The sequence below is a fragment of the Enoplosus armatus genome, chromosome 14 (genome assembly GCF_043641665.1).
Source record: "Enoplosus armatus isolate fEnoArm2 chromosome 14, fEnoArm2.hap1, whole genome shotgun sequence".
In the NCBI taxonomy this organism is placed as follows: domain Eukaryota; kingdom Metazoa; phylum Chordata; class Actinopteri; order Centrarchiformes; family Enoplosidae; genus Enoplosus; species Enoplosus armatus.
Genome location: NC_092193.1, coordinates 5565155 through 5624465, shown reverse-complemented (window position 1 = coordinate 5624465; position 59311 = coordinate 5565155). Strand labels below are relative to the sequence as shown.

The following is a 59311-nucleotide window of genomic DNA, read 5'->3' as shown; positions in this document are numbered from 1 at the left end:
TTTCAGGCACATTTCATGGTGTTCATACACCTGCTGTTCCATACTTGGGTCATGTGATGACAACTCTACCATCTGCATGACAACTGAACAAACTCCATCTACTGTTAAAACTGTTGTCGAAAGCTCCGGAAACAGCTAGTAAATGGACCTTGATTTAATTTCTATCATTAGAAATTGTTATATACTGCTGGGAAGTATTGAAAAAATCTGATATAATTATGGGCCATATCCTGCTGGTTTTCCATCAGACTTTCATACTGTCGATTGTATGATTGTGAAACAGATATTAAATTGCATTCTGTGTGGTATTAAAGACTTGAGTCTTCAATTTAACTTGGATAACCCTGCAGAAACCCGGCTTATACGCCCACAATTTACAGATTAATAAAAAAAAATGGACTAATTGATAATGAAAATAATTGTTAGTTGCAGTCCCAGCATTGAGGTAACTCTTAGTATTTCTGTGTAAAAAGAAGTTATTTTTCAGCCCTGTTCAGACGTTTTGACATCATACTTTATAATGAGCCATCATCCTAAATATTAAGTATATTTTATTGATCAGGGAAAGTGTCTAATAATTGAGGTGTTCATGACCTTGTTCTGAATACTTGTTTTCCCCTCATCATCTTATAATGTTACCTTGATCTGTGTGCTTTACCCTGACGTGATGTGGCAGTACTATTTTTAAGTAGAAGAAAATACACTCTCTCAGTTTTGAAGACAGTCAGGGATCTGTTTGTAGCTCTGGGGAGTAATGGCCTTGTAGCTCTGCCTGTCTGTCATTATTATTTCAGTACGACACAGCCCGATGTCACAACCAGGCAGGAAGAGAGATTGAAAAGTAAAAATGGCAGCTGTCGTCAGTGGAGGGTGAAGGTGAGTCACTGGCCTCCCGTCCTCCACAACAACTCCATGTTTCCTCTTCATTTCCGGGGGGGCGATTTTGTTACGGTTACATATAGAAACTGAATGCACGACTACTGATAAAAAGGATTTTATTGATTGGAATGATACATTTCATTCATGTGCAAAAAGAGAAGAAAAGAAAACAGATTAACACCAGTGCTGAAATTATTATTCAATTAGTTGATCAATTGAAAATTAATTGGCAACAATTAATAATTGATTGATCGTTTAAAAGAATAGTTCGATAATTTGAGAAATGCGCTTTCCTGCTGAGAGTTAGATGAGAAGATTGATATCACTCATGTTCATACAGTAAATGTGGCTGGAGTTAGCAGCCAGTTAATTAGCTTAGCAGAAAGACTGTAGACAGGGAAAAATAGCTCGCCCCGCCCTGTTTGAAAAGTAGCAAAATCCACCTACTAGCACCTTCAAAGCTCACCAATTAATACATCATATCTTGTTAGTTTTATCCGTACAAAAAATAGCCTAAATTTGAAATGACAATTCAACGTTTTATAGGGGGGTTATGTGCTTCCTGGAATCAAGAAACAGTCCAGCATATAAAAACAGCTAAGCTAAGCTAACCAACTGCTGGCTCCAGCTATATTTTTTTACTGCAGACATGAGTGATGTATCAAACCTTTCATCTAAATGTCAAGAAAGTGAATAATCATCTTTTCCCAAAATGTCAAACTATTCCTTTAAGTTCTTTATGAAGCAAACATTTCAAATATTCCCTCTTGTCAAAGGTGTGTGTGTGTGAGGATTTGCTGTTTTTCTTGGTTTTATATCACCGTAAAATTGAATATCTGTCGGTTTTGGACAAGAAAGATACAAAACAAGCAATCTGAAAATGTCACCTTGGGCTCTGGGAACTTACGTTGCATTTGTCAATATTTTCTGACAATTTGAAATGAAAATAGTTGGTAGTTGCAGCCCTAAAAAACAAACTGTGATTCAGTTAATTAGGCAAAAAAACAAAAATATTCAAGCTCATCACTTTGCTAATACAGACCATTGTGCACAACCATTCGCGGATAAGTCAACATCTCTAGAAAACAAACACGTCTTGGTCTTTGCCACAGTTCAGCAGCAGGACTCAGAGCCAGGCGACATACAGTAGCGTCTCTCCTGCAGCCGTTTGTGATGTGAGAAAAGAAATCGCGTTCTCGTCTCCACCGAGGAAACGCGATGTCAAACGCGTTCTCGTGGTGTGAGCACCTATGTATCTGCCCCACAGCATCTCTCTTCTCATTAACCACATTACAGAGATGAGGGCAAAATCAAGCACGAGGATGTATCATTAGGATAACCACACGTCTCGTCACTTTCTCCAGACTGACAATCTGATTGTTCATTCATGGAGGGGTGAAAATAGAGGATCTCAGAGAGAGGCAGGGGCAGTCTACAAGTAGCAGATACTCCAACAAATGAGAGGAGAGTGCACATAAAACACAAATCAAGAACGAGAAAGGAGAAGAGTGACAGATCACAAACTCATCAGTTTAACAAAAAAAAAAAACGGTGTCATTCTCCTGCGAGGCGATTCAGACCCACGGCAGCGGCAGCAGATGAATATAGTAGGATGGATGCCGCTGCTGCATCCCTGCTCTCGATCTTAATCTCCCGCTTGTCTTGTGTGACATAGCTGTGCATTTACATGGAAATCCAGCTTGTAGCTATATAAATCGCACTATTAACTGGTGACAGGAGCCGACAAAGCCTTATGATACATACCAACGGGGCAGAGGAGGCGCACACGCATGAGATGAACCCTCCAAGTTGATGTTACACACTTGTCATTCAGCCAGGAAGTGCTGCATTGCTAAGTTTGACTTGGGTGACACTTAAGTGAGCTTACAATGCACACATCTGAAGGGCAGAGTAAATGAAAGTCAGGGAAGTGATTTATTTCTGCTTTGAAGGAGTTTGAGCCTCTGTTGCACGACACAGGGGGTGAAGAATCTCGTCCGACCCGACTACTTCAATCTCTACAACCACAGAAGAACATACAGGGTTCGTACAAAGTCTTGAAAGTTTGGAAAACGCTTAATTTTAACTGTTACGTTTTCAAGGTTAAGAATGTGCTTGAATTTGAATATACTTGAAAAAATGCTTAATTTTCAACATAATGTGGTGTTTCATCTACACAATCACTCACGTAAACCAGCAATCTTTCAATATTTGAAATGAAACAATCCTGTTGTCATATTTGTTTGTTGTCTCCTGGTGTCGCAGATCTGACCGGAGCTAGATTGACTGACATGGGTGCCGAAATAAAAAGGGGGTGTTTTTCTGCTCCACGTCTGGTGTAAACTGGTTTAGGTACCTTGAAAGTGCTTGAAAAATGCTTGAATTTTACTTATAAAGCTGTACGAACCCTGAATATAACATCTGAGCGGCGATAATTCACACTTTCAAAGAGCCAAATTGAAGTCAAGCTACAGGATTATTAGTATTCACTTTGCACTGTCTCCAGCAGTACATAGTTAGATTACACGCATTGTAATGGTATTTTTCTTTCAGTAAACTTTAAGCAGTGAATCCTGCATACATTCTTCATCCAACAGAGGCTTTGTGGAGAGCCCAAACTCAAGTTTGTGTCCTCTGTGATCTCTCTGGTAAACATGCACACACACACACACACACACACACACACACACACACACACACACACACACACACACACACACACACACACACACACACACACACACACACACACACACACACACACACACACACACACACAGAAACACGTGTATGCACAGACACAAGGAGGCTCCACATTGAGACCCTGCATGCATGCATTGAGAGTGGAGTTTGTAATGATGTTGCCTCCTTGTATAACCTCGCTTTACAAGGTTTTTTGGAAATGGATGTACAATTTCGAACTGGTTCACTTCAGTAAACAAAACACACTGCTGGAGCTGCGGTGGTGGAGCTGGAGAAATGTTCATAACAAATGTCCAGCAGGATCAACAAGACCCAGTTTTCATCTGTGGTAACTATTTTCTTGCCTACTTCATGTTTTATCTTTTCTGTTACGGGTCCAGTAGCCCTCAGTACACATGTTGCCCATCCTCAGTCCTTCTGAGATGGATCTCTAAAGCATTCACCCCAACACCGGTCACGTCTTCTGGGGTACCAGGGGCGCCGCTGCGACTGTCCCCTCCAGCGTCCGGTTGGCTGGGAGAGGCGGGGGGCTCCAGTCCGGCTGGTAGAAGTGGATGTCAAAAGTCCGTGCCCAGTTGGCGAAGACCCGCTTCTCTGTGATAAAGCGGTGGTGGCTGCCCCGCCGCCCTCGCTCGTGAGAGATGTACATGGCGCACTCGTCCGGACCACGTGGCTCATAGTAGTGGTAGGGAACGGACTGGTGCTGAGGCTCCCTGCAGTGGTAGTGAGAGAGACAGTTGACATTTAAAAACGCTTTAATGAGTCACTTGAGTTTCATGTGACACCACAGAGTGTTTTTCATTTCGTGGTGAAGGAGGGGTGCTGATCTGCATTCATTTGTTTGTCTTTCTGTCTTACGCAGCCAAATTTAGCTCCTTTTAATCATTTTTAAATGCCACCTGCAGCCGAACACAATGGAAAAGCCAAATATAGAAACAAAGTCCGACATGAGATGAATCATGAAAAGTTCTAAAAATGGAGCCTCGGGGTAGTGTCACTTATATAGCGCTTTTCAACTTTCACGGTTCCCAAAGAGCTTTACAGTTAAGTCACATTCACCCATTCATTCACACATGGCGAACGAGCCGCCACGCCAGGTGCTGGTCTCCATGACGGGTGGAGCCAAGGATCGAAACCCCAACCTGCTCTACCTTGCTCTACCTCCCGTGCGACAGTGCTAAGATCAGTACATCCTCCAATCATGAAGGTCCTCTTCCACAATACCGGCGGCTCATGTAAACATTAGCCACTCAGTGAGTCGGCTACAACAACGCCGAGCTCTGCATCCTTGCTGTTACTCTGCTGCCTGCTTTCAGAAACTTAACTCCCTCCCCAGCCTCCCCAGCCTCCCCCTGCATTAGCATTTAGCTGTTTTTTTTTTAATGTTTGGTTTGCTTTTATTCTGTCCGACGTAAAAACACAATTTTCCATACATGCACCAAAAAAACAAACAACCAACCAAACAAAAGTACACACATGTAACCCATTGTAAAACATGGACATGCAGCAAACAAACTATAAACAACAAATAAAACAAACAAAATGCATAAAACCGAAGCATGACACAGGATAAAAACACTAGTTATGATATTAGTTATGATAACAATAAAGACTGCTGTGCCCCTGCTATTGTTCTGACTGAAGACAGCCAGTAAGCATATTAAAATTTCAAATTGTATTAAATAGAAAGGTTTTACAGCTGTTTTTAAAAACAGATTACACGTTATCTGGTAAGCTGTACCAAATTTTGTATTTTGGCTGTGTATCATACCTACGCTGGTCTCTAGTACACCTTTCTTTAATATGTCTTCATGTTCGGCTAATGTTGTGCATCTCCAGCTCTGCCGGGGGGGTTTGAGAGCTCGGGGACCGTCTGTCACGCTCGCTCAGATTTCCAGAGCATCACATGAGCAGAGCCGCACCAAACTAAAATATGTATTGTTGCAATAAATGTTTCAAACCTTGACGTGAGTGTCCCGACTGCACTGATGGTCAGATGAGGAAATGGTTCAAGTCCATTTAAAATCGCTTTACAGGATAGTAAAACATTAAAACAGGAGCGGCTTAATTCTCCTTCCACAAGAACTTTATGTCCTTGAATTTTGTTTATGTGAATTCAGTGAATCTTTTTTCAGACATTTCAGACATTTCTCAGACCAGCACACACACACACACACACACACACACACACACACACACACACACACACACACACACACACACACACACACACACACACACACACACACACACACACACACACACACACACACACACACACACACACACACACACACACACACACACACACACCGTATCCTGATCTGTCAGTAAATAATACATGTTTTTACTGATCCAGTCAAGATGTCCAGATAGTCATTTATCTTCATGTATTAATCTTAATAATGAATGGACCTACAGCCAGTTCTGCTCTGTCTCAGGACTTGGATTGTATATATTTTGGACTTTTTGGCCTTGGATTATTATTATAACATTGTGTGTTTGCTTCCCTCAAAATGCTTCAATAAGAAGTGAATAAATGAGAGTGTGAATCATCGCTCTCAGGACAAGTGGTGGTCTCTCATATGGATGGTTTTCTTCCAAATACAGATGCTCGTCCTGTTTGTTTATTCTATTCTTCAGAGACTTCAAATCATGTTTTCTTGAAGATTTGGGGAACACTGTCTGTTTTTCAAATAACCCTGACTGGCTCATATGGCACGATATTCCTTTTGCTGCTCTGTACAGATGTCACACGCACAACAGAGCTGATTTTAGTGAAACTTTTGCTAAAACTGAAATTGTTCAGTGGTGTAAAGGTCCATACCAAGTAATGCAATGTTATTAAAATCTGACAGGGATTATTTAATGAAAGCCATTCTCTAGTCTCTCTGCACATATTAGCAGTAAAATAAAGGTAAAAGTCGGGTTAAGATGCACCTCGACACCATTTAAAAAAACTGCAGTAATTGAGGCTCGATTGACACGCAGGGCGACTAAATGATAATTACAGGACCAAAAACTTAGTTGACTTGGTACTTAGTTATTAAGAACACTGTTTCCCTCATGAGTTAATATATTTTTCAAATATGTTGTTCATGAGGACAGGAGGGTACTTCAAAAAAACAGCAAGCAGCAGCTTAACAACATGGAAAACAATCCCAGGAACTAAATAAAAAAAATTTATCAGCACGTGTCTGATAACTTAACAGTTGATGCATCATTTATATTCATTGGTTATTTATTAATGCTTTGGCTTTATAAATATCTTCCCCTCATGTCCTTACAACACATTTCACGTGACGTTGGAGAAACACGGCTTTTGAATTCTCAGTTGTATCACATGCAGTAAAATCTACAGACGTCACTCGTTGTGAGAACTAAAAGGATTGTTGAGTATCAGCTTAATCCAACCGTTTGTTCAGAAATGAAACGGCATTCCCTCGTCATTATCGTCAAGATTGAATTTGTGCCAGAACCCAAAATAAAAAATAATTCTTTAATCAACCAGGACCAGGAACAAAAGGTACACGGAACATTTTACAGTTTGTTCTTTTTATTGAGAAGATTTGTTCCTTGTCCAATAAAATCCCCCAATTAAAGTGTTGGCAGAGACGGATGAGACGTGAGCTGTAATTCAAACCATTAAACTCTGCTAATGAGGCTGGATGAGTTAGTTGGGAGAAAGACAGAGTCAGAACTGGCTACTTATCCCACAGTTCTTTGCATTTCTATGGGGTTTCTCTGCCATATTCACTGTGTTTTCCATTAAAAGAGGCAAAACCTCAGCACTCAGCACGGCCAAACCACCTGGAAAATGTGGATTCCTAACGTGGAAAATGCAGAGTCAATAAGGACGGGTATAATTCTTGAACGCAGCTTAAAAATCCTTTCTTTTTTTGCCAAATACTTGGTCACCATGGCAACTAGCTGTCGGCCTGACCTGGATGCTATTATTCTGCATTTTGGTATTTTGTTGTGGTTACACTTTAGTGGTATTGTTTTAAAGTTAGCGTCCTTTTATCTTTAAGTGTGTCTGTATTCATTTACACTTAATTTGGTAATTATTTGAAGTTTAATTTCAATATCACCCACAAAGTCCCTACAACTAACACACTAGGACTAAGACACTTACTTACATACTCATTACTGCAAAACCTCAATTTGACATTTTTTTTTTCAATAACAGAAGGATTAAATTTGATGGGTAGAGAAAATCTACTTCTCCAGCTAAGAAGTAGAAAATGTGTTTCTCTTATAACATGACTAAATAATCAACTAATCAACAAATCTTTAGGTATTATTTATAAAGATTTAACACACATTATCTGCTTCATCTAGTTTTTGGTGATAGAAACTTACCAACTGTCCCCAGATTCTGATTCGAATGTTTCTAAATCCTGATTGGTGCATAGAAGTACATGACATCACCTTTTCCTAGCTGAGCCCTGCCCACTTCAAAACCATGTCACATTTTATTTCTGGGCTGTTGCACTGAAACACAAATGTTTTACTTGATGTCATCTGACAACACAAAGATATGCCAGCAACATAATGATGATGGCTTATTAACATTATTAACAAAAAAGCAATTAGAGTCAGTTGAAGGTGAAATAGATGTGTTGATGTGGATGTGTTAACTGGACCAAAACATTTTTTAAAATATATTTTGAAAGAGGATTCACTCAAGTAAAACCCCTCTGGGCTACACATGTGCCATTATCCTTCCAATTTTAGTGCACCTCTTTCACATAAGCCACGTTCCAGTTGATGGGCAGGATCTCCAGAAGTCTGTGTTTCCATACTGAATAATCCAGAATATGTCAAAGGGTGAACGAAGCCTATCTCATCTCAAATTTCTCCCAAAAAAAATACAGCCTTCTTTTGCCTTCTTTTGGCATCCTTTGTCCTTTGCAGCCCTCAGTTTCTGATAATAAATCTACTTTGTGTTTTGGTCAATTGTTTGTAGCGTCTGCAGAGGATGACTGAGTAAAGAATGGGCTGCGGTGATGCAAAACAAATAAAACCAAGCAAAAAAAGGTGGTCGAAGGCAGAGAAAACAAAGGCACACTGTTGCCAGCGTAGCAGGTAATTAAAGCAGGTGATCGGAATCTGCCCGATCACCCGACTTCCAGACTCCTGCATGAGGAGGCTAAAGAGGGAAGCCTCCCACTGATACATACCTTAAACAAAGTTGTTTTATTCTAAAACCTTATATATGTGCAACAAAGCCACATTTAACCACTTTTGCACTTGTCTGTAAAAAGGAGTAGAGTGAGACCTCCGCCTTTTCTCCCTCTCATGTCTCACATTCACACAAATATAAAAACCAGTGTGAAGCTTCAGTATTTGTTAAGCCGGCCTGTCTACGAACTCATTTTTTACTAATATTCAGGCAATTTAAGCATTCCAAAAACATCTCCAGCCACACTGACATGTTATTTATCAGCTGCTGGAATAAATTTACAGTTTTAATCTTTCTTATCAGGTGGCTGTGCTGCTATGAATCTGTACACACTTGAAGCAGCTGCATATACTGCTCGGCTTTTAAAACCCTTAGTGATGGTGCTTGTTGGTGAGCTGATGTTTTACATTCAGCTCCACTGTCTCACCTGCAGAAATCCGGGGCAACCATGCCGTAGACATTGATCCTATCGCACAGCTCCAGGGCGATGGTCATAGTGAACCAGCCGGTGCTCAGCCAGGAGTTTGATATCCTCCTGCAGTGGAGAGGAGGAGGGAGAAAGAAGACAGTTGGATGGATTTCATGCGTGGGAGAGCACGAGGATGAAAACTGTACCAAATTTGATTTTTTTTTTTTGAATGTGATTAACTGGGATAAGATAATCAGAAAATCTCACATCGGTGTATTATGGCAGAATAAAGATTTATTTAACTCCAGAGGTCGATTTTTCCTGACTGCGAGATCATTCAAGTTCCCTCACAGCTTCATTAAAATACAGATCCATCCTACATATCGACTGATACAAATGAACCCTGTCAAATAATCAAACCCTTAATCAGAAAGTAGCCCTGGTCTGCATGTAGTGCAGATAGTTGGAATCACTTAGCTTCAGCTGCAGAACGATCGGCCTGCTCTCAGACTGCAGTTTTTTGGTCATACCCGCAAAGAAATCAGCACTAATTAGCACAGTTTTCTGAGATATGCTGTCATGAAAGAAATATGAAATTAGATTTTCATTGCATTAGAAAATATCTCTAAATCTAAATGTCCATCAGTCTCTCAAAGTTTCTGTCAGATGAACAAACATTACAGTCTGACCATCATAAGTAATATATGCCTCTTGCATGTTACGTTAAATGCGTAATTTGAGCTTTAAACGGTTAGGATGTCTAATAGTAAAATCTTGTAATATAGAATTTAATTGTCTCAGTAATTGTATCTTTACTTGATAGTTGTAAGATATTTTCACATTCCAACATGTGTTTAGAAAGTGTTTTGAAGACCTGACATTTAAATATGAGTGAAAATATAAAAATCACCTCTTTTATGTGTTTTAGTGGCTCCAGCCAGAGCAATGTCGGTCTATCTGCACTTTGGTTCAGACTTAAATATCTCAACAACTATTGGACATTGGATTGCCATGAAATTTGACTACAGACATTCAAAGTCCACAGAGGACAAAGTGTAATTACTTTGGTGATCCACTAACTTTTCATCAGCGCCATCTTCGGGTCAAACTTGAATGTTTCTCAACACCAAATACCTGCAAAACTAATGCCATACTTTGTTTAGTCTACATGTTAGCATGCTAACAAGCTAAACTAAGATGGTGAACATTACCTGCTAAACATCACCGTGTTAGCATCGTCACTATGAGAATGTTAGCATGCTGATGTTATCATTTAGCTCAAAGCGCCGCTGAGCCTCAGTACCGGCTCACAGAGCTGCTAGCTCTTGTTTTGACGGTGCAGTAGTGACAGAAAATATCCTGATGTTGATCTCTGGCTCGATGGCCTGCAGCCACGGCTGTGATCACTGCCAAGCATCAAGTCATCCAGGGGGTTTAGCTGTCGTGGTCGAGAGCACTTTTGGAACAATCAGTATTCATCAAATCAATTTATGAATTAGTTTGAGTGAAAAAAAAAAAAAAAGCATCACAACTGTTCTTGCTGCCTCACACACAGTGTGAAAATATTCAAGTATGAGCTGAGGTAAAAAATTCAGCAGGGATAAATTTGAATCCTTCAGCTGAATCGGGCCCAGCTGTGCATCTCGTCATGCTCCCCCTGCTGCAGAGCTGAACGTCATCTTGACTGGGATTGTGACTGGTGACCAGTGGATGTGTTCACGCCTCAGTTATCAGGTGCATTTTAAGATGGCCCCTTTGGAAATATTAAATTAGGTGGTGAGGTTACAAGATGAACATAAGTAACCCCTGCACACCTTTATTATAATTGGTCCAACAGAGTCATTTTGTAGATGTGAGTTACAGTTCACCAACATTAAGCTGCTCACCATATGGGAAGATTTACGAGAAAAGATAAATTAACAGTGATGGAGGAAAGGTTTAGTAGTGCCACCTGTAGTATTCTACCATCAGTAAATCATTGCCACATTAATTTTTATTTCTTATTACTATAAGATTGGCCTACATATTGCATTCAAATTTAGCAGAAAATGTGATGGGACAAAGAGCACAAAAAGAATACAGAAATGTTTCTTTATGGTGCATAACAGTACTTCCAGTGCAGATAGAGCCAAAACTTAAGACGTCTGTGCTGTCAGATGATAGAATCAAATCACTTTTGACAGGGGCAGAGGGGCAGGAGATTATGGGTTTGCAAGTAATACTGTTGGCATTGTGTTATGAACATGCTGGAAAACAGATTCTGTATTTTTGTGATTTATACAGATGTTTAAATAGAAGTTTCAGAGCTGTACACTTTAGACTTCGAGTTTGACGTTTGAATTAAGCCAAAACAAGACTAAGCATCTACAACCGAGCTCAGTGAGGCTTTACTTAGGCACAGCGGTGCTTTCAGCTAAATGCTCATGCCATCATGCTAACATACTCACTCAGAGGAAAAGTCGGAGAAAGTCATGACGATACATCATCTGGAAACATATATGTCTGTACAACATTTGGTAATCTGTCTTGTAGATGCTGAGATATTTCAGTGGATAATTTAAAACTGGTGGCGCTGGATGGAACATAAGGGGTTCCCCAAAGATAAACAAGAGGATTGATACTATGAATATTTGAACCAAACGTCATGGCAAACCATCCTATTGTTGTTGAGCTATTTCAATCCGGACCAAAGTGGTGGACCAACTGACAGACAGACTAACACTGGCATCCACAGAGACACGCCGCTAGTGTGGACCTAGACCTTTAAACTTAAAACAAGACTTAAAATGCGTCAAAATAAGTCGTAACTTTCATTAAGTGAGGAGGCAGAGGTTCAAACTCTTGCTTAAGTGCAGTTTGACAGGATGAGCTCCTGATCTCTCATCGGCCTCGTCACCCCGCTGCTTTCAGAAAGCTTGTTATTGTTTCTTCCTCTTCTGTTCCCACACATCCCACCCAGCATCCACAGCAGCTGAGGTTTTAACTTGGCAAGACAGAGAACCAAAGCCTGCGCCTGATAAGAAAAGTCCTGACAAGAACAACCAGGCAGGCATCTCAGCACTATGCTTGCCTCCGGTTGATGAGGGTGACACATTTGGAGTGGAGGGTTTATCTGGTTGTTTAAAAAGGTGTTCAGACTTTCTTTCTCGTATTTTCTCACAGAGGGAACAGTGTAGGGGTGAGGGGGGATACACGTCAGGCAAAAATCCTTAAATAAAAAGCCTGTTTAGCATTTGTATTTTGAACATTTCCCCTGCTTGGGGATGCTGGAATAAAAAATGCATCGTCCTGGGAAGCTGTAGGGTAGCGAGGAAATGTTCCCAGAGTGTTGAAAGGACTTCAGGGGACGTTATAGACAGGGACCCCGAGTGTAACTAAGAAGATAAACTCTGCTGTCTTGGGTTGGCAAAGCTTTGTGTCCACACCTCTATGTATTTTTATGTAATGTTGGTCAATCAGTAGAACACTTTGGGGCGCAGCAATAGAACTGGACCCTACCTGGACCAGTTAGGCTAAATATAATTTAGACCTAGCCTGATTATGGTCGTGGGTTGTGTCTCGGTTACTGGAAACCGAGTGGACCCATGAAAACCTCCATTTTGGTTATCTCCTGACTTTTCCCTCATACCATCAGCAAGCCAAAGTTAGCCTGGTTTTGAATCAGGCTAAGTCAAAGTTTTCTCATGCTAAATGTTAGCATTCAAACTATGAATGTAACAAGCTAGCGCACATGGAATCTGCATGTATCAGTATAACCTAATGTTACATAATCTGCAGGTTAACATGCTAACATTAGCGTGATAAATGTTATTCTAAAGATTAACATGTTAACATACTAACTTGACACGTTATCAAGCTAACATGTTGACGTTAACATGTTAGCATTAATGTCAGTTATGCTCACAGAAAAATGAAAAGGGTTAGGTTTCCCAAACACACCAGCAGGAGAAAGAGGAAAGCCGTTCAACATATAAATGTGTTTTCACAATGCAGGAATTCAGAACCCAAATAAAAGTAAATACATTCAATGTGGCACTTAATGCTTTGAACAGCTTCCCTGTTTTTGTCTGTGTACAAATTTCAAAAACATACAAGCCTGTTAACCTACAACAAGCTAGCATGCTGAAGTTAGCACATTAGCAAGCTCAGTGTACCTGTAGGCTCACCGATTCACTACTCTCTATATACTGTAAGCTTATGAATCGTTGTTATTTTGCGTCACTTACAGTCACACAACCATCCATTGTGGGAATTTTTGAGCTAAAGAGCATAAATTTCACACTTGAATTCAGACACTGAAATAAAATGGCGGACGGTAAATATAATGCACTATGTAGTAAACGGGAGTGATTTCAGACGCAGCATTAGTTAAGCAAACAGCAACTCTCTTCCTCCCTATCTGACCTTTAATACAGTACAACAACATTGTGTTTGCTGGAGAAATGTGTCTACAAATGGTCAGTTCCTGCTGTTTCACTGTTTTTTTCCCCCCTGAATCAATCAGCCTGCACTGGCTGAGCGACAACGTGATGAATAGTGACAAAGCACTTTTGCCCGACTTTCATCTTTATTAGAGTCTGTCCATGCGACAAACAACAGTGTTGCCCCAAAGTGATGCTATCGCAGCTGAAGCACAGACTTCTCATTTTCATTTCATTAAGACAGGACCCAGGTTGTCTGGAACATGTTGCTGTGATATGCAAACACAGACACTGGGTTTTAATATGACAACAGCCTCGTACCTCACACACACACACACACACACACACACACACACACACACACACACACACACACACACACACACACACACACACACACACACACACACACACACACACACACACACACACACACACACACACACACACACACCTTTTGGAAATTAGAAAACTTTTAAAGTTCAAAGCAAAACATTTTGCCACCAAGCAATCTGTGGTGGATGCGCGGAGGCCTTAGTCAGGAGGCATGCGGCTAATCTCACTTAAGAAGTCTTCCTCATTTCCTTGTTTATGAACATGCTGATGAATAATGTGGTGTGAAATGTCAAGCTCTTAGCTTCAATGGTTGTCTGTAAAAAGGACTGGAAGCAGGCTGTGAGTGGGAAGACAGATTTATCCCTGTGAAGGAGAACAGCGCTGTACCTCATGTTTACACAGTTTGATATTGTAAATCTAGCTTAAGTACGCATGTAGTTTAATTGTGTGTTGATCCTTAAAATCTTAAAATTTTCTTTTAAAAAGTGAGATTATTTTCAAACAATGGTTGTATTTGATAAAAGGAGATGACGAGACGATGGCACTTGATTTATCTTGAAAAATAAAAAAAGATCTCACCTTGCAGGCAGATCAAATAGTGTAAAAAAGTAAAGTAAAAGTTAATTAAAAGTAAAAACCAGGAGCTGATAAGAGAACCAGCATTGTGCTGCTCTGTTGTGCTGATTTGTTGTTGCATTATATTCATTTCTAAAGAGCAAGTGTATAGTCACTGAGTTTATTATAATGGCCGTTATGCAACTGCTGAGAGGAAAAGGTCACATGAAGGTGTGATTAGGTGTAATTAGTTAAAGCAGAATCAACTGCTGAACATCATTATCAGTGTACTCTTCCAAGGACACGTAGATGAACCATATTAGTGGGAAAAAAAGATGTATATTATTTAGTTGTGAATCATTACTTGATTGGAGGGTCCAGTTCTCGAAGTAGAAACACCAGAAGGGATGCGCAGTGTAAGACTTATTTATACCCGACACCTTCAACCTGACTGACTGCAGTGATTAGAGGTTGTTTGGTATTGATTACTGATTTAAGGTGCTTCATTTTTTGCCAAGGCCATCTGTATCTCCAGCTGCCATACAGTGCAGCTCTCATTTCTGCATTCCTCAGGGATGAAAAAGGCAAGAATAAAGCTGGCATTTTTTTCAATGCATGTTCTTTGTACTGGACTGTACTTGTATATGTCTTTTCAGATGTTCCTTCTCTTCAAGCAGCAGACTCTCTTTCCTGCTTCAGTTTGGTTTTGTCGAATTTTCTATGCATTCCTCCGCCTTAACGTGGTTGTAGGCTACTTGTTGGTCATTTCAACCCATTAGTTGATACTGGAGATACTGAAATATATAAATTTATAAACATAAAAAAACAAATAGGTTTTGCTCTTACATTTATTACATCAAAAATCAAGCAGATGTAGGTTAAATCCTCGATATTTTGACTCGTCCAAGCAGCAAAAGCACGGGTGAGACAAATTGTGTAAATGATGTGTCAGTTCTGTCATCGCAATATTTACAATTACTTGAATAACGACAACGTGATAATTAATGTATAATCAAAACCACAATCTTTCCCTAACGTTAACCAAAGTGCTTGAAAGTAGCTGTGCTTTGAACACCTCCCTGCCAACAAAACATCTGTCAGCACAATGTGAGAAAACAATTTAGTGATATATAAACTAGCTCACGAGTTCTCTTACTTACTGCTTTTTCTGCTATGACAAATTATTTATCCTTTTATCCTATTAGTTTGAGGAATTGTGGAAGTATGTTCCAGCACAGGTTTGTCCACCTTGTACCTGAGCATCAGCCAGAAATCACACATGTGGGTGTGCATGGCCTTTAAAGGTTAGTGTTACACAGTGTCGTAAGTAGGAGTGAATTTCTTGGTAAATATGTCTTCACTTTTAGCAGGGAACTTTTTATTTCTTAATAGACTCTTTAGAGTATTTCTGAGTGTAATTCTAGGAACAGATAAATACTGGCTCTGGTCTCAGAGGGGGTCTGGTTCTGGTCACTAGATCATTGTCCTCCCAGGTCTATGTCTCTCCTGCTGAAGCTGTTGCATCGTCCTCTGTTGCACAGTGGGCCTCTTTTCCTCTGTTTGACCACAGAATAGTTTTCAAGGCCTGGAAAAGCATTTAGCTGGCATTTTTTCAGCTTTTTCAACAGCAGGTAGATCAAACCTGTGATCTCTTGGTACCTGAACGATCTCTCACCTGCCTCCCACACATTTTATTCCACCAAAACACCACCACTACTCTGCCGCAATGTATTGAGTAGAAACCTAACAGTGCAACACAGTGGGGCTGTTAGCGATTACAATAAAGCACTACAGGAACATAAAACACAGAATAGGAAAAAAAAGTTCTTTCAAAAGCCAATTTGCCTTTAATCACCGGTTGAGGCTCATTCCAGCGTGGCAATTTAACACAGAGGATGCAGAGGGACACCTGTTTTTCATTGCTCCTCTGCTGGTGTTATTAAAATGGGTGGATGTGACCACATCCCACACCATCTTAATTACCTTCACTGAAATGGCATAACCCATAATCACAATTACAGGCTTGCAGGGTTGCTGATCGCATAGTTGATTACCCAGAAAATCTGCTATTAATGCAGCTCACACAGGCTCCCGATCCTTAAAGACAATAGGATTCATTTTCTAAATTAGGTAAAGATATTATTTCATAAAGGCACGGCACATTTTGCATTCTGATATCTCCCGTTAAACTTTACTCAAACATTAGAAAGATATAAAAGCAAAACTCTTAGGCTTTCTCTTCTCATGGTCCACAGAGCAGAAATTACCTCAAATAAACCCCGCAGATATTAATGCCTAATGCTATAAAGGATAACAGTACATAACAGAAGCCGCTTGCTCACTGTAAACATTTACCATGATTGTAGGCACAGATCCTAAAGGATGGATGTTTGAGCTATTCCCCAAATCCTCTACTCTGCAATCCCCCCCCCCCCCTCCCCTCCCCGACATCTATCTTAAGCTGAAGTCAGATTCAGTCGCCTCTGACAAAGAGAGACACACACAAACAGAGTGCATAGCGTTTTCATTAAGCATTAATGGCCACGGGACTGAGGACTCAAGCTTGGACTCATTAAATTTGAGTCCTTCATCACTGTTCAGCTTGAGAGAAGGTGTTGCAGAAACTGTGTTTTCTAAACACATCACACAGAAGCAAAGGGCCTTTTTTTCTGGTAGTTACATTAACATTTCACATTGAGCATCGACCACTTTGAAATGTTTCCCTTGGCGATGCATTCATGTATCATCTGAGAGCCGTCCTAACGCATGAAACTAACACATTCACCCAGTTTGATGTCTTTCTCGCTTGATTTTCAAAAACAACACAGCCAACTCTCATATCTTTGATTGTTGGGGATTTTCACGAGCACTGACTGTACTGTGAAACAAGTTGCTCAGGATTGTACCATACAAGGGAGGGTCTCAAAATTATATCAAGCAATTTATAAGCTACAAATATGTGAAATCAGAAGTTTGAATTAGAAGTTGTTCTGTAATGAAATGAATGAAAGGTATCCTCCTATTCTTATTACAACCAAGTGCACCATGTGTAAATCAAAGAATATTTAAAGGCATTTAATTGTGCCTCCAAGCTGTTTTGTTGTTATGTTATTTTGAAATAAAGGAAAAATCTATCTTTTAGACATGTGGTGTAGTATTGTAAAATATGTCTTTTGTTGTTACAGTCGGAGCTTGAATTGGATTAAAAACGCATCACAGGGGCACGAATCATGCACAAGAATATATATATATATATATATATATATATATATATATATATATATATGAGGGAACAAAATACTAATAACTGTGGTAGAATTTACTAAGTGGAACATAACTGGATTGTTTGTCGTTGTTGAAGAAGCTATGAACCGTTAACCACGTTAGAAAACTATTGACTGTCTCCCTGAAGGTCAAATTATGCTGTATTGTCACATACCAACGTCATGGAAGTGGTTGTGCCTGAAAATCTTTCCTTGTTTTCTTTATGTGGGAGTGTTTTATGTCACAAGACTTCTTCTCTCTGGGCCCAAATAAAATAAATATGTTCATAAAATGGAGTGACCAGAGTGCTTTTCATACAGCATAATTCAAAATTCACGCACAAATTATCAAAAAATGTTTAGTTAAGACGACTTTAAGAAAGTCATTTTTTGGCTTCTGTCCTCCCGCCTTCCAACTGAACTAAACCACATATTGTTCCTCACACAGCTGCACGTTTGCCTCTTCTTGCAGCTTGTTTAAGCAGAACCAGATGCCTATTTTGCCCAGTCCTTACAATAACTACACCTATTAGAAAGTTGTGGTACTGAGTAATATGTAAATATGATGAGAACTGGCCCTCAATCTCTGGTTATGGTAATAGGCTTGAGTATGGAAATTTAGCACACTGATATGATCTTTTAACCAAAACAAAGCATGACCACAATATAATAACGTCACTGTAATTCAGGGCTCGTTATCGGTTTGTTTTCTCAGTAAATAAAATGTCAAAAATGGTGAAGAAGCGCAAGGTGAAGCTGTAAAATTGCATGTTTTGTCAGACTAAATTCAAAAGGTTCAAAAGATACTCAGCTTACAATCATCTAAAACGCAGCAAATTCTCGCATTTGAGAACCAACAGATGCATTCCCGTACATTCATTCACTGCATTCCCGTACATTCATTCACTGCATTCCCGTACATTCATTCACTGCATTCCCGTACATTCATTCACTGCATTCCCGTACATTCATTCACTGCATTCCCGTACATTCATTCACTGCATTCCCATACATTCATTCACTGCATTCCCGTACATTCATTCACTGCATTCCCGTACATTCATTCACTGCATTCCTGTACATTCACTGTGACAGTGACGCCCTCCTCTCTTTCCCTCACCTGTCTTTGCCCGTCTCCTTCTTGAAGAGCTCGTCGAACTGCAGCATCTTCTGCCAGGAGATGATGTAGACTTTGAGTTTGGGCAGCACCTGGTTCATCAGTCTCAGGTTGTTGTACACCAGACCCTTCCCGTCGCGCCTCATGTAGCTGCTGGGGCCCCAGAAGATGAACACCGTGTCTTGGCTGGCATTGAGCAGCTCGTGGCGACTCCGCAGGACCCTCTGCATGCTGGAGTGAGCGATGACGCGCAGGGAGGTGCGGCGGCCGGCGTCGCGGGCGTAACCCCTGGCGGTGGGGGCGTCGTTCATGCGGATGACGCACTCGGCCCGGTCGATCTCTTCACCCCGGCCGCCTCCGATGAGGTGACCTGAGCTGGTCACCAGGGCGCAGGTCTGGCAGTGCATCCTGAGAGGCTGATTGATGGAAGCCAGAAAGGAAAAAAACATGAAGTAAACAGGGAAAAAAAACAAACTTTCTCATACAAATATGTAGTGTGCATCAAAACATTTGGCCTCCTGATTCCCTGTGGAAGCACCAGCAGCTGAAAACCGCCAGCTGAATTTTTATGTTAGCTTTGCACCATATTTGTTATAAACTCTACTAACTCTTTATTTATTTTAAGAAGTCAAAAATGCTCTGAAAGTTCTGTTTAGCCCTGGTTTATACAGAAATATGCAAAGCAGACAGGAATGCACACCTAAGGGAACTTTGGTAAAAAGCTTCACTATGTGTTTGAGGAAGAAAATGCTTTGTTGACAAATGGGTAGTGACAGAGCCTCCTGGGGATATGTAGCTTGTCATATTGCTTTGCGATAGGTAGAAAGCCCGGGGTCTTACAAAGGATTCACCTTAAATCTTTCTCCCGCTCGCACACAACAGAGGAATGTGTGTTTACCTCCAAAAACAACACTTCTGATGCATAACATTCAATATTGAATTCTTATCAAATATGAACCTTGGCCACAAAAATGAATAATTTCCAATTTAAATGACATCTGTCGCTGTAATTACAAAAATTACATTAATTATTCTGCCGTTTTATTTCTTTACACAGACAATCGTCCCCTGTTGTTGTTAAGAGATGCAGCCACTGTTTGAGACAACACTGGAAGTCTTATGTTTGTACATGTACAGTTCAAGTGTGTGGCCTGTATTTGTATTTGTGTATGTTAAGCTGCTCTACATGTTGGTGTGTGGAGGTGTGTGTGTGTGTGAGGCATGGACTTAGTATGTGTGCTTGAGGGTAACTCTGCTTCCACACAGACCTCTGCACTGAAAATCAAAGATATGCAAACCAGGCCAGCAGAGTCCTGTAATGCGCCCTGAAATATCCCCCCTGCAGAAATATGGTGCTTATTTACATTCTTATAGCCGTGACAAATGTACATTTTCATGGCATTAACAAGAACAAATGATTATAGCTGGATGTGTGAGTGTGTGTGGCGGTGGTGGGGCGGATGTGTCATTATCATTCTCATCTTCTGACTATGACTTAGTGGCAGAATACCAGCAGAACAGACCCATCGAGTTAATGAGACCTTGAGGAGGAGGAGGAGGGGAGGAAAGATGGAGAAGGAGACTGAGAGAAGAAAAGAAAGCGGCTTAAAACAAGGAAAAAAAAGAAGAGATGGCGAAAGAGAAAGAGATATATGGAGGCAGTGAGAGCCACCCTGGTGCCGTAGTGTTTGATGAAATGTTGAGCTAATGAGGTCCTGGCGGTCTACACCATCAACAGCAGCATCCATCCATTCCTCCCACCCCTCCCCGCGCCCTACCACTCCCACCTGGCAGCGCCTTGACAGCCAATCTGGCTGTAGAGCTGCAGCACCAGTGGAGCAGGTCAGAAATCCCATTTTCACCCAGGGGCTTTTAAGTGGCTCCACAGACCCTATTCTCTCCTCCTCTGTCTCACGGAGAATTTAAGTGGGCCTTGCTGGCCAGAATTGGCCTCTTCAGGGAGCTCGGTCAGGCTATTACCGAGAAATAGGTTGGATGGTCTGGACAAGGCTCTCCATTTCAGCTGGAATTACGTGACCCATCCAATGTGGTGGTTTGGGTTGAGGCGATGAAGTCGAGGTAAACTGTAGTTTACCTCAGAACTGGCTGTGAGCGTCTCCCGACTCCTTTCATTCAATTTGAATTTATCCTCGACAAAACTCCAGCGAAAACTGTGCTCCACTCAATGATTCATGGAATAAATGGTTCCTAATTCAAAACACATCTATCATTTATGCATTTGAAATCACCGGCTTTGTTCTCTCTAACAGAACAAAACACCTTTGATCATAATTAGAAGATTTATTGCGTCTAAACTCCGGGTGTTAAGGTTCTTTAAAAGTGTCCCGTTACATCACCTGATCAAAGCTGCAATCAGTAATGTGAATATCCAAACTAAATAATGTATTCTGATTACCATCAGGCTTTTTGTCTCACTGGAGGCATACAAACAGACAAGAGAGAAGAAAAATAACTGTATCAGGAAATGTTTTTTTCTGAAGACACTAATTTCTCCGCAGTCGAGCTGCACTTTTCCGAGAAGCCATTCTTATTTTTGAGACAGTCACTCAATTTGCAGATGTCTTCTACAAATTGAGTGATGTCTGGTTAGAAATGGATTTAGAGGCATATGCCTGCTGCTGGAGTTGTGTCCATTCTGCCAAAGCAGCTCTAAATACTATCTGTGCTGAACAAAACATCTTGCTTTGTCCGACCAACAGTCCAAAAACCAAAGAAGTTCAATTTACTATCACAGCAAACAGAGAAAACCAGTAAAGCCTCCCATTTGAGAGGCTGGACCGAGTCAGCGTACTACTTGCTCATTAGCTCACAGAACGACAAAATCATTTTTCATTTCAGAGTGCGACTTCCAGCCTAAGAGGGATGAAGGGTAACCTTGTCCCACTTGTGGAACACACCAGGAGCCTGTCCTGGTTTCATTCAGCCTATGCATCCATCCACAGTGGCCTAGTAAAAGTACAAAAACCGCCAGTCGCATCTCTGCTCCGCCTGCCGCCGCGTCAACCGCAGACGGCAGCGGCCGCCCTCCTCTGTTTCCTCATTCTGTCGGCATCTGAGCCCTCCTCTGCTTCGAGCGAGCCTGTCCTTCACAGGGCTGCATGAGACATCACTGCCTGCCCGCCGCTCACCCTGCCCGACTTCCTGACCCGAGGAAAACATGGCTGTCAGAGCTGCAGGGATTAACCTTGAGAGATGGTGGAGGGGATGAAAGGGAAAGGCAGCTCGGTCCCAGACCACCTGGGGAGGCGGTATCCTTGAGAGCAGAGGGAGATGGGGTGGGTGGGGACCAAAGAGAGACGTTGTGCTGCCAGATAGTGTTCTGGTGTTGATTCAAGCACTGAATAAACATGATGCTCGCCATTGAAAATGTGTTCCCGCTGTTATTAAGGCTGTTTTGGACAGCCAGAAGCCTGGTATTATTGAGTGGCATTTGGAGACTGTGTGTAATTAAAGAACACGGAGGAATAAAAGCCATCATATAATTGCACATTATTACTTTGTGCTTGTAGATAGAAAAAATCGAGCAGATCGGCCGGCCTGATTGGCTTCGTAGCCAGCGCTCAGAGACCTTCGCTGCCCATGGGTAACACAGGCAATAATTGGTGGTTAGAACTCACATGGGTCTTAAGGGGGCATGAAATCAGCTTTAATTCCTAACCCGACTCATCCCCCCTCCCTTTCCAGACCCAGCTGCGTCCCTTGAGGAAAAGACATACTTACACTGCAGTGAACCATTACGCTTGACGCACGCTATACCCCCTCAGAGCGGAGAAATAGCATTCGAGTGTTGTTATTGATTTTGTGTGGCTGAATGCAGTAGCAAGGGGGATCGAGCGGGGGCTTAGTGAGGATGCCCTGTCTTTAAGGATGCGAAATGGAGGATATGGCCGGCAAATGTGAGCATTGAGAGGCAGCAATCATCCAGTCCAGCAGGATACTGTCTGGTTGTCTAGTATCGCCCCGAAATACCCGCATTTTCAACCTCCTCCGGGCTGACCTTTAGGCTTGTCAAAGACGCCTTTGTTTTCTATATCCTCCTCAGAAGAGGCTTCTACCCACAGTCAGAAATTGATGGTTGCTTGAAGCAAAAATGCTCTTCATAAGTTCTTGAAAAAAGAAAAAAGGGGGAAATTATGACCTCAATATACATACAAGTATCTTTTATTGTATGTCACCCTGCTCATGTGTTGCTCACTGGGTTGTGAATGCAGCTTTTGTCCCCCATGGCCCTTTTGTGACTGGTGGGTCACATTCTCCTGTGTCATATGGACGAGGACAAACAGAGCGAGTTTCGATCAGAAGACGCAGCCTGTAGCACTACAAAATGTTGGCGCCGCACGGCCAAGAGGAGAAACATTTATACTTAAACTACAGTGTAGGTTTGGATCAACTTTATACGAATGTATTATATATGACCTCCTGCTTCAACTATACTCCCACAGTAACTGGATGTAAGGGTGAGTAAGTGCGGAAAGGCCCTGTTTCATCACTGAATATCAGAATATTCTGCATTCAGTGTATTCAGTCATTTTCGGGGTCGCAGTGAGCAGAAGGTCTGCGGTGGAAATGGCTCTGTTAGGTGTTACTGAAACTGAAACAGAGCCTTTCTTAAAACTTAAAAAAGCAGCCCATGCTGACCAATCACAGTACAGATGAATGACAATGCTAACATGCTGATGTTTAGCAGGTATAATATTCACCATGTTCATTAGCTTAGTGTGTTAGAATGCTAATATTTGCTGACCATAAGGAAGCATGAACGTGTGAACCAAATTTCATGGCAATCCACATTACAGTTTTCACACAAAACAACAAATATTAACCTCATGGTGGCGCTAGAGGTAAAGTCAGGGGATCACCATTAAGTATCCTCTGGAAACCTGTACAAAGTTTAAAACGGCAGTCCATCAAGCGTGATATTTTACTGCATAGTTAAAAAAAAAAAACAAGATTTCAGCGTGACTGAGCCCTGTCACCACAAGCCTTAGTAAAGCCAGCTGTTTCTAATAGCAGAGTAAAGTTAAAACAAATCTCAGAGGCATGGATCGAGTAGATATTTGCAATGCTAATACATTATTTCATTATTCAGTCAAATTGCCTGTAAAAAGGCTATATAAAAAAAGCTACAAAATCAGATAAAAAGGGACACAAATGCCCTAAAAAATAAGTTAATTTCTTAAGCTGGTTCCTACTGTGAGAGTCAAAATGTGCAATTCAATGATATGAGATGATGAAAAGGAGAAGAGGAAGAGGGAAATGCAAGGATAAAGACTTTAAATGGATGGAGGATAGACTGAATGAATAGAGAATTAACGAAGAGAAAAACAAAACGCCATTTAGAGTCGATAGCAGCGACGAAGGAGAGGGTGGGAGTGGCGGTACCAGTGCAGTTACCAATTAGAGTAAAATCTCAACAGCTGGAGGCACCAGCTCTAAGCGGTGAAGACGCTCTATTTAGAGGAGAATCAAACCTGCTTCTATTGTGCTGATGAGCACGAGTGCACACAGGTTGAGTGCTGCAGGGCAGAGTCGATAGAGGAGGGCTTATTTGGAGCCGTTTGTCCAGCATGCACGTTTGACCAGTCATTAGAGAGAGCCGAGATGGGGAGCGAGCCTAATGAAGACGAGGGGAAGAGGAGGAAGAGGAGGAGGGAAGAGAAGGAGTGAGTGGATATTGTAACAAGGGCAATTAGGGATTCCAGCGGTCAGCAGTCGCACTCCAGGTTGGCAGCGCCGGCTGCTCCGACGCTCTGGTCTTAATTAGGGCAGAGTTTTTTCTGTGAGCACCTTGAAAAGAAGACATCTTTGATGGAGGGCAATTATCTACTTCAGAAAAAAAAACGAAAAACAGCATCTGCCCTGAAAAACAGACTAATGAAAATTCCTTGATGGAGGTTGAGAGTGTTTTTTTTGAGAGTGACATGGCTGATGATCTTGTTCTGACGGGGAGGGGGGACACTGGTTGAAACAAGACCTGAATCATCCAGAGCGTTTGAAGAAGAGGAGAGACTGGTGGCTGAGCTCTGATCTTCAAAGCAAGCAGAAGTGTGTGTGTGTGTGTGTGTGTGTGTGTGTGTGTGTGTGTGTGTGTGTGTGTGTGTGTGTGGGGGATTCAACACATTCAGTGCTACAGAGTGAGGATTTAATGTGCGTCTGTGTGCACATGTTTGTGATCAAAGTAAAAGTGTACGGCCATTGGAGAGGGATGCAACAGTTTAACAGGACACACACTCACGCTCACACTCACGCTCACGCTCACACACACACACACACACACACACACACACACACACACACACACACACAGCAGCAAAATACATCTGATACTTTTGAACCAAAAAACTGCATCCTACAAATCAAACTCACAACCAGAAAAATTCAGACACTGGCTCCTAAATTGATGTGACAGTTCAGTAGCCTGGCGAGTGTAAAACAGAACCTCATGCTGTTTTTGTTCATTTATAAAAGGGCAGATAATAGAAGACTGTTGTAGCCTGAGTGGGAGACACAAATATCGACTAGGATAATGTATGAAAATAATGTGGAAAACAAAAACGATGCAGCTCATAAAAACTTGATGGATAAATTGACGGTGTCAAATAAACTGAATAAAGTCTAAAGCAGCATATTAGCAGCCCTTGTTTTATTAGTAATGAGGCGTCTTAAATCAAATGAACAAAGCAGCAGTGTTTTTGAAATTCATCTTGCATCAAACTATGACACAAAGTTTCCTCTAATGAAGTGTCCTTTCTTTGAGTGAACCAAATCTTTTACACTATTCTTTTTAGGAGGATGATAGTTGGCCGTCCTATCAGTTGGAAATAAGTATTAATACCACATTGTTAACATCCCTCTGTGGCTCTTCTTCACTCCTGTCTGCTACATGTTTCTATTCTGAAGAAAGCTTAGGGAGTGTGGTACATATTGAGACTCTCCTCGCCAGCAAAAGACCATTTGTTGTTTGCTAAAACATCTAAAACCACCTGCGGTTACGTTTTCCTGATAAGCAACTTCTTGTGCTCATACAAATAATGACCGTCCTCAAGAGGAAAACAGCAAATTAAACTTGTTTTACGTTCAGCAGCAAAGGTGAAAGTAGCATGACGTGTTCATCCAGCCACAAAAAGTCTCAAGGTACAGTCGCATCACACCTGCGAGTATTTGCTACTTCTCTTATTCGTTTTTGTTGAAGCCGACACGACGCGACTAATTCAAGCCAGTGTTTCCAGTTTCGGTGTGATCTCCAGCAGACTTGCAAATCAAGAGTTCCCCTTTGTTCCTGTTTGACTTTGCAGATGTTCAGTAGAAACTCTGACGCACTGTGTTTGGAAATGGAGAAGTAACTATTGTAACAGTAAACGGTTTTGTACAATATCACTCCACCACACAACAAACTGCAGCATCGCTCGAATACACTGCTTACAGTCAGACAAGTTATTAAGACAAGGGCTCACAAAAGAGGACACTGCTTCATATAAAAATATAATATATCCTAAAAGAAAACAATTTATGGCCTCAAAACCGACCACAGTCAGTCGTAGCTCATGAGACTGTCTCAACAAAACTTTACTTCAATGCTACAGAACATTACAGGTATTGCTATTATTGCCTCCACCCACACTGAATCCACAGCTTCAGTTCTGTATCGCACTCGACTCCGTTGCACTGCCTCCCCAATCAAAAACGCCCTTGTAACCCAAACACCTCTGCAGCTCATGTGCGGGCCGACTCTGCCCTGAAGGCAGGACTCTGTCATTAAACCTTAACCGTCCTCACCACCTGCATGGAAAGGTGAGAAGAAAAGCATACTGCCCCTTGTTTCTTTCTTTCTCTCTTTCCTCCTCCTCCTCCTCCTCCTCCTCCTCTTCCTCACCTCCTCCGGTGTTGGGTGACCCGGGCAGGAGAACACTTGCCGTGAGTTTCTATTGGTATGAGCTGCTGGAAAGACCGGACCCAGGCAGCCCGACGTGTCAAGCCAGTAGGAGTGTGGAGAGAATCTGGTTGCACTGTGTTACAACACACACTCCTTTGGCTTAATTGGCTCCATATCAGCCTTCCAGCCGCCAGTGCAGACTGTACAATGATGCAGGCACTGCTTGTCCCCATAACCTCCACCCAGATAGAGGAGGAGAGAGCTGCTGCTGTGAGGACCACACAAGCACATCCCTGTAGGAATGATTACCTTGGCATGAATACAAAAGATGAGGTGCAATTTACCAGGTCAAGGAATCTCTCCCCTCTTTTTGCTCTAAAATTGCAGCAGGAGGTGGCGAGTGGAGGAGGAGGAAAAAGGCAGGAGGAAATGACAGAGGGACATTAGGAAGAGAGAGGGAGGCAGAAAGATGTGAGGACGTTGAAGGGGGGGGGGGGGGGGGGGGGGGGCGTGACAGACAGAGGCGGGCTGAGGAGGGGAGGAAAATGAAAGGCAATCTGATAGATGAAAAAGAGGAGCAAGAAAAAGGAGTGGCTGTCAGAGAAAGAAGCACTTTGGAGACCAAGAAATGTAGGGCAGGGCCTTCAGAGAGACACGCAGGGATTTCAGGGGCATCCTTTGATGAGGGAAAGTTAGAAACGCACACTCGCTCGCTTCACAGCCGCCGAAGTTATGACATCAGATAAGGTCATTATGCGACGGCTTCGCAAACATCATTAAAACATCTGCAGGATTTCCCTTCCCGACACCTGAAGTCAGCGCTGCGTTTGAGGGCTCACGGCAGCCTTCATCATCACACCGTTTATCGATGTGGTGGGCTGATATGTTCCCATAATCCTCTCAGATCAGCTGTTGGGACTGATACGCGTGGTTATCGCCCAGCGCAGCGAGGTAAACAATGGACTGAATCGATGACGAGAAGATGATCTTGTTAAGAGAAGTCAGGTGAGGGTAATGACTTGGAGGAGATGAGCACGAGGTGTACGCCACTACTTCATGTTCACATCACGTCCACCCCTGCACTGCAAAAAAGTCCCTTTTCTACACAAGATGCGGCGAGTTGAAAATGAAACTGAAAGATAAAAGGTGCAGCATAATCCTAGCGTGAAGCCGAATATATGCATGGGTAGGGACAGCGGGAGGAAATTTGAATATGGCACTCAGGCGAACTGTTAACCGTCAAACTCGAGATGACAAGTTTGTTGTGAACAAGGGCAAACAGGCAATTTTCACACCAACGCAAAAACTTCTTCTTCCAGTCTGGAGACTGGCTGTTAAATCTTGGAGTGCAAGTGTAATAAATCCCGTCAAGCTAAATCCCAAAGGAGCAATTACTGTTGTGTTCTCGCAATATAACAACAAGCTCAAGAAAAACAAAAAGAAGACATCAATAATACATTGCCAATACCACCGTCCCTATGTGGGGGGGAAAGCTCTGCTTCCCTCTGAAAACGTTTTCAATACTAAATATTCTAGCTGGAGTGTGTCCATTATGTGCTGAAAAAGAGGATAATGAGACACAGTAACCAAAAAGGGTGTGCGTGGGTATGTGTGTGTGTGTGTGAGTGCATAAAACACCAGCTGCCAGCGACAACATTCGTCAAGCAGGAAGAATCTCCTGGGAGGCGACAGATTTCATGTTGGCAAGCAGGACACGTGAATGTGTCTCGCCATCTCTCTGTGTTAGTGTGTGTGTGTGTGTTGGTGTACGTCTCTACAGTATGTCAGCGGTGGAAAGTAAATAATTACATTTATTCAAGTACAGTTTTACAGTACTTTACTTTAGTATTTCCGTTCTATGCAACTTTATACATCTACTACATTTCAGAGGGAATTATTATATACTTTTTGCTCCACTCGATAAATCTGACAGCTATAGTAACTATTAACTTCACAGAGTAAGATAGATATAGATTCAATCAGTGGTTTCTTGAATTTTTGGCTTGTGTCCCCCTTACGAATAGGCAGTGTCTAGTTAGGGCGCCTTTTGTCAGGTTTTAGATGTCAAGATATCTTTCCATCCACCTGTTTTTATGTGTATTTACAATTTGCACATTAAAAAAACCAGAGTGAAAATGCCAAAAGTAAAAAAAAAAGCAGCATAGTACAGAAGAGTGTTTATGCTTGGCTGAGGTGAAACAGACTTACTGTGTGGATGAGGAGACTGTAACCTAACTCGAATCACGTTTCTTTAATTACATCATCTCACTGCACCCTCTTCCACCCAACTGTTTATCTCGATGTGCCCAGTTTCTAGTATTCATGTAACAGATGTAATGGATGGAAACACGTATTCATTCGCTCAAACTCAAAGAAGTAAAAGGATATCGCAAATATTTCACACAAAAAAAGCAACGGTTGGAGAAGAGTCTAAAAATTCATACAAGAGAACTTTGTTTTTTCTTCTTTCTTACTTTTATTAATCCTCTCACGACCCCTCAGGTTTGTCTTGTGGCCCCCAGGTTTGGAAACATATTAAGAAGTTAAAATTAGCTCCACCTCAACCAGCTACAACTCTAAAATGCTACTTGCTCATTAATACATCAGTATTAACAATCTAATAACATCATATATAATAATAATAATAATAATAATATAACAGTCTCAAGAGCCATTTTACTGCAGAACAAGTGGTTTTACTTTTGGCACATTTTACTAATAATTCGCTTTCACTTAAGTAGAATTTTGAATGCAGAACTTTTACTTGCAATGGTGCATTTTTTCATTGTGCTATCCGCTACTCAGATGACTTGTATTAATAACAATGAGCCCCTCTGCATGAAAAAGTTCCCGGTGTGATCAAGTGGAACTTAGAGGAGAACTTGTTTATGCTGTTTTTCCGCTGCGTTCCCAGAGACAGACTTTTAATAAGAAAACACTAATGAAATGAATCACAATCCTAATGTTTATTGCCATGGTAATGCCTATTCATTTACTTAATGGACACGCACCAGAGATGCTATAACAGCCAAACTGCTGATTAGGAACATGCAAATGCGAGTTATATTCACACAGGTTGATCTGCACAATGAAAGAAATCATTCCTGCCAGCAGCTCTGGAACTGACTCACATCATAAACGGCTGTTTGGAGGGTTTTTTTCTGGGTTTTTCACCAAGGTGATGAGCCTCATTAGTCTAATCCTGAGTGTATTCTGCCTAGCAGGAATTCATAAAAACACAAACAATGCACGCGTGCACGCTAACAGCCTTCTGTCGGGGAGGTGCTCCCACACCGTTTTATCCCTTAATGAGCCCTGATCAGCGGTTTCCACGTTACCACACGTGGAAAGCTGCGCGTCACACAGCCGCAGCAGTGCAGGAAGTACGTTTCTAAATTTCTACTAATTACTTTATACACCATTAGGGAGTTTAATCTAGTGGTTCTCGACATGGGGTCTGGTCCCCGCCAGTGGGTCACAAAATAAATTTGAAGGGTGTGAGAGGATTAATAATAATAATAATAATAATAATAATACTAGGAAAGAAGAAAAAACAAAGTTCTGCTGCAAATCTGTATTTGTTATTTGGATTTTTCTCAAATCTTTGCTTCATAGTGAAATATTCTGCGATATTTTGACTCTTTGAGCGTCAGACAAGTATTTAAATGAGTCGACGTGAGAAGTTTAGAGGGAAATAACTCTTCGGTGGAACTTCTAACAACTCGTGGTTTAATCTTCAACAATGTTTTCAATGTAAATTCTTAATGTAAAAGTAACTAATAATTGATGTCAGATAAAAGTAATCCAGTAAAAAAGAACAATATTTCCCTCTGAAATGTAGTGAAGTAGAAATATAACGTAGCATCAAATGAAAATACTCAGGTGAAGTACAAGTACCTCAGAATAGTACTTAAGTACAGTACTTTTGTAAATGTACTTTGTTACTTTCCCACAGTTGTTGGAAGCATTAAAACTTAATGCTGTGCAGTCGATACTGTTCCTCTCGGTTATTAGCAGAGCATCTGATGCTGTCATCATCATCATCATCAAGGCTTTTGTTGCATTATTAATGAGATGATGATGGAGGGTGGAATTAACACTGATTACGAGCCGAGGAAATGGAGTCATCTTCAGCTCATAAATAGACAGACACTCTTTCTGCATCTGTTAATTTATTTTAATTTTATTTGCTGCAGCCAGCTGTCTTCATATCACTCTTCTTCACTGTAAAAGTGACAATTAAAGAGTGTATTTCTGTGTTTCAGTGTTAAAACTTATTGTTTTACTCCAAAACTTTCTTCCCAGCTCTGTGTTGATGTTTTGAAACTTTGTTTAGTTTCAAAGCATCAACACTCATCTTGGAGGAAATTTGGGTATTTGGGGAAAACTTCTGAACTTCTATTAACCAGAGCGGAGCGCTTTGATTCAAACAACTGAAGGGTAACAAATGTTGAAGCAACTTCACTTATAGTTCCATTTGTTTATCTTGACTGCAAATAACTGCAGTTTGAGACGAGGCAGAGGTTTCAAAAGATTACTTGACTCAAAACAAGTCGGGTTCCTTCATAAATATGAAGTTAATCCCTGCTGGCGCCATCAGAAAGATGCACGAGTGCTGTTCCAAATGTGTAATGAGGAAATCATTTCAGCTTTTATTAGATTGTGTTCGTATAGCTGACAAACTACAAAAAGTTAGAGAAACCTTTTTAAAGGTTTACCTGCCTGCTGGCTCATAATGAACACGGATCCCACTTGATTTTGACTTTATTATCTCAAAGAACAAACATCCATTGATTCTACAAAGAAGCTGTCAGGCTGTCTATTTGATATTTTTTCAGCACAGGTTCATTTTGCTGTACAGTACAACAGAGGACAGAACAAGGACAATACTTTTTTTAGGTGATACAAAATTGTGTGTTGCTCTGAAATAAATAATCTGACTCAAATTTAGATTACAACACCAAAACTGTGCAGAAGTGTTTTTTTTAGTTTCTGTATATGTAAAGAATTCAAATTCATCTCATAACTGTTTTTTTCAATGCAACCTGGATTTAATTTACAAGTAACCATAGAAGAGCTGTGAGGAGTAAACTCAACTGCATACGAAAATATCTGCTTCTTTGATAAAAAGTCAAAGGTAAAAGCCTGTGAACAATAGCTTTGGGGGAGAAGTCAACTATGACTCCTAAGGTGCAGAAACATCCAATCACTGAGCTTAAGATTCTGTGGCGTGTGCAGCTAACAGCGGGCGAAAGTCAAAGATTACTGTGTTGAGAAAACGGAGCTTAAATTAATTTACTTTTGCATTCTGGGTCAATTCTAAATGAATTTAGCTGCTATGTCGCTGTGTTTTGTTCACAATTTCAACAAGTGTTTTTGAATTTGCACTCTGATTCTCGCCTCTAACTGACTTCTTCTCCATGGCAACTGCAGCCATGGCCCACGGGTATTGTAGTTATTTAGACCCATCCACCATGCCAAAATAACTATTTACAACTTGTGGTCATAAAACAAACCCATATGGTCGCTACATCATCCAGGAGAGTTCCATGTTTCTTTGTGAACTATGTTGAAACTCATCATGAGGAAAAACACCAGCGGGTCTTCCCACTTCACATATCTATATTCTGGGTTTTTTTACTGCAGGAAATTGAGTCAGCGAGCTCTTTTGATGAGATTGTGTCGACCCGGTGGGGGTTACACCACATCAACCCCGCCTCAAATCAATTTAGTCGTACTGACAATCATGGAAACTTCCACTGTTGACCTACATGTCAGTGTGACCCACTTGCTACTGCTCAGGCTTGTCCTAACCCTAACCCAATTAAGTTCAAATCTGAGGCAATTTTGCGATGTATACAAAATGTCCTCAGTTCTCTAGGGTGACGGGGGGTGAGAGGGTCTGTATCTACGGGATAATATATACTTTATTACAGGCGTTGTTTGGAATTTGTCATTTTTCAGACTTTCTGAAACAAACAAATCATCAGTCACACCAGCTTTCCACAATGATTGACACGATGTAAACAAGCAGAACTTGTCTGTCCTCCACACTCTTTAAATGACTACTTCCTCTGCTGTCCATGTTCCCTGCAGAACCACAGAAACACCTCTGCTATCAGAGAAGTGACTGATTAATACAGACTGATGGACCCTCCTTTCACCTCCACTCCATGTGTTTGAACCACAGTGACACAGCTGGTATTCATTACACAGCAGGAGACGGCTCTACATGTATGCTACGTGTGAATGAAGTATTTTGTTCTGAAGCCTGTTTATAGATCTTTTGTACCAACGAACACTTGGGTTTTATTATTCCCTCCCCTCACCATAAATACCAGCTTCGTAGCATTTTCAAAGGTAGCTTCTCTACTAACACACAGGGGACAAAGTAAAGGAAAAACAAACATAAAATGTCGCCTTCATGTCATATTAGAGTTATCATTATTACGAGATCCAACTTGTAAACAATGTTCACGTCAACATCCAACTCGCAAAAGAACTCGACTGGAAAACTGGGACCGATATATCAGACTTTGCACTTAATAATAAAAAACAAAACAAATAATATGGAAGCCTCACATCAGCCAAAGTCCACTGTTCAGTGTAAATAAACCCACATGTAATGGATATGGTGTTATGTTGTTATTGCACAGATCTTGATAACGAAAATCCTCACAAGTCGCTAACATGGGAATCTTTTCACATGTCTGAACTCAGCATTAGGCCCCATTTTCACTGTTCATTTAAAGCCGTGGTTCCCATCCTGGGGGTCAGGACCCCCTGGGAGATAAATCTGAGGGGTCACTAGATGATTTAGAAGACAGGAAAGCAGAAAAAACATAGCTGCTACACCAAATTATATTACATTTTTCTTTTTACATGAGGTGAGTCAGACTATCCATAACACAAATACATGGGCAGAGGTTTTGCTTGTTTTTACAGGCTCATGCCACTCCGTCATCTATACTGATCATTTAGTGGTCAAACTGATCAGGGATCAAATAAACATGGCAACAGCATGGTGAGTCTTCTGTATAACTGTTTGTTGTTTGAAATTGCTGGAGGCCTTTTTTTTCCCTGTTGTTTAATAAGAAAGGAAGAAAGATGGCTGAATTCGTGTGTAACTTTATCTGCATCATCACAGGCTATTTCTACAGCTTCTTACTGACAGGGGAAGTAAAAATTATGTTTGCATCTTGAAGAGACAGATTTCTGAATTTACATCATTTCAACATCTGGGTACAATGTGCATCACGTGCCGTCGCGGTTTGAGCAAACAGATTACAATCCATCTCAAATGCTTCTCGGATGCATTTACACTTAGCTGTTATGAGATCTGATAGCTCTGCGATCTGCGAGGCATGCAAAGTAGCTGGGTGTAAATAAGGTATAAGTAATGTCGTAGCCTCCAGAACAGCTTAAATGCTTAAAAGATTCAATAAGTCTCTGAACTGGGCTGGAGGGGTGAACACGAGTCCTCCAAAACATGTTCCCTAATTTGGTGATTTGATGGTCAAAGTCATGTATGTGTAACATGTCACGCTAAAATCTCCAGTAGGTGTTCAATTGGGTTGAGATCATGTGACTATGAAGGCCATAGAATATGATTTACATGGTTTTCATACTCATTAAACCATCCAGTGAGCCCTAATTTCTTATATGGCAGCATCTGCATTTGTTTTCACTCTTGTTTGTATGCACCATTAGACTTTTTCCGCGCAGGGGACGACGCACCATCTGAAATTGCTCTGAGAGAGCGTGGACTATCTGCGGTATCTGTTTTACACTACAGAGATCTGGGGTCCCATGAAAGCCCCTGCTGTTGATATGAACCTGACTCAATGTGGAGTCGCTCCGGCAGAGAGGAAGGAAGCAGCTTTGTATGCACCCAGGAAAATGCTTACTCCTCAGCACCACTGGAGGTGTAACCAGTAGACTCGTCAGTGAGAGCAGGAGACCAAAGACCCTTCGATGAACAGTCATGATGCTGTCTCCTCAATGGGGGAGGGGGTGGTGATGGGATATACATCAAAGTCCACTCTGTAATTGGGACTGTTTCGACTGAGTGCAGGCATCGTGGCCCAGGAAGCAATTTAATGTCACATCAGCAAAACACTACATGGCTACAGGAGGCTACAACTTTTGCTTTGTCATTTCTTGTTTTACAAAATGACTTTGCAAACTTGAATAGAGCCCTGCTCTTTTGCTCTATTTTCAGCCAAGAAGCTCATTGTTTTGGCAAACCCCCGGTCTCCATAATTAATAACTTTGGTATCCAATATATTTCTAATCTGGGAGGGGCTCACAGCATATGGGAAGAGATTACGCCAAAATACAAGTAATAGTTTCATCATTCCTCTCTCCCACCATGGAGGACATGCTCATTAATCACGCCTTAAGAGCTGAGTTACGTAGCCGGCCTCATGGATCTGTGGAGCCAGAGGAAGGCAAAGCAAAGAAACTGGATTTTATTGCGATGCTTCCTGCCTGACGTCTCTTTGCATTCGCTCTCAACGATGTGGAAGGCGGCGGCGGCCCATCATCCATCTCCCAATGTTGTGCCAAAAGGTATCATCCATTTATCATAATTTAACCTTTTCAGATCCCTCACAGGTCTCTCAGGGGCTAAATAAGGAGAGCGCCCCACAGGCTGCAGCTTACCAAGCACCAAAGGTTAAAACACGGAGAAGCATGAAATCACCATTCAGCTCATGACACACGCCTCAAGAAATTTCCCTCCACTTCCTTTATGTTGAGAATATATGACTTCACCAGTGATTCCCTAACCACAGAATGCCAAAAGGCACCGAGTGTGAGATTACTCCATCGAGGGAATGCTTATCGAGAGGCAGCGCAACACCCCCGCCCCCACCACCCCCCACCCCCCACCCCACCTACTCTTCATCCATAATTGCTTTCCAGGCCTGCATTGCAAAGAGCCTGAAGCTGTGTTATGTTTGGCGGGAGCAGAATGCACTGGAGATAAGTTGAAATCCAAGACTATGCCCCAATTGGGACCACTGTGGCATAACGAAACCGCTATTCTCTTCTCTTCAGTCGAAACGGAGCATTTTTAGCATTCTAACAAGGTCTCTGCAAAAAAATAGTGGCTATCTGTCGCTAATGTTTCGTGCAGTTCGCATTGTAATTTATAACTCAAAATGGTACAAAACACAAAGACAGACCTCACATACGCATGCACAGGTTTATGCACATACGCACACAGACCTGCAGACTTCACAAACACTGTTAGTTTGCATAAAATGACTACAGAGTCCTTGGCCATAACGGCCTAATTGGGGAGTTTTCTGTCTTGCTCTCCAGCTGGCTGATTGCAGAGCGAAATCCTAATGAACGGTGAAAAATGGCTTTGTTGCTCAGAGGAAACCATAGAAGATGTGGCTGCCTGAGATGAAATATTAAACATCTCACTTCTCCAGCTGTCACTAAAGCTGTGGTTGGGAGAGGGATGCCTTGTCACGTCTCCTCGGCACAGATGGCGTCGTTCTCCTTGGCTCATGCCTTCAAGCAAAGTGTACCTAGTCAGTGAGTGTTTCCAGCCCAGATATGTCCCGAACCGACTCTGTCCGGAGTTTGTGCAGAAGAATCTGCTTTGTAAATGTTGTTTTCTCGCGGTGTGGCATTGACGGTCCATTGGTTGGCCGATCCGTCGGTTGGCCACTTTGATCATCATTTTTTCATCTAGCGCCACTAGCAGGTCAAAGTTTTCATTTATTCAGTGAAATATCTCAACATATACTGAATGAATCAGCGCAAAATTTGGTTCAGACATTCATGGCTCCCAGAGGATGAATCCTAATGACTTTGGTGATCCCCTGAATTTCCTCTAGCGCCACCATGAGGTTGACATTTGTGCCTCTGGGTGAAACGTATCATGCCGTGACATTTTTTCATCTAGCACCATCATCAGGTCAAAATTACAATTTGTCCAATACTTTATCAAATACTAACACTAATGGCATTCCCATGAGCCTTAGCTGTACTTAGCAAACGTTAGCATGCGTAAAGATACTAAACTATGATGGTGAACATGGCAAATACCAACTGCTGAACATCAGCATGTCAGCATTGTCACTGTGGTAGAAAAATGTGGAATAAAAAGACAAAATCTCTTGTTAAGTTCCGTCAGACAATATTATAGCGGTGCCATGTCGAGTACAGTCTCACAGAGCCGCTAGCATGGCTGTAGACTCTTTGTCTTGTTTGCTAAGAAGCCAAAAGTTTAATTTTCAAATCATGTGCAAACATCTTGGTTCTCGTTATACGGGAAAAGTCAGCTCCTTTCCAGTGTGACTTCAGGGTGCCCCTCGTGTTTGATAAGACTCTTTGCTCCCGTCTGCACCAAAATCTCCTCCATTCCTGTGCCTCCACCTGTCTTGCAGGATGTCAGTTAGAAATCTGCATGATACTGGTGTCGGAGAGGCAATTGGAGGGAGATGGTTACACCGTCACGTCTTCCCCTCTCCACAGAGAGACAGGCGAGAGTGGTTTCCTGTCATCCTCCTTCTCCTCACTGAAAAAATAAAAAAGGAGGATACTGCTAGAAGAAAGGAAACCCCTTGGGATTTCACTCTCTATCTTTCGCTCTTGTGTCAGTTTCTGACTCCTTCTTCACTCTCTTGTCTCATTCTCTGAGGCTGAACCTTTCCCGGGTCCTATATTCTCTTTTATCATTCTTTCCGTCCTTACCCTTCCCTAGTTTTGTCCTCTTCTCTCATTCTCTTTGCCCTTATTCTACAAGAGTTTCTCTCCCTTTTCATCTCCTTCCCAAGTTTCTTTCTTTGCTTCCTTATCTCGTCGCTCTCCTCCACAGTCTTCACAGCACATGTTCAAGCCAACCAGTGCTGCTGCATAGCTAGAAATAAATTACCCTTCATTTTGACCCTAAATCAAATGTGCTGCATTGAAAATATACATTTAAATGGATTTCAGATGCATAAATACTGTCTGTAACATAACAAAACAAACAAATATCTTAAAGTTTTGGCTTATAAACCAGCAAGGAGAAAAACATTAATGTTCTGGCAAATGTTTTGGCATCTTGGCCAAAAGTCTGGAGAAAACTTGCAGGCTTCAAAATGTTTTCTGGGTTGTGAGTTTAATTCTCAGGTGGAAGATAAAGTGAAATGGTCAAAGGCTGACTGGCACTGCACCCTGTGTGCCAACCAGCTGATATCTTGGAAAGATCAATATGGTAGAGAGGTCAGCAAGCAAAGATGAAGAAGACAAATGTTCATGTCAGAGTATTTCTTTTCCCAAACACCAATAATTCAGCACTGCAGGAGAACAAATGCGAGGCAAGGCCAACAACTCACTGCTCCATGTATACAGAGAAATCTCATCCATGTTGTCAAACCGGGAGGACGCAATAGCTCAGAACAATGAATGCAAAGTACCTGAAGGTTGTACTGCATGCACTACCACATGCTGTAGTACCAAAGTGCATTCAAATCATAAAGTATTGATTGCAGCTTGCAGTGGCAGAATGTGAAGGGTGACATAATAGCAGATTTGAAGAAGCATTAATGATGTTCAGTGGAGCCGTGGCCCTAATTGATGTCCCTTGTCACCAAAATGTCAATAAGTTTATTGCCAGGAGAAAAAATAAATTGGTGGTTTACTTACGATGCTCGGCTGCTCGTGTCAGTGGGGGAAAATCAATTCTCATCCATAGCTGGGTTTACTGACGCATTACAGACAAATCCTCATCAAATCAAAACATACACGGTCACTGAATATTGGCATTTCAGATAGTGAGAAAAAAAGATGGTGCGGCGCGCCCCATCAGCTGTCTCATGACTCATTTCATATTTATTTGTGCGCCGCTTAACTTCTGAGAGAGCTGCGTGACTTAGCTGTGAAATAATTCTGATTCAAAGACCAAAAGCTAAACAGCCTCTGGCATATTGACCACAACTTCGGACAAGTATTAAAAGTTTACACATTTTAAATTGAAATTCTGTTTTGGGGCCAGTTGGTTGTGATACAAATCTTAACAACCAAACACCAGCTAAATTACTGAGGCCTGGGAGACACACAGCTCGACAGTGGAGCCCATTAATGCAACTCGAGTGACAAACACCTCAAACCAAATGATCTAAACCAAATTATCTGTCTTAAACGAATTAACTATCTTCGTTTAAACAAAAACAAAGACGAATGTGTTTGTCCGCTCGATAGTATATACTTGTCATAACGCCTAAAGGGCCAGATATACTCCAGAACGGAGGCAGACATGGACAGCCGATGCTAATGCATTTTCTGTTTATGCTACATTGTGTGACTGCATTAGGAGGCCTATTCACACGTACTTGTCGGCACATTGATTAATTTCAATTAAGTCCAGTCCATGTGAACCCTTGTGGCTGCTTAATTTACACTTAATTCTAACCTTCTCGACTACATGCCTAACCCAAACCGAAACCTAATTATATCTCTAGGCCTAAAACCAAGTCTTAAACCTCAAACAGCGCCTTGAAGAACTGGGTACAGGACTAAGTACCCTCCATTTTCGGAGGAGCCTGGTAGCCTAGGGGTTAAGGCACCGACCATGAACCACAACTTCCTCGATTTGCATCCGGCTGGGGACCTTTGTTGCATCATTCCCCGTCTCTCCCTCCCCTCATTCTCTGTCATCTCTCTTCTGTCTCTGTAACGTATAAAATTTGAAAGCGTTCCGTTTTCCAAAATCATCCTCACTCTCAAGGTCTAAAACTCATAACTTATAGATAAATAAAAGTGCAAGGGCAGTGAGTACATACAGTACATCATTGAATCAGAAAGCAAAATCTAATGAATGTTAGTAACAGTTTCAGAAATAATTTTAATGTTCACTTTTATTTCCAAGTCATTTGTGTAACATGTGAAAACTGAGGATTTGGCTAAAATATGTTTAAGTGTCTGACGCTTGTGTTGCTGCTCTTATCTACACTCTGCTTTAGTGACGTCGTCGGATCCTTTAAGTGCAGCTCTACAATTATGTTGGTGGATCAAATGCTATAACTGATACACACACACACACACACACACTAGGTCACCATAACAACATGCACCAGCTAGTACAGTATGTTATATGTAAAGTGAACTGTGTGAATTCACTGTACTCACACAAAAGCTATAGAGTCGAGCGACTTGAAAAGAAAACTGAAAGGCAAAGACAAGCAGCCTCTCTCCTGAGAAAACTCTGCCAGCTGAACTTCACAGTCATCAGCAGCCAACATTACAGGTTTCCACACTTGTTGTGTTCTGCACCAAGGAGATTTATTTTAATGAATAATAGTTCCACCTTCTGTTGCCAACCTGCATTACTTTGTCACAAGATTAAGTGACTCTTCCGAGCCCCCGGTGTTTCATTTAGCAAAAGTTCATTTACCAACCAGGCTACTTTTTCTGCCGTTCAGGAACAATGTGTTGACTTCCAAATCTGTCCAGCTGACACATGTTCACGCTGCTTGTTTGTCTCATCCACACAACAACAGGCTCTTCTGAGAACGGTGAAGAGGCTGTCAAATTACTCATATGCAAATCCACCTGTGACATAATCTGATGATTTAAAGCAGCCAACAGATACATTCGTTGAAAGAGACACGGCAGCCCTGACGAGCTCTGCCATTCATGGTGTCATCAGTCTTGCCATGGCTGGATTAATGAACGAGCCTACCAGACACAGGCCCAGGGACCCCCTGACCCCTCGGGCCTCCAGGCACAGCCTCTGATCGAAGTGACTGTCGATCAAATGACTACAAAAGGGACACAAAACAAGTACAGAAATGCAAAACGACTACATTGAGACACAAGATGACATGCAAAATTACTCCAGAGAGATGCAAAACGATTACAAACACAAAAAGGTCTACAAAGAGATGCAAAATGACTACATTGAGGAGCAAAGCGGCTACAGAGAGATGCAGAACTACTACAAATAGACATAAGACAACTACAAAGAGATGCAAACGGCCTATAAAGAGCCACAAAACTACAACAAACTGATACAAACTGATTCATGTTGTGTCTCTTCCAGTCTGGGTGTGTTTCTCCTTTGTAGGAGGGTTGAGGAGCCCAGGGGCCCCATTGTCTCATTATCTGTCTCTGAGTCCGGACCAAACTTTCCATTCCTCTAAATTTCAACCATGTTAAAACAGTTAGTTGGAAAACTGTTGCATCCATCGTTTGGCTCAGTGGTGCAGACCGCCACACAAACCGCCCAACAGCCCATCAACCAGATTGTTTGCAGAGGAGCACGCTGTCTTGTGTGTTGCCTAAAACCTTTACAAGGTGATTAGGTCAGCTTTACTTGCAACACCTTCGCTCCCCAGCACTCACATTGATTGTTTTCTCCTGGCATGGTAAATAGATGGAAGTCAATACACCCCTTCGGTGACGTCAGGGTTCACCTAGCTGCAGGTCTCCTGGGTTTATCAATTAGAGCGTAAGAATGCAGCCAAGGATTTCATTTGTAGCCTAAGCTGTTATTAGTAACGACAGGTGGGTATTGAGTGTGGCGCAACACTGTGCTGGAGAAAATTGTGATAAATGACAAGGGGAAGCTCTCCCTCTCTAAAGAGCTGTGCAGATAGATGACTGCTGGTCTTTAGACAGGAGGGAAGGTGTGTGTGTGTGTGTGTGTGTGTTTCAGGAAGAGAAAGTGAAGATGCAGTGCAGAAATGGGTTTCTAATGGGGAAAAAGTAAGACTTCACTTTCAAAGGCTTTGGTACTTTGCAGTGCATTAGACACACATTTGACGCCATTCATCCGCCCCGCACAGCCACATCTGTTTACCTTATGGTCGATGATGCCGCTGTATCCCTGGAGGACCTGGGGGTGAGGCTTGGCCACCCTGACGGGGGCTTCAGTGGGCCGCCGCAGCTGTTCGTGCTGCCGGATGTGCGTGTCGTTCGCGTCCCTGGAGGCGCCGTTGAAGCTGCCGTTGTACACGAGGAACAAGCTGGCGCACAGGAGGAGCACGAGGAGCACGGCGACCCCATGACGCTGCCACAAAGACACAAGCAGATGCTGACAAATTAGCGCTGTGGCACTGGAGCGACTTCAGGCTGCAGATATACGCTTAATGACAGGTGAGAGGCTGCACATCATCATCATCATCATCATCATCAGCTGGTTTGTCAATAACAACTCAACTTCCTGTAATTCATGTCACGTGGGATCAAAACTTAAAAAAACCCCAGCTCTTATGGAGTAAACGTCAGGGCCCGACACTGTTAATGATAATCTTTACTGCATTTTAATGCTCAGGTGCGTTCAGGGGCACGTCTGCGCTTCACCTCTGAGCGCCGAAAGCTGTGAAGTAAAAGTTCGTATCGACATCTTGACCTTGTCGAGTCAGAAGGTGCATCAGGCTGAGCCCCCACGTTAGACATCAATATCAAATCACAAATGCAGAAGATAAGCAGCTCGTGACACTTTTGGTTTCTGCCTAACAAGGATTGTTGCATGTGTGGATCTGTTTTTTCTTATTTCAGATCTGTTTAAACAGCATGCATTAATACAAGTAATATTAAAACAACACAATTTCACGCACTTTTTAAATGTATGCATCTGCATTGAACGCGGGGGGGAAAACAAACGCCCAGCGCGCTGTGCTCCACGCTGTAGTGTTTATTATAAGGAAAAGCCGGAGCTTAGTGCCAAGCAGAGCGCACAGCTGGATGTCCATTGTTCACATCCTAATCTTTTGATCCGGCAGAGTACACACAGCAGCGTTATGGCGAGTGGAGCGCACTTCACGGAACAATGCTGGATTTAAAAGCGAGCACAAACAGTTGCCTACAGGGCTACATGGCAGAGACCTTTACCATAGGTGTCTTCATTTTGCAGGCACGCTGTCTTATCGCTGCGGCTCAGTGCGTCTGACTCCACTTTCTCTCATGGTCCAGGTCCAGCGTCATCTGTTCGCATCCCGGATCCCACTCCAGTCCGTCCGCGCTGTGCCAGCCCGCCTGCCGCTGCCTGTGTGTCTTCAGACCGGAGCCCAGGCGCAATTCATACTGTGGAGACCGAAGCGACAGATGTTCACTATTGTACCGCTGCTGGGTCTTAAAGCCCCGCGAGTTCGAGGGGCTGAGGAGCGGAGGCGCAGCGCAGTTAATTAAAGAGACTACCTGCAAGAGGGTGATAAGGCCGTTTTGTTTAATGGTTATTTCCTGCTGAGTAATATTTGATGGAAATCTCTGCTCGGATTACTCTGAAGTAGCTGCAGTGGATCCACGCCATGTCATCTGTTGACGTCTGCTGCATAAAATATGAGGCGGATTGTAAAAGTTTATACAGTTTAGATCCTGGAAAACAGAGTCTGTTCATCAGTGCTGGGATGTAACTGTGTTTTTGTACTGAAGTACTGTATCCTACTTTAGTACAAATTTGAGGTACTTGAACTTTGCACATTTCAGAGGCAAATATTTCTTATTTATTTGACAGCTTCAGTTACTTTAGAAATTAGGAGTTTACATGCGAAACACAAGATGAGCTTGTAAAGTATGAGGACTTGTTCCAGATTAAACTACCACACAATGTAATTAACAATTCACATAGTAAAATGTGCCAGAACGTGTATTTTATTTGTTCATATCAGCTCCACCTCCACTAACTACAACAGTAAAATGCTGCTTACATACAAACATACACTTAATGCTCTCGCTTTTGTATTGTATTGTTTTATATATTGAAAAATGCTCTATAAATAAAGTTTCCAGTAAATTTTATACACAAACATTATGGACCTCAGCTTTAAAACGAAATGATTTTCAGTGTTGGATCTACATTATTGCAGCATGCAGCTCTGGTGCTGAATCTGAGCTGCACCTACTTCATTGTTGGTTTCTTGCTAGGGTATGCAGGAATGCATGTCCATGCTGTGTGTGTGTGTGGGTGTGTTTGTGTGTGTGTGTGTGTGTGCTGTAGCCTACTGTGTCTTCGTATTAAAGCCCTCTATATGTACACATATACCACAACAGATTCACAGTAGCTCAATAACTAGCCAGTTGTTTTTTTTCTAACCACACTGAAACAACAAATCGCCGCCTCCTTAAAAGGTTTTAGATTTGCAGCTCTAAACTTGTGGAGTCCTGAAAGTGTTGCGTTTTATGTTTCAAGCAGTAGCAACAGCAGTTTAGCACGAATATTAATAAACTGAATACTTTTCAAAACAAAGTTCAAAGGGCTTCACAGAGCAGCAGAGAGATACAACTACTAAACCTTTTGAAGACAGGTTCCCCAAAACCACACATCCGTGTATATTATATATATAGATATATATATATATATACTGTTGTCATTGGTTTGGGTATTCGTTAGTTACTGGTTTCACACATAATTAATCGGTGACACTTATAATTTCTAGAAATAACTATGTAATTTGGTACAAATTATAGGGGGGAAAAGAGTTCTCTGACTGGTATTTTAGTTAAACTTTGTTGAGTTTAAAAGCAGTTGTTGTTGTTTTCTAGAAGTTCCTTGAAAGAACTGCTCCATTGAAACCTCAAGTACAAATGTATTAATCATTCATTTAGAATTGTAAGTTGTATTCTTTATTCATGTTGAACTGAATCCTTGCCTGCAGACAATTGCACATTTTGGCACGTGCAATGAATTTTGCATACCTACTGGGTACTGACTAAAAGACTCAAGGTCAGTTCATTAATATTAATTAATTGGAGGGGTACAATTTGACCATAATTAGTGTTCTTTTCAGGACACTTACTACGAACTTATTAGGAATTTCTTATTAATCTATGTACTAGCTAAATGCTTCGTTACCATATTTTACAACAATTGAGGTTGTAGTGATGAAGTCCCTGCAAACAGAATAAAAATATAACCTTTATATAGAGAAGCCCGGTTTGCATTTTTACATTTATCAAGAGAAATGCATATATACATACATAAACTAAGAAATACATGCAGAAATATGCACACATGACATTAAGTACATATGCAGAAATATACAGAACATATATATTCTTAATTATGTTGAAAAAGTTCCCAAATTAATAAGAAATTAAGTCAAATGCAGCAATAACAGAAACATAAAATCATTTTTTAAAACCAGACAATGATGGAGCTGGCAGCTCAGTTTCATCCATATAGTTCTGCATGAACTGAACCTGCCCTGTTCTGCAGCCTGAGGGTCTCGTGCTGAGATTTGATTTATAGTTTACAGGTCAGAGATGTTTGCTAAGTCCAGCACAAGACCCGAGGGGTGATCTATGAAATGTTAAAAATGATGAAAATGTACAGTCGACCAGCGTGCAGGCTAAAAACAGAAGAAATACAGTCTCGTCTTATAGATTTGGTAAGAAGTGTTGTCTCTGAATAGGAATAAAGTATATTGATATATTGATTAAAAAAATCTACATATGTATCCTTGAAAGAGTTTGTATAATAACATCATCTCCAGGTACCTCCTCTGGTCACCATGACTGCAGCCTCCACTCATTAATCCACCACTTGATGGACAGTTAAACCACACATAACAATGTATTTAATCTGATGTGGAGCAGCTCCGTGTTTCACCCTCATTTGCCAGCGACTGCGTGTAATCTGCTAATGAATAAAAAACAGATTCTCATGCGAGACGCAAGGGAGACTTTCCTGAAGCAATAATCCACATCAGTGTCGCCATCAGAGTCGCAGGGGAATAATGTGCGATAACACAGCGTAAGGCTCGACGACAACAACAACAACAACAACAATAACACATCAGAAAAACAGTTTCAAAGAAAGGCCGTCTTTGAAGTGTGCATTTTCTGAAGGGCAGGGAAAGGGCACGTGGATCTCTGAGCTTTAACACATACTGTATGTACGGAAACGTGGTACATTTGGCAAATAGGTATTTTTAGAGGTAACCGTTGCACAAGTCAGTAAAACCCAGATGATATTGGAAACTGTAATATGCCCCAACTGCACAATGCTCAGACCATTCATTGTAACTTCCAAGGGTTTAAAAGAGAACACAGCTTGATTTTATTATGTTCATAGTTGCTCTTCCCCTGAAAGCCTACCAAAAGTTCAACAAGCACTTAGCAGAAAACAGGACTTCTACATGGCACTACACCGGCACTTGAGTTGATAAACTGCTGGTTTTTATCTGCAGACCATCGAGAGGAGAAAAGAATAAAACTGGAAACTGGAAATGAATCCAAATTTTCAATATTAACGTTATGAACATGAAGTAGCTGTGCCTGATACGTCCTCACAGACTGCATGCTGTTATATTTTAATGGTTAGTGGGTTTATCGTGATATTTAATACTTCAAAAAGGATTTACTTTTTCTTTTTTTTCCCCCTCCGTTGTACGTTTAGAAATACTACAACTATGAATGTTATGCTGGTGTTTATACATTATACATGACTCTGTTGTAAGATAAGAGGATCAAACCTCCTGTGTGAGTTTGTGGAAACTGTTATAAAACCAGAGGCCGAGAAGTCAGCTGCTCGAGCTAAAGTAGCAACGCTGCTTTTTTCTTTTCTATATGCTATTAAAAGTCTCTGCTTGTAATTCTGCCGGAGTAATCTCTCTTTTCAAACACCTAAAGACTCAAGGGGAAACATTCAAGAAAATGTGCACAAAATCTCAAAATAACTCCGCGTTTAGTGAACTTTAACTCGAGTCATTTTTAAAACCAGTTTCAGGGAGTATTCATGAGGGCCAGTGCAGACCGCTGCTGTGTGGGCGGCTCAGCGCTCTATATGCTCTCTTACCATGACCATCAGGCCGTGAGCAGTCATACAAATTTAAAATGTAATCACCATGCAGGCAACATAACATGCCAGCAGCAGCGGCAGCATGTTGATCGATGTTAATGGTCCTCGTAACACTGAGGTTACTGCGCTCATAGGGCAGCGCCTGATCGCCAGGGCCAGCTCGATGATGATGGTGATGATGGTGAGGTTACTGTGAAAGATGGCTGCTGCTGCCGAGCACGTGGACCGCGGTGGATGCTGATCAGCAGGTGTTTACGACGCTCATAACACGCAGGAGGGCTCAGGCACCTACTTATTGCCTGTTGTAGGCCGTTACATGGTTGATTGTCACGGGTCCGCACGGTGCTATATTTCTCCCTTTTACGATCTCTCTAATCCGCTGCAGATCTGTATCCCGCCTCTGATTTATGAGTGAAAGCTGCTCCCTGTGGTGCTGCAGGAGAGGGACCTTGACAAGGGAATCTGAATGGCTGTCTGTCCTTTCCATAATTAGAGAGTACATCCAATTCACCCCGTTCATTACCCCTGGGCCCAGAGACAAATGATGAGGAGGCCTGTTTTAATGCAGGCTCGCTCGCTGTCCCGTTCGGGGTGAACAACCAACAGTGCATACAAGAAGATGGGAGACGGTAGTTCAGTTATCATATGACACAGAATGTAAGTAGGAACCATGGACTCTTTGTGGACTACCGTTTTGAAGCCTCAAGTTTGGCATTTTGGCCGTTGCCATCTTGTTTTTTTGAAACCAGAAGTGACCATATTTGGACGAGATTGCGGAGCTGGAGATCTGAGAACCTGAAGACAATATTCACGTTTACCTATACCAACAACCTGACTGCACCTGGCTCCATGCAAAGTAGCAGCCAACAAAGTCAGCTTGTAAATGTACTTACTGGAAGAAGAGAAGTTTCTTTTAGTACAACTGAATGCTTCCATCCTGATTGACAGGTCGCCGTGGTCTCATCGCTTTTATTTTCTCTCACTTTTCCAGACAAAATTAGCCACTAGCTGGTGAAGAAAGTGGAATATCTCCTTGCTAAAGAGCCAGATTCTGTTCAGGAGTTGGTGGTGACAGAAACAGAGATAAAAGGAGTGAATGTTGGCTGTGTGAATGTGTAAATAGGCAACTCTTAGCCAAAACAACAACTAAGGTGATCATTTGCCATAGTTGTGTTTACAGTTTACAGTGTTTACAGCTGCCCACAAGTGACCAAACAAATCAATAAATGCAAGTCAGTATAAATGTAATGCGTGGTGTGAGTGCAGACTTCTTACATCAGTCTGCACTCACACCTGCATTACCACATAAAGACAATGTAACTTTCACCAAATTAATGGAGATAACACGTCCACTGTGATGGATTATACAGCTAAAAGGTTTTGGGTCGGCTAATTGATTTTCATATTGTGACAAAATTGAATCAAAGGAATCCAGAAAGGTGGGAAAAACAGGTTTAATGGTCACCAGTGAAGTATAAAAACATTTAAATGATGTTGTTCAACATGTACATATTGTTGGGTGGAATAATAATAATAATAATAATAATAATAATAAATGCGTAAGCAGTTTTTTGTCTACATTAACACACACACACACCATTTAATGTTTTTTTTCCGAAGCATGTTTACTATTGCTTCCATTACTTTCAGAAAATGAACTTAAAAGACCTACTTACTAGCTCTCTAAGCTTTCAACTACATATGACAGTGTTTTTCAGCGAATGGAGTTGGCTCAGGTGTCATCAGGTGAACTAAGTGTGGAACTTAGCAGGTTGAGATAACAGATAACAGGTTGTTTCTCTGTCTGTCATAAACAATGGTCTCTGGCGTCGGGTTTGTGAATGTCCTCTACGATCTCTCTCCGCCCGTCCTGGTCGGTGACTTTCACTGCTTCCCAGCTAAAAACTGGATCTTTGAGTTGAAATTATTTTTGTCACACATTCTGTTCCCAAGGTCAAAAGTAAACCTTAATTATCAATCAACAATCTTAATTATTGAGCAATCTTTTGGTTATTTTTTCAGTCGATTGATTAATCATGGTGACATCTTCAAATTCTTCAGATTGTTTGTTTTGTCCGACAAATAGTCCCAAACTCCAAGATCTTAAATTCACAATTATATGAAAGACAAAAGCTGAAATCCTCACATTGACAAGCTGGAACCAACAAATGTTTGGCATATTTGTGTGATAAGTTACTTAATTAATTAATTCATCCTCAAAAGTGATTCTTCTTTTGACCAATCAATCAATCAATCAATTGACTAATCATTTCAGTGTTACATATTTTGTAGTTATTAAAAGAGTACTTGGCTGATTTAGCATTGCACTTCTGTAACATTGTCGGACTCACGAAGGACAGTATCTTTTTAAAAAAAGGATAAAAATCAATGCAGCAGAACCATTATTATTCCACACGTTCGTCTTCCTTGTCAAAACCTGGCGCCTAAATTACCCACAATGCAACTGAAGTCTGCCGCCAACAGTTCGGCTGGCGATTAGGGTGTGTCATGCTAGTAGCAGCTAATGTAGCTTCGAGCCTGTAGCCTCGAGCAGAGATGAGGAGCGAGCTGAAGAGGCCATTTCTTTCCAACTCCACACCCACAGATATTTTTAATTTTCAAAAGATGATGTCTGCAAGACCTGTAAACACATTTTGATGTGTTAGATTGGCACAGTTCCCTTTTAAGGAGCTAAAATGTTTAAAAACTCTGGTATGGTCCTTTAATGGGGTTGGACACTGTGTCTGTTGTGGTAGTTGAAACTAAAACATACAGTTAAAAGTTTAACCTCTTTTAATCTCTGCAGGAATGGGGGGTCAGCTCTTTGTGTGATAAACACATTGTTAACATAATACAACAGCTGACAGGTCATTATGGGGGAAATTAATGTATTGTGTTACCAGGTGGGACGAAAAAATGAATCCCATTCAGGTTGGACTGGAAGTAAATTAGAAAGCAGATAGGATTTCCAAGACCGGATTCAATTTAATAACGTCAGTCATCGGGACTATTGTCATGAAAATAACTCGAAGCCCAAACAATATTTAATCCTGCCTCCTTTACCCAGTAAATTACATTCATTACACCCCAATCTGTTCACTTGGTGTGTACTTACAGTTGGTGTGGCAGAGTCGGCACATTGTCCACTAGGGGATTTATTTGCTCTCCGTGTTTGTTGACTGTGGACACTTCAAGAATAGGTTGATGGGTGTTCTTTGCTCTGAGCTGGCCTTTAATTAAATTGTTCCCTCAGGCATGATGGAAGAGGGAATCTAGTTTCAGGGGTGACTGGGCCACGAGTACAGAGGGAGACCCGGCGCTTTGTGAAGGACCCGCTTTGTTGTGTGTCTCTGCTGGAGGTGAGACAAGCACTCAGAGTCTGACTTCGCCAAATGAGAAAGCAGCTCTGGCGGTGATGCATCAGTGTCCCCCACCACCACTGATGCAACCAACCAACCTAGAGGCACACATGCATGTTTTATATGTTGCTCTATATGAGTGTTTCCAAACCCGTGTCTTAAAACCAACTGATGATTGTGTTCATTTTTTTTTTTTCTGAAAAAAACACCAAATTAGACTGGAAATATTGGATACTTCACCTCTTCAAGCCCATAAAAATCATTGACAATAACAAATCGTCTTTCTTAGGGAGTAAAATAGGAGTTCCACAGGGGTCTGTCCTTGGTCCACTTCTCTCCTGTATATATATATATATATATATATATCAGGGTATATACATCAGGGTTGTTTTTCAGACATTAAAAGGAAGACATCAAACAACGGTTTTCACAGGCTGAGTAGTATCATTCATTTTGAGTAAACTAACCTCGTGAAATCAGTGGTGTGGTCTTTTAAAATGATCGTGTATTCAAATGTTTGTATAGAAAGCTGATAAGATCTCACCATGTTCTCAAGCAGCTTAATATGTTGAGGTTTTATTACTTCATTTAGGTTTTTATGGATGAGTCTAATATAAGCAAATTTAATGACCAGGCTCCTCAGGTGCTCAGTGACGTGGTAAAAACCTCTACTGGTTCTGGCTTTTAAACTTGGGATCCAGCTGCTATATACTTGTCCCAGATAAAAGCAAACAAATAAATAAATCCTTCGCGTGAAACAGTCTAAGAAGGAAAAAACACTCTGGATAATTGATCACAACTTGTATTTAAAGTGAAGCCCCAACCTGCGATGAGGGGTAGGGACCCACAGCTCCACGTGATCCACCATCCTTTTCTTTTCTGCTTTGGGATGAATTCTGCGCTATTTTGCTGCCCATTGTGAGGTGTAATAAATGCTTATTGGTGCTACTTTTATTGCTTATTTCAGCTATAGTGCACAACAGTGAATTTTTAACCCAATTCGGCTAAAGAACTGCTTTATTTCTCCTCTCTGTTACATCAAATCTAGACGTAATGCAACCCTTCTCAAAATGTTGCTGTGCTTGCTGCCATTAACGTGTCCATCCTCCATTCCAACTAATGGAAATTCACATTTGGTGTACCTAAGTGCCTCTCTCCAAGTGCTGCTATAACGTCCCATTCTCAGCCCCCTCCATCTGAATCTTTATTGAACGTCACGCTGAAATCCAAAGAAAACTCCCCCTTGATGGCCGGCGGTTTGGAGGCAATTTACAGTTTGTGTCCACTGTAATTTCCACACTGAGTGACTTTCTCCCCACCCTAATTTCCCTGCGAACAGAACAACCTGGTCTACTCGCCATCCATGCCAAGAGATTGGAGGCCAGATTCCCTTTAATGAAGCCGTCCCCTCTCCTCTCTAATTCCATTCCCTGGTTATAACTGACTGAGGTACAGGCCAGGAGTCTGCCTCCATCTTTGGCTGACAAATGGTTTGGCTGAATGAGTAATGGCTAATTAACATCCTGAATCTGACTGTTTATCTGACTTCATGATCTGACTGTGTGCCAGTTTTTCTGTGCGTCGTTGGTGAGTCTGTCTGAAGGCAGACCGGGCCGCTCCTGACGTTAGCACAAACCCACCAGATGCTCCGGCTGCATGCTCTGTGCTTCAGTGCTGGCAGGACGCCACTACTCCTGCTTCACTAGGCTAATGTAAATGCACCGTCTCATCATCCGGGCCCGGAGGGAGGCACACTCGTCTGCCCCGACATGCTCGCTCTCGCGGGGGGGAGCAAGTGGGCCAGATGCTGGGGAAGGTTTCCAAGGGAGCTATTGGAGGTCAGGAGTGAAGGACTGCGAAACAGGGACTCTGAAATCATTTGTAATGCTGTCTGAGAGTGCAAAAGCCAAGGTAGCGCTGCTTTTTAAAAGCAGTCATCCTTTCAAGAATATACAGTACTGAAAGGTATCATTCAACATTTCTAAGACGTAAAATTTTCTTTGTAAATGTTAACTTCAGTTGGAGAAATCCTGTAATTTGACTCTTGACTAATTTATTGTTCTTAATAGCAGAAGGTTCAGCTATAAGTGATGACACTAGCTTCGCCTGGATAAAGTCCTCCATCTCTGTTGCTTAGGAGACAGGCAGTAACCTCAGTTAAGGGGGAGGAGCAATTTGTGATTTGGGCCGATGGTATGTCCATATTTTTCTTACAGGGTCGATTCAACCAACTTATCTTCCAGCATACCTGTAGTGATATCTAGCCATGCAGATATTTTGGGTTTTATATGTCCAGGTTTTGGGAGAACTGCCTCTGAGATTTCTGCCTCCACCCCAACAAACTGGAGGTGAATAAAATAATATATAAATAAATAATTAGACCATAATGCAACACCAGACAACATCTTACAGTAAATCCTTGAAGAACACATAACAGAATAAATCTGGGCACATAAAATTAGCTTATGCAAATGAAATACCAATGAACATAAAAGAGGTACAAATATACAACATAAATACAATAAAAACAAGCCACATTTTCACAGTAAAAATAGGAATATATATGTTTATATAAGTAAAAAAGGACACCAAACTACACAGGAATTCCACTGATAATTAGTTTATGTTTATGTTCAAGTCTTTCTGTCGGTGGCGTCACATCAGAAAACGACTCTTCGTGTCGCTCTGTGCAGTTTGTGCAGTTACAAACAAGGTTGGATAGTGATTGGTCCTCGCAATCAGGGATAGAAAGAGAAAACTTGTGCCATTAATTTTAACCATTCAGGAAAATCAGGTTTTGTCTGACTCTTCTGATGGTGGAGAACAAGCCTTAAAGTGCAAATAAAGCCAAATAAAGCTTGCCAATAAAAGAACAAATTCATGTTTGGATATATTAGGTGGTCTTTTAATCAACTCAGCAGTGGAGATTCTGGCAGTGGTTTATGCAACCACTCTCTAATACTTTTGACTACTCATGTTTCCAAAATGGAGATTCCTCCATTAAATGCAGCAATGCTCATTTTTAATATCTGTTATTATCGTCAATTTTGTGAAGGTTAACTAGAGCACAATAATACAGGATTTCATTTGTGAAATATTACATTTGCAAAATATAACAGCAGCATTTCTTTCAGAACAGACAGAGAGTTTTCAAAGTGACTGTTTCTTCTGTAGAAAGTAGTTCCAATGAAAACTGTGTCTGAAGATGCAGCACTGTATCTAAAAACCTGAGCACACACCACTTTTAACTTCTTACTTGTCCTAACAAAGGAAAACAAGCATAGATGTCACTTCCTTAAATGAGTTATCAGATTTTGTTGCTCAGCCTTTGTTTCCTGGCTGGTGTTGTGCAGGATCACAGTTCAGATGAGCCACGGCTTGTCATGAATTTTCAGATGTCTGCATGGAGCTGCGACACAGATAGACAGCCCCACTGTTGAAGAACCATGAATCCTTTCATCGTTCGTTTCAAGTTTTTTGTGGATGTGTGATTGGTTTGGACAGATCTAATTTTCAGGAGGCTTTTGAAAGCTCCTCTGTCTCTGTAGTGCGAGAATCCCCAGAGAGAGCAGTGCTGCCTCAGAGGATTGGACAGACAAGCAAAGTGCCCAACATATGCGTCGGGTTTCTAAGGCAGGAATGATAACTGAGCTCATGTAATGTTTGGTTAGAAGGAGAACAACGGCTGTGTGGGGCTGCACTGCAATTTTACTTTGCTTCAGGGCTAAAAAGCTGCTGTAGTTGGAAGCATATTTCCTGCAGAGTGAGGATTAATCAAACTGTCAACGGATTCCACGATTTCACCAAGTTGGTGAGCGCAGTCAGTGAAATCGTTCCCGTCTTCAGCTGCTTGGCATGGCTGCAAATGCACTGTGAACATCTCCGCTCACTGCCTGTTAAATCACACTCATCACTCAGATGATTGGAGGCAGTTGTTCAGATTGACCATGACTGGCTGTAGTCTGAAGTTGTAGCATTGCCAGTGAATAAACTCTACTGTGTGAGAAATGGTCTTTTACTGCCTCACAAATGACTGCTGAGGTGCCCAAGACTGAGCAACTGATGGCCGGTTTAGGCAGTGGTGGGAAAGAGTATTCAGATACTTTTCTTAAAGAAAATAACCAGTATCTGTATATATCAGTAGTTTTGTGGATGTGTGTGTTCTTGTGTAATTTATGCTCTTCTTGTATTTAATATTAGAAAGTGGCTCATGAGTCATCAGTAATACAACTCTGAAGACACCTAGAAGTGGCCAATCGGCACACGTGCTGCTGACAAAGGCCCTGCACATCTGCACAGATGTGCAATTTGCATTTAACTGCAAAAAACAAATACTTTAACACATAGTTCGACATGCTGGGACATACAGTACCTTCATTCACTTTGGTGCATAGAGTTAGCTGAGAAGATCAAACATACTTTCATATCTGTCCAGTAAGTGTGAAATAGTTCCAGCACGTTTGTTTAATCACACAATGTGTTGATTAGGAGCTTCAGAGGTGCTGGTAGGCAGATTCTTTACCACCTTTGGACAGAGCCGAGCGAGCTGCTTCCAGTCTTCATGCTAAGCTTCATACATGAGAGTGGTGTCAATCTCGTCTCAATCTCCGCGAGAGAGTGAATAAGCACATTTCCCAAAATGTCATACTTTATTCAGTTTAATGGGACGAGCTCTGGCAAAGATTCCCATCAACGGCTCTGTCACATTCATTAGAGCCTGCTGCCAGGAGACTGGTATTAATAAAAGTTAGCTAGCATTTACCATGTGAGATTCACATACTGACCACGGAGTGCCATTCCTCCTTGATCATGTTCCTCATCAGTTTACCATCCGTTAACATCACATAGGCACTAATGAAAGTCAAGATTAGAGGTCTCACCTTGTAAAGTCAGCGCTGAACCTCTGCTGCATCTGCCACAATCCAAACACGGGATGTCCAATTAACTCTGAACAAGCCAATCAACAACTTCAGTGAAGAAACAACGGCCCTTTTGCCACCTGCCAACTCTGTACCTACACCCCCGAAAATGACACCATGTAACTGGAAAATGTGCAGTGTGTGGGTGGACTGGGAAGCTCCCTGGGGAGACTGTGTGTGTGTGTGTGTGTGTGTGTGACTGCATGAATGTGAAGCAGCGTTTATTTCCAGGAAACTTTCCCAGGCACTGAGCGCTCCCCTTGATCCTCATGCACCCTGAAAGCAGCCGACGCCTCCCAGCAGCGTATTTGACAGGGCAGTCAATCACTTCTGTCTGCTGTCACACAAACCAGGACGTCATCGGCATAAAAAAAAGGAAACTGCACTGAACATGAATAAAGAAAAGCAGAGGCTAATGTATTTGGAGGAATATAAATAGGCATCAGAGGGGTGATTGATTGTGATGAGCGAAGGGTGGCTTTCCAGAGACAAGACCTTTTAGAGCAATTCAATTACCTTCAGGCGCACAGGAAATGTAGGATGCTATAAACTTTGATTACATCAAGGTAGATGAAAGGATGGGAAGAGATGGTTGTAAACAGGGACATTAACTGAGACATTATTTAGCTTGTGGTCATATATTGCACAATCCTAGCTCCAGTCAATGCAAAACACTTATTTCTGCTACTAAAGAGCTTGAATTATTGTAGAAAATATAATTTCCAAGCAGTGCAAATACAGACTGAGAAAGAATATACTGTAGCTACCCCTGACAGTACAGAGATTTATTTTGTCAGAGCTACGGCTGCAATTAGTCACAGTTGAATGTTTTCTGTTGCCTCAGATAATCTGAAAATTGTTGACATTTAGTGCCAGCCCGTACACTTTATCCTTCGAACGCTCCCAATTCCTGACAGGCTCGATATGCTCGGAGAAAGCGAAGATGGGAGGATGAGCGACTACTGGAGGAAGGGGGGGGGTTGTAATCAATACAAACATGAGGCAATTAGTGTAGCACTCATATTTCTTTAGGGAGGTGGGTGTAAAAACGCGGCGATCAAAGTGATGTCTGCTCCATGCAAGTCATTAATGAGGCACCAGAGCGACATATTGTTAAGGAGCCTTTAAGAAACCTGCATGGAATTAATTAAAACACAATACACTCCTCCATCTTTCATGCGCTTTACAGTGTTATGGATTATTTAAAAAGTTAGCAGACGGGGAAGAAAAAAAGGGCTGGTGGCTCACTCCCACGTGGATTCTCTCATTTATTTCCGCTACAAACTGAGAGTAGACACATTTTCTGAACTGGTCGGCCACTTTGAAACCAGCGAAATACACCAATTAACAGGATCTGGCAGGACACACAAGTGCTGCGCCAAGTGGACAGGACAGAGTCCAAAATGCATGTCAGTCCTCATGAAACATGTAAATGAGGTGAAAACAGGGATGCAAATATTCAAAGGCACAAATAAACACAAACACACTGCTTGAGCCTTGAAGACAGCTGGGGATCATTGCTCTGGGGAAGGTCACACGATGTGTTTCGACTTGATGTATCATTGGGCTACTTGTGGGCTACAAAATGATCTGGATGGTACAAGTTTAGCACAGTGAAGCAGCACAGTACAACTACAGCCGACTACAAGCCTGACACAAGTCACACAAGTGAGAATCAGCATTACTTCATGTGAAAACAAACTTACGAACGCTAACATGGATGTTTTTTCTCTGCAGCTGTAATTGTAAAGAAACCCCAACCTGTTCCGCTGATTTGTTCTTTTGAGAAACAGAAGAGTTTCACTGCTAACACCAATATTATTATTTTATTTAATCAAACATTTTTCATCCAGAGCAACTTTAAATGAATTACTCACATTACTTACATTTTGGGAAATCTGCTTAATCGCTTTCTTGCTGCAAATGAGATGATAAGATTGATGCCGCTCTCATGTCTGCGCACCAAGGATGGTGCTAGCGATTAGCATAACGTCTGGAGGCAGGCAGCAACAGCTAGCCTGGCTCTCTTCAAAGTAAAAACAACACTTCAGATGATCGCCTTCAACTGTCTTTCTAACATTAACAGTTTGTTTTCAGATTTTGCAGCTAGCTCCTCCACTTCCTTTTCTATTACATTGGGTCAATATTGTCCATAAATAAAACCAAGCATTTTTAGTATGCTTACTGACCTTTCTTTTTCTTTTCCAGAGAAAAACCTGCTTAACATTAGCATGTAGTGTGGAATTGGGACAAAGCTGATGTGTTTTTCTTTTTAAACATAAAAAGAATAAAAAGAAATAAATTAAATAAAAAGTCAGTATGAGTTTTTATTGGTGTGAAAAGTAACAGAAATGTGCTTCAAACAGGCGTTTCAAAGGAGAGTGTACACAGAGCAAACATTCACACTTTCCTTCATCTGTTTTTTTTCTTCCGCTTTTTCATCCCTTATATTTCATAATTACCACCGTAAGTGTCCCTGAGCTACAATAATGCTACATATTGTAGCACCATCTGGCTCTGGAAAGCACATCCTCCTGCAAATATGTTCCAGAGGTCAAACACTCTGCAAGAACAAATTTGCAAACACTGAATTGAAAAATATTCCGGTTGTCTCATTGACCTTCCTCAGTTAAGCTGTGCACATAACAGAAAACACTAACGGGTGACAGTTGCAAGAAAAACAAAAAAGGCAGGCAAAAAAACAAAAAAATCAAGTGAATATGTGGCCAGACTGGAATTTAATTGAGGTCTAACACAGTCATGGTAACTGAAATGAAAGTGGAGGAATGTTTCTCTCTCTCTCTCAGAGGACTGACAAAAAAAATGACTTTATTTTCCATTTACACAACGGCTCATTAGTTTCTGTTGTTGTGAGCTTGTGCAAATTGCATCACGTCCATTACTCCCATTGTTCTGACTGCGAGCTCCCTGCATGGCTCCATGCAGCACTTCTGGGAAGTGGACGGGCTTTGGAGCCGGGCTCGCAGCTATTTAGTCACAATGAAGAGGCTGCTGATTTGATGCGGTCAGCTCGGTACGTAGACGCCCCGCACCTTGAAACAATGTTCAGAGAACACGTTCATGTCTGTGTGACGCTGTAACTGAATCACCCGTGCAGAGACGTTGTGTTGGTGTTGGTCAGCTCACACTGTCAATCAATTCAACTAAAGCCAACAACATTATCCAAGTTTACTTTTCTGTGCTGTAGAACACGTTTGATAAATGCCACCAAAGGCAAGACTTGGCATCAGTTTGGGAATATGTGACAGTTAGAGATTAGTGAATTGATGTGCTGTTGAAGTAAACCCTGTCCACCCACTTCTGCAGTTAGTCCTGAAACTGAAAACCAGCATCAGGGCTCAGACAACCCATATCTTAAAGGGGAACTCCCCGAGTTTGCACATGAAGGTCAGTTTACTGATCACGAGGAGTACTTTTCAGGCACAAGTTGTAAAATGCCTTGTGCGGAGGAGAACAACCCTGACTCCTAAATGTTACATTTATATACTGCCAATTGCTTTTTCCTAATTTGAACACAGGAGACCTAAGTTCACCTCCTGCGTCCCGCATGTCATTACAGTAAGTTTAGGCTACAAAAACTCCCTGGTGAAAGGTTACGTCAAGGAAAGATTGTGGTTTAGGTTGAATGTAAACGTAAACTCTCTCTCTCTCTCGTCATGGAAGACCTGCATCTCGGGGATGTAGGATCCTGTGAGTTTTTGGAGATTGACCTTTAAGGACTTAGGGATAAAAAGTCAGGATATCTCAGCTTTGCTTTTAACCGTTCTTTTCTTTAATCTGTCTCTTGTGAGTTCCCCAAAGTTTATGAAAGTGCACTACTAATTTGCTGGAATGCACCTTTCATTTTCTGTCTCGATACTTTATTCATTACTGTAGCATAAAAACCATGAATGTGAGCATTATTATTTCAGACTCGTTTATGCAGATGGTTACATAAAAAACTCTCACGCTCACAGAAACTCCAGAGAACCGTCTGAACTCAGCACATCTCCGCTCCTTCACTGAGGTTTTAAAAATCTCATGAGACGCCAGATTTGAGATGACAGCTCAGCTCGGGCTCCGTTCATATAACATGAACACATTTCATCAGGTTTCTTACATTCTGATGCCGCTTGCTCTGTTTTGTTTAGAAAGGAGTTTAAGCATATGACAGGGTTTTAGGTTTTCTTTAATCCCCACAGAGAATAAAAGACACAGAGGACAGAATCCACATTGATAAAAATAAGAACATTCACAATATATCTAATTTTAGCTAACACGCAGACAGCAAAAGACAGAATAATACATATAATCACGACTTATTTTTAAACGAAATGTACATTTCAATTACCTGCAATAATCCATGCAGCATTTGGATGTTATTTCACGGCCAATAAAAGAAGTGTGTTAGCTGTGTTAGCAAAAACAACTTTTCTTTCATTATAACAACCTCTGTGTTATATTACATTCCATGTAACTCAACACACACCCAAAGTTACACATTTCACAAGGACACTTGATGTGAGA

At 41.6% G+C, this 59311-nt stretch overlaps 1 protein-coding gene across 1 annotated transcript; it reads right to left on the bottom strand.

The window, feature by feature from the left end:
• Nucleotides 1–4036: 4036 nt before the first annotated feature.
• st6galnac5a (ST6 (alpha-N-acetyl-neuraminyl-2,3-beta-galactosyl-1,3)-N-acetylgalactosaminide alpha-2,6-sialyltransferase 5a) lies at nucleotides 4037–42614 on the bottom strand. The gene is made up of 5 exons (XM_070919244.1): nucleotides 42600–42614; nucleotides 41566–41775; nucleotides 18872–19284; nucleotides 9195–9302; nucleotides 4037–4295 (listed from the first exon to the last, which is right to left on the bottom strand). Exons 1-5 carry the CDS (start codon nucleotides 42612–42614, stop codon nucleotides 4037–4039), a joined length of 1005 nt encoding a protein of 334 aa, XP_070775345.1.
• Nucleotides 42615–59311: the final 16697 nt, after the last annotated feature.

Bases quoted from the DNA above. Each gene is read 5' to 3' on its own strand.
- st6galnac5a (XM_070919244.1), bottom strand. The intron at 19,285-41,565 runs GTAAACAGATGT...TCCATCAATCAG, and splicing joins GCGGCATCATCGACCATAAG to CCTCTCAGGATGCACTGCCA. The intron at 9,303-18,871 runs GTGAGGGAAAGA...TCTCCACTGCAG, and splicing joins AAGGAGACGGGCAAAGACAG to GAGGATATCAAACTCCTGGC.